The 72,089-nt window shown below is 29.8% G+C and overlaps 5 protein-coding genes and 1 non-coding gene across 6 annotated transcripts; 2 read left to right on the top strand and 4 right to left on the bottom strand.

Moving 5' to 3' along the window:
- Positions 1-10,171: 10,171 nt before the first annotated feature.
- LOC103502840 (sugar transport protein MST4-like) lies at positions 10,172-12,389 on the bottom strand. Its single transcript, XM_008466954.3, has 3 exons — positions 11,954-12,389; positions 11,364-11,814; positions 10,172-11,278 (listed from the first exon to the last, which is right to left on the bottom strand). Exons 1-3 carry the CDS (start codon positions 12,087-12,089, stop codon positions 10,330-10,332), a joined length of 1,536 nt encoding a protein of 511 aa, XP_008465176.2. The 5' UTR covers positions 12,090-12,389; the 3' UTR covers positions 10,172-10,329.
- An 8,031-nt stretch (positions 12,390-20,420) lies between these two features.
- Positions 20,421-22,020, bottom strand: LOC103502833 (xyloglucan endotransglucosylase protein 34-like). The gene is made up of 3 exons (XM_008466945.3): positions 21,469-22,020; positions 21,184-21,377; positions 20,421-21,097 (listed from the first exon to the last, which is right to left on the bottom strand). The coding sequence occupies exons 1-3, from the start codon at positions 21,763-21,765 to the stop codon at positions 20,698-20,700; spliced, it is 891 nt and encodes a 296-aa protein (XP_008465167.1). The 5' UTR covers positions 21,766-22,020; the 3' UTR covers positions 20,421-20,697.
- A 12,284-nt stretch (positions 22,021-34,304) lies between these two features.
- Positions 34,305-34,376, bottom strand: TRNAC-GCA (transfer RNA cysteine (anticodon GCA)). Its single transcript has one exon. It is a non-coding gene; the product is annotated as a tRNA-Cys (tRNA).
- An 8,638-nt stretch (positions 34,377-43,014) lies between these two features.
- On the top strand, positions 43,015-47,386 carry LOC103502832 (respiratory burst oxidase homolog protein C). The gene is made up of 9 exons (XM_008466943.2): positions 43,015-43,883; positions 43,965-44,127; positions 44,215-44,263; positions 44,345-44,458; positions 44,546-45,358; positions 45,442-45,537; positions 45,624-45,739; positions 45,860-46,039; positions 46,429-47,386. The coding sequence occupies exons 1-9, from the start codon at positions 43,280-43,282 to the stop codon at positions 47,066-47,068; spliced, it is 2,775 nt and encodes a 924-aa protein (XP_008465165.1). The 5' UTR covers positions 43,015-43,279; the 3' UTR covers positions 47,069-47,386.
- A 7,913-nt stretch (positions 47,387-55,299) lies between these two features.
- On the bottom strand, positions 55,300-58,712 carry LOC103502831 (uncharacterized). Its single transcript, XM_008466941.3, has 2 exons — positions 58,201-58,712; positions 55,300-55,957 (listed from the first exon to the last, which is right to left on the bottom strand). The coding sequence occupies exons 1-2, from the start codon at positions 58,518-58,520 to the stop codon at positions 55,495-55,497; spliced, it is 783 nt and encodes a 260-aa protein (XP_008465163.1). The 5' UTR covers positions 58,521-58,712; the 3' UTR covers positions 55,300-55,494.
- A 5,165-nt stretch (positions 58,713-63,877) lies between these two features.
- LOC103502830 (uncharacterized) lies at positions 63,878-65,565 on the top strand. The gene has a single exon (XM_008466940.3). It carries the CDS (start codon positions 64,372-64,374, stop codon positions 65,140-65,142), a length of 771 nt encoding a protein of 256 aa, XP_008465162.1. The 5' UTR covers positions 63,878-64,371; the 3' UTR covers positions 65,143-65,565.
- The last annotated feature ends 6,524 nt before the right edge of the window (positions 65,566-72,089 follow it).

Raw genomic sequence — 72,089 nt, 5'->3', positions numbered from 1 at the left:
CCCTAAATTAATCAATTGTATATTGGTTTCTATCACTGATAGAAACTATTATTGATGACTACTCAATAAAGTCTATCATTGATAGAAACTATCTGTGATAGACTTTATAGTGGATTACTTCATATTACTACTTTACAATAAAGTCACTTTTACTTTTATAGTCTTGAGAAAAAGGTCGATTATTATTGAAATGTTTGAACCATTCCTTTCATCGATTATCCCTTCTAGTTTCTTCAATTGTATATCGGTTTATATCACTGATAGAAACTATTGGTGATGACTAAGTACACAATAAAGTCTATCATTGATAGAAACTATCTCTAATAGACTTTATAGTGGATTACTTCATATTACTACTTTACAATAAAATCACTTTTACTTTTAGAGTCTTAAGAAAAAGGTAGATTATTATTGAAAGGTTTGAGTCAAACAAATAGAAAATATTTACAATACACACAAAATACAAAATAAATGTTCTATATACTCAATCTAAAAGATTATTATCAAAAACATAATGTCACGTCATTGTAAAAATGGTGGAAATCTACAATTTCTACAATTGTGATCAACACGATGACAATGGCTGCATCTTGAGTGACTTTTCTTCTCGTCAATTGATAGTATTCTTTGTTTTCGCAGTCGTCCTGCTCGACGCTTGAAAGTTGAAGGTAGTATGTTCATGTCAATCCCAATAGACTTCCAATTAGCATGGTTCCCAACCACACGAACTGATCCAGTATCATCCCACTGTCCACTATGAAAAACTACTATTGGAAGCTTAGTCATAATTCCAAATTACTACAGAATAAAAAAAAAAAAAACAGTTATCATCCAAATATTACATTGAAGCATTGTTAGAAGACAAAGTGTCTATCAGTGATAGACTTGTATCATAGTGTATCAGTGTGATACACTATGATACAAGTCTATCACTGTCATTAATAGACATGTAATTCTACAAAGAAAATGAAATAATCATATCATCAATGTTTAAAAATAATAATAAAAGGAACATGTAATTCTTTTAACCTAAAAACATGAAATCAACAAAAAAAAAATATTCTACAAAGATTTAAATTGAAAAATTATTAAAGTTAGAGGAAACAACTAAAAAGAAAGATTACAAAGATTCAAACGGAAAAACTAAAATAAGAGGAAACAACTAAAAAGAAAAATCAAATCTAAAATCTTTAAAAAAATATCTGATTACATACCAGATGATTTAACGAAAGTAGAAGAAAATCATAGAGAATAAGAGGACGACTGGTTGGAGGTGGAAGAAGGTGTTCTTAACGTAGGAGAAAATCACGGAGAGAGAAAAGATGGTAAAGATGGAGAAAGATAACTGATTGTGTACAAAATCGAAGAAGAAATATAACCGGCTGTGAATTATTCAACCGTTATTCAATCTCGGGAGGTAAAGAATGTAAATAGAGAAGATTAAATGTGAGAAATATAGACAAAAAAAACCACGAGGACGGAGGAGAAAAAAATGGAGAAAATTAGATGAAGATATACTTATTTAATAATACTACTATATTAAAACATATATTATTACATTATAAATATACTGGAATTATAACTAAGAAAATTAAATGAAGATAAAATGGAAAACGTTATTTAATTATTCCATTATTGCATATTAATTGTCAATATAAATAAGGACATTATATATATACAATTATTATAACAATAATGTAATTAAGGAAATAACTATTTATTAAAATGGAAATTATATATATTAATGGTTAACAATAAGTATAAAATGGTCCTAAAAAAAAATGATTTCCTATTTAAGTAAAAAATATAGGCCTTTTTCCTCTAAATCTTTCACGGACATATACTTAATATTTTATACCAAAAAGGTTATACATTATGAAATGGGGTTTTAACTCAAATAGCTTAATTAGGCCTATGATATCTCACAATGGACCTAATTTTGCTATATATTACACTAAATGGGCTCATTTTTTACATAAAAGTCTGACCCAAATTACATAAATATCCATTTTTAATTATTAGCATATTTAAAAAAAAAAAAGAAAGAAAGAAAGAAAGAAAGTGTAACGTTAATGCAGTATATTGAGGCATTTTGAAACCACGAAAGGAAAGTGAACAATGTGCTCAACCATTAGCTTCCTCTACGTTCTTCTGCAAGAAATCGTTAGAGTTTCTGAAAATTTCTTCATCGCTTCATCATCGTTCTTCCATTTCGGTGAGTTTTTTGCAGAGCATTCAACCATTTCGGTGACCCATTTTTTCGTCTTATTATTGTTCACTAAATGGGGTATATGTTGACGAAGCTTGAAAGACCCATTTTTCGGTCTATTTCGTGCGCAGCGACAGAGGTTGAAACCATGTTTAGGGTTTTCAATAACTCATCCTTCCGCAGAAAAACAATCTTCGGCAATCTTTGTCTCAACATACATAATATTTACAGTTCAAGTAAGTTATTTTGTTTCGATTATTAAATAGAACAAATGGGGTATATATGGAACAATCTATGAAATACTGATTTGTTAATGTGAATGTAATTCCGAAAAATTTTATACATAATCTATGTAGAACATAGAAAAATTTTACAGCTGAAGTAACTTATTTTGATTCGATTAATAAGTAGAAATAAATGGGGTATATATGGAACAGTCTGTGAAATACTCATTTGCTACTGTGAATGTAATTTCGAAACAATGTAGACACAGTACTGCATGTATATTTCAAATGTAATGCATGTTGCATACTGTGTAGTTTATATTGTTGCATACCTTATATTCTTCAATACTCTGTAGGAAAACCTTGGAAAAAAATGGTTAGAAGAAGCGAAAGACGCCTTGGATCAAGGCTCAAGAAGATTAAATCTAACAAGGAAAATCCTATTTGGATAGAAGATAATGTAGAGGTAAATATGATAGTTACATAAAATATTGTATATATAGTCAAACAAATATTTAAAATGTGTATATATTGTAGGAGGACATAAGAAATGAAGAACCTCTGAATTACGAACCAATACAAACAATTTATCCTGAGAATGATGAAAAAGATTTACAAGGGCCAACAGGAACACAAATAGTGGTGTACGATGATAAAAATTTTATGAGAAAGGGATATGGTTTTTAAAACTCCAGAAGCCAAAATGCCCAAACAGAAGAAAGGAAACACAAGTAAGTACATGTTATATTTATTGTTGTATATATATTGCATATATTACATAAGATTTCTATACCTACTAAAATATATATATCGATGTTGATTCCCTTCATTATATTTGTTTGAAGATTAATGAAGGACAAACATCGCATTATGTACCTGAAAACTTCTCATCCAAGTCTGATGAGGTATATGAGGTATATTGGTGATTTTTACATATTATAAAGTTGTATATTATTGTTGATTATATTCGAGTTTGAGCAGGACAATGTACCAATATCGAAAAGAAAACTGTTCGAAACTGTGTTCAAGGGGAAAGGAAAGAAAGCTGTTGTTGAAAATGTACGTATATTTCAAATGTATGTATGTAGATAACAACGGTTTTAAGACTAAATGATTGTTATTGTTTGTATGAAATGTAGGTATCTAAAAAGAAGAAGTTTGAGAAAGATGTTAGAGCAAGTGAACAGAAAAAGATGAAGAAAAGTGATAAGAAAGAAGCTGTAGAAAAACAAAAAAAAAATAAATGAGAAGAAAAGATCAACAAAATAAAAAACAAAGGTATATAACATTGAAGTTTATTAAATTGTATTTATTTGTCAGTAACAAAATTTGTTAATAATATTGATATAGAAAAGGACTGCGAATAATAAAATGGGAGAAAAAAGAAATGATCAAAAGGATGATTATGAGGTATTAATAGCTATGATGAAATATACTTCATATACTGTTGTATACTAGTATATATAACATATATAAATATAACATTATTGTACTTTATATGTTGTGTGCAGGGTGCACCATTGATCCTTAAAAGGAGTCAATGGTCTAGAATGCAAAAGTTGAATATATATGCAAAAGTAGATGTAATTAAGAATATAAGAAAAAATTGAACAGTAGGGAAATAAAATTGTTTAGGAAAACCAGTTTTGGAAATTTTTTAGACATCAAATTCCAAAGTCAACTACTAAACCACATAATCAGACATCAATATACATTGACGAAGGACGATGAGTTGTGGTTCAATTTCGAAGGAACTATTGCAAAATTTGGGATTAAGGAATTTGAAGCTATAACGGGAATGAACTGTGGTCCATTGCCGCTCGTACATTTATCTATGGTCAAGGGAAAATTTCTATCAAAATACTTCAAGAATGAAGATTCGATATCTAGGTCTAGGGTCGCCTTCTTATTTAATGAATCGAAAAAACTGAAGAGGAAGATAGAATTAAGATGGCTAAAATATACTTCTTAGAAAACTTCCTCCTAGGGAAACAGTTCACAACGGGATGTGATTTGGATCACATCAAATTAATTGATGATGAAGAACAATTTGATGCATTTCCATGGGGTAGGTTAGGTTACAATGTCCTGATTGATTCTATCAAGAAATCTATTAAAAAAAACCCTATTGCCCTAACTGTTGGCATTGGTGGCTTTGCTTATTCGTTACTTATATAGGCCTATGAGTGCATCCCACTCCTGACCGGACCATCAATCTTCTGTGTCCAAAAAGTTGATGATAATAAGATCTGCATACTCAATTGGGTTGTAGATAGCCATTCGGAATGGAAGGATCTGGCTGAAAATGTGTTTGACAATGATCAGGTTTGATTAGAATCTGTACATTTGATACATATTGATAATATTTTATATATACACTATAATAGTATACCCACATATATGTGATTTTGTGGAACAGTTCAAATTTGAGACCATGTTTGAGGAAGATTTCGTGGAAAGAAGAACGTTCCATGAAAATAAAATTAGGGAGAAAACTCATGTAAATTTTGAGAGAGGTGAAAGCTCACGGTGAGCTGAGGGATCAAATGAGAAGATTTCAGATTACTTCCTGAAATTTCAAGAACTCATTTTGGCCAACAATGAATGTTTCAGCAATAAATTGGATAAGCTGATTAAGGATGTCGAATGTTTGAAGAATATGTTCAAAGAAAAGGTAAATTAAACTGTGGAAAACGATGATCACATACCAAGGGATGACAATAATGATGAAGGTCAAGGGGATAATGATAATTTTGATAATGAAGTTGAGAGGGATGCTACTAATCAGCCGATACATTTTCTATACATTCCTGTATTATGATTTATGTATTAATCTATATATTTGATATATATAGACGTATATTTTCCATACTAACTATATGATGAACATGATAGAAACAATGAAAAAGAAAATGACGAGGAAGAGGTATTTTATATTTGTAATTTGTACTGTATATTACTGTATATTTAGTACTAATTATGAATATTAATAGGGAGGACAAAATGAATTGCTTGATGATGACATATAGAGCACTGCTCTATTGAATGAGGTTGAGAAAATTGAGAAAGAAGCAGTACAAATGAAGGTAAGTTCTTACGTGATTAATATTATTATATTTCAATATATATATATATATATATATATAGCATAATGTGGTTAACGTAGAAGACAAAGTTGGAAAAAAGACTTGCTGAAAGACAAGTACCTGTTAGGAGTGCTTCAATTTATGTATGTATATTTGTATTATTAATAACATGTACTACGTCCTATAGAATATGTACCTAAATACTTGATGAATGGAATAACAAGCTTATCAACAAGCAGTCTGGAAGAGCATGAGAAAAAGGGCTTTACCTTCACGGATATTGAGATCGTCATACACAACCAAATTTGGCTCTGCAAAGTCAAAAAAGGAAAGGATAAAGTTCAATCCTCAAGGATTTGAAGCACCAAGCTTCAAATTACTCTTCCAAGGTCTTTAGAAGAATGTGTTATTTGCTTCTGTTTATGTTCTTTTGAACTTAAGTAACAGATTTCTGTTTTAGAATGAAGTAATTTAGATATTGTTCTTTGCTTTGATATCTAAACAGTAGAAATTTGGGTTCTAATTTGAATATTGTGATTGATAATTGAAATTAAATATGCTATATGTCAGATTACCTATAGTTCTTGAAATCAGAAGCAATATGATACAACACTTTTCGATTATGATGGTATATGTCAAATATATTAGTGTATATCATTATATTATACCATTTAATTTACAGAAAAAAAAGAAATATACAAATTTAAAATTAATATTGTTACGTTATGAAATGCATAATTTGAACAATACAATTATGGTTAATCACAATAATGAAGGTTATTGAAAGAAAGTTTGTAAAGTTATTGGAATTGAATGCAATACCGTAATAAATTTTACAACTGATACGGTATATGTGAAATATAATAGTGTATATCATGATATTATAATTATTATTTTAAAATTAAATGAAATGTACAAAATTTAATACAATATTGTTAGGTTCTCAACTTTAAAATTTAAATTATAAAACTATGGCAAATAATATATACATTAAAATGGAAAGAACATCATATGGTTCAAAAAAGGGAAAATAATGCATAGTATATTTCCAAGAAGTATATAGGAACATATAATCAAGGAGAGTTTAGGAAACATTTAAATGTAAACAACGTTACAAAAAAATAAATATAATTATCTAGTTCAATAAGAAAAACTTGCATCTCTTGCGGTTATGAGCAACACGTCCACAACGGCCATATTTAACGCGTCTCTTGAACTCCATTCTTGAAGGAATTCTAATCTTTTTCGATCGACCAACAACACGTTTTACATTAAGTGGAAGGATGACAATGGACATAATATGATCAGGTATTTTCCATTGACGATGATCACCTAAAGGATTTATTACTCCTCTGTATATTGAACTCAAAGTGCTATTCAAGTAAAAGGGGAGACATGACTTAATTGATAAAATGTTTCATGGTGAAAACAACACATGCATGCGCACAAGGTATTTCCAATATATCCCACATCCTACAACTACAAACTTTCGTAGGTAAGTAAATAACATATTGGGATATTCCATCTATGACCTGATACTTCATGTTATTAACCGGATTAACCTACAATGGAAATATAAATGAGTCATATATACTATATATATGAGATATATAGAGATGTATATTAAGCATACGTAATAATTGTTAAAATGACCATACCTTCACTGATCGACTAAGTTCAATCTGTTTCCTTAATATACTTTCAATAGTTTTTGTAAAATCAGTAACTTGATATTCAGCATCATTCCTCCATTCAAAAAACCATCTTTGCAACATCATTCGCAAAACCTCAAGCATTGAACACATTGGTAACTCTCTAGCCTTCAGCATAGCAGAATTCAAACTCTCAGATATATTAGTGGTCATGACATTATATCTCCTACATGGTGAATAGGCACGAGACCACTTAGCAAAACCAATAGATTCAAGCTCCTCACGTATACCAGAGGCAGAAGATTCCAACAAACGCATTTCGTGTTCGAAGTCTACAATATTAAATGTCTTCCCACAAGAATGAAAGACGGTATCCACTATTTTCTTATACTTCAACTTGAGGTTCCTAAGTAAATGAACAAGGCAGATGCAATGCAAAACGTTGGGAAATACTACCTCTATAGCTTTGCATATACTTTTATGCCTATCAAATACTGTGACAACCTCATTCTGGCCTAATTCTTTTCAACTGGTTGCAAAATCAAGTCGATGACGAAACGTTCTCAGAATCCACAACACAAAAAGCTAGTGGAAAAATCTAATCATTGGCATCAGGTGTTGAAGCAGATAACAAAGTACCACCGTACTTATTCTTGATACTAGTTTCATTAATAGAAATGACTGGATGGCAAATGTTGCCAACCAGAAATGGAAGCAGATAATGCCATGAAGAAGTAAAGCAATCTACCATCGGCATCAACTTTGTATTCAATAACATAACCTATAAAAAATAATTACATATAAGGAAAAGTGTATTTTAATATACTTATGTATATTGGTAATATACATGGGTTGTTGAGTTCCAATATGTATGCAAATCTGGGTAACATCTTGTAGGAGTCCTCAGGAGATCCGCAAATATCATTGATCCACGAATATCATTCATGCAGCCTCACGAGCACGCCATGCTTTTTGGTAAGATATACTTAAACCATGTTCAGAATAAATAAAATGAACTATATCTTTGGGAGTTGACAATTTAGAACCAGCTAAAGAAATTTTGTTCCTAATTAGGTCCTTTATAACAGTAAATGTGGCTTGTCTATGATCCGTTAATGGAAAATCTACTGAACATGTATGTTCTGAATCAAACCTAGTAAGAACCCATATTGACCTATCCCCATGAATACAACAAGAAGCACGCAAGGACCATTTGCAATCAATGGAACATTGCAAATTCAAAACTTCCTTGTTCGATTTGACAGTAACGTACTGAAAATTATCTCTAAGAGCAATGGCTTGTAAACACTTTTTGAACAAAGATTTAGTTGAAAACATGTCTTGGACTTTCAATGAAAAATTGGAATCTACCTTAGACATATTAATGTTTTCAAAGAATCTACCCCTATCATCATGAATTTGAGTTTGAAAAGAAGTCGATGACGATAAACCCAAACAAATAGATAAAGGACCAACAGAATGAACAATAAGGACAATATGACGCTCAACATTCAATGTTATTATATGATAAACTCATTTAACATCATTATCGTTCGTTATAGACAAATCCTTCTTAACACATTCTATAGGACCTAAGCAAAGGTATATATCAATATTGTTCATATCAATAATACTGTCTAACTTTGATGTAAGGCTACTGTACAAATCTTTATAGCACATATGTTCATTAACTATAATCTCGGACACACTAAAACTAACGTAATTGTATGATTCATTGAAAAAATCATCGAAATATACTGCAATTATGGCCATCCTGTAAAAAATATTAAGAAGTATATATCAAAATAAATATACTTCAAGATTGTAAATCCGGTATATATTTAAATACACCTTTACGATAAACGGGTATATATTTAAATATACACTTACAATAAATAACTGCTGTAACTTAAAATGTAAATATAAACTACTGTACGTATATATAAAAAATGTAATCTAAATACTGTAACGCTACTATTATAACTAATTAAAATTGTGTATATATTACAAAATCTTAACTAACCTAATATATGTGAAGGTGGTTGAATTTGTAAAGAATGGAATAACGAAGAGAAGGTGGTTGGCCGAAATAATCTACCTTACTTAAATATAAGAGAATGGAATAACGAAGAGAGAGGACGAAGGAGAAAAAATGGAGAAAATTGGATGAAGATATACTTTTTAAATAATATTACCATATAAAAACATATATTATTTTATTTTAAAACTTGACCATTTATAATTAAGGAAACTAAATTAATATAATTATAAAAACGTTTTTTAATTAAACAATTATTGAATATTAATTGCAAATCTAAATAAGGAAATTATATTACCATATAAAAACATATATTATTTTATTTTAAAACTTGACCATTTATAATTAAGGAAACTAAATTAATATAATTATAAAAACGTTTTTTAATTAAACAATTATTGAATATTAATTGCAAATCTAAATAAGGAAATTATATTGTGTACAATTATGATAACAATAATGTAATTAAGGAATTAACTAGTTATTAAAATCGAAAATCATATATATTAATTGTTAATGTTAAGGATAAAATTGTCCGCGAAATGATCTCCTATTTAAGTGAAAAAAATTAAATTAAGGTAGGCCTTTCCTAGATCTTTCTTATAAAATCACTTTCTTCAATTGCATAAAATGATTAGCCCTAAATGAATGGGCTGAGCTTTACTACAAAGGGAAATAATAAAAGCCCATCAACGAGAACATATTAGACTAATAAATTTTGTTTACCAAATACTATACTCAATATCATGTATATTATCCTAGCAAATATTTTGTATATTAGCTATAGAAAATCACATTTGACTTTTTTTATTTTTTTTTTAATTTCATTTTGGCTATATTTAGCTGAAGTAAAGAATGCTATGGCTATACATGTGAATGTATATCTATGTGCTTTGCTATTATTTCAAGGCTTTTGGCCCTTATTACGTAATGTATAATCCATATTGTACACAAGGACCGTATATACATAGTCAAGATTATTCTCCATAATTATTTTTCAAAAAATTCTTACATGAATATAGTACAATAATCTATCCCAAAATTGAAAGCTAACTAACAAAACGAAAAAGCAAATGGAAGGTTCTTGGTTGGGTTATGTACACACCATTAGTACAACACTTTAATCTGAATCCTCATTCTCCTTAATTTCATCCTCCATGAATTTCTTCCAAAACCAATGTTGTTTCCACAATCTCTCCAGCATCTCTTCAATAGGAATACCCTTCGTCTCCGGCAGCAAATAAAACGCAAATAAAGACATTGCCAACACCCAACCGGAGAAGAACAAAAAGATCCCAAATTTCATTTGGCAGAGCATCGTCGGAAAAGACTGCGCTATCAAAAAAGTGAACATCATGTTAACACAGACCGTCACGCTCAACCCAGCAGATCGTGTCTCCAATGGAAAAGTTTCACTAGGAAGTAACCATGCAAGTGGACCCCAAGACCAAGCGTAAGAAGAAACAAAAGTGCATAACATTATCACAACCCCAATTGCCATCCCATGCGACAAAGTATTAGAATCATCGTCAACTTTAAGCGCAAGTATAACGGCGATGATAAGTTGGGAGAGGAACATTTGAACTCCGGCTTCTAACAACAGCATTCGTCGGCCGATCTTGTCGACTGAGTAAATGGCGATACATGTAGAAAGGGCATTAACACCGCCAGTTATGACGGAAGAATACAAAGACGATTTGTCGCCGAAACCTAGTGTTTTGAAAAGAAGTGGAGAGTATAACATGATTGCATTGATGCCAGTGAATTGTTGAAACACTTGTACCATAATAGCAATGACTAAGGGTGGACCATTTTGACCCATGAGAAGATCAGCAAAAGGATTTTCTACTGCTTGAGCAACACGACTTGCTCTAAGGATCTCCAAATACTCAGGTTCAACATTATCAGTACCTCTGATTTTTCTCAACACTAATTTTCCTTTTTCTAACTGCCCGCGTTCGATTAAACTGTTGGGAGTGTCTTCAATCAAGATTGTTCCAAGTGTAAAAAACAGAGCTGGAACCCCTGCTAAAGCCAGAGTAATCCTCCATCCCCAATCACTTTCAACACTGACACATATCAAAATTATCAAAACGGATATATGATGATCAAATAAAACAGAGTAGTGGGTTGTAACAATTTGAAATGGATTACCCGGATGAAGCATAAGCTGTGAAATTGCCAAAGAGAATGCCGAGAGTGATGTCGAATTGGAAGAGAAGAGTGAGAGCTCCACGGATTGGGGTGGGGGAGATTTCGGAGAGATAGAGGGGAGTAGATTGGTTGCTGAAGCCGATGCCGGAGCCGAGAGCGATACGGCCGAGGATGAGCATGGGGAAGGAAAGGGCAGTGGAGCAGAGAACGGTACCGAGGATGAAGAGAAGTCCGCCGAAAAGCATGGTTTTTTTGCGACCCATGAGACGGGTGGTGCGAGAGGCTAAGAAAGTGGAAGTTAAAGCGGTTAAGTGTAAAGCAGAGGTGAAAACTTGTAAGCCTTCGTTTTCGTATTTGCAGTAATTGTTAGTGTCCGTTTCTTCTCTTTGTATCTTGTCGTATGCTAATGGAAAGAATTTCTTCAAGAACGAATCTGATGTTGTCACTTGCCCTACACCCACAACATTCAAACATCTCCATTTTTAATTTCTTTTTTTCTTTTTCTTTTTTTTAATGATTTGTGATTGTAGTTAATTTTGTGAAAATTAAAGCAAATTGTTAAGACAAGGCAGAATGTTACCCTAAATTACCAGAAATGCCAACGTCATAGCCCATCATGAGGCCACCGGTGGCGGCCATTATTGAATAAAAGATGACAACCGCTGTGGTCTTAGCCTCAATTTCCACGGCCGGAAGCGGAGCCACTGCTAACCCCGCTACACCCATCTTCTTCTTCTTCTTCTTCTTCTTCTTCTTCTTCTTCTTCTTAATTCTATAATATAATTATTTCACCACCCTCACCAACACACAACAAATTTAATTTATATAATTCTAACTACCCTCTTAAATTGCTATATCTTAGGATCCACCTTAAAATTGGCTAAGGTTGGATTTGTTTAGCCTATTTCGGAACACGACACATCTAAAATCCATCCAATTCTCTTTGCTTCCTCGTGTCCGTCCACTCATCTACCGATAACAATCTAAAATACCTCTTTCCACTTTTGCACCTTCCATTCTTTCTTTTACTCTTAACCCTACTACTGCCCTCAATCTAATTAATTAACTTCATGTTTATTTTTTGCTTTTGGATCGATGTAAGATATTTTATTGCTTTCTATTTTTAATGTTTGAACTATTACCATCAAGTGTGGAAGATGGATAGATGATGGATGGATAGGGTAGAGAGAGAAATTAACTAATTGATTAATTACATATTTTTCTAAAAATAAAATGGGGAATAGAATACTTTTGTTTTCTAAATAAGGATGGAGTGGTTTCCAATGACTCAATTTACTTTTTAACTTTGCATGGACAAAAAATGTCCACCTTAAAACTTTCAATTATATTTACCTCATAGTTGAAGAAATTTGTTATAGTTTTAAACTTTTTTCTAACCCATCTTTTTACAAGGCATGAATAAAATTAGGTTGTCACTTTCCAAAGCAAAAAAACGTACACAAGACTTCCAATTTGATTTCTTGATGCCTCATGCCATGAAAACTCCAATCTAGAATCCCAATATAAGAGTATGGGATTAAGGTCATGGATAAAATTAGTGCATGTGGAAAGATCCTAAGTTCAATATTATTTGAAATCTAATATTTATAGTAAGATTGAGAATTGCAAAAATAATTTTTTTAAAAAAGAGATAGAGAATTGCAAAAACAAGCCCAAGGCCCAGATGGGCCCAGGCAAGATGAACTACATGGTACAAGCCATGATGGCGTATGGTCCTGGCTGACGACAAGGGTGTGATGGGTTATGTTGGCAGCCTAAGGGTGTGGCCTTTGCTCAACCATGGCTCAGTACTGACATGGGATAAGAAAGTTGAGTAACATTAGGACTAAAAGGAAAAGTTCTAGCCCATCCATACCTATATATACACCATTATTATAACTCTAGAAAGTTGAGTAAGTGTATGTTTTGATTGAGTTTAAAATTTATTTATAAGTTTAAACTAAATGTTCATAAAAATTTAAGAAAGTTAATCTAAATCTATCTAGTTTTCTAAAACTCTTCCTACATCCAAATTTTTTAGGACTAAGATATTAGAGGCAATATGTCAATAGCAAGTACTCAAATTTCTTTTGTTTCCTAGGTCACATCTTACTTGATTTAATAAATATATATTTTATTTAACCATGTCATATTAAGGGAATATTCTCTAACAAATTTGCTAATTAACGCATTTTAACTTAGATTAAAAAAATTACTGTTTGCTTGGTAGAAAATTTTGAAGCATGAATTTGAAAATAGATTATTTAATTAAACACCGTTCTTTTTATGTTTTCAGATATGTGTTTGGTAGTAGATTCGTAAATTCAAATTTCAATGTGGTTAGATAAAAAAACTATTATTAATTAATAAATTGGTGTTGTAGTTACCCGATGATGTTTAGTTAGCACACTATAAGAATTTTCGCTTTTACCGACAAAAAAAAATGTCGGCCAAAATTCAAATAACTTTGCCATAAGTTATGCCGACGCATTTTTTTGCGTCGACAAAATCGTCGCCGTGTCCATGTCGGGAGAAGTTCTTGCTGACGAAATTTAGTTTTTCGGCATAAATACCTTTTTCCCAAAGTATGTTGCTGCGTCAGCGTACAAGTTTTTGCCGACGAATTGCAGCTTCGTCGACATACAAGTTTTTCTAACGAAACTCAATTGCGTCGGCACATAAGTTTCCCCGACGCAATTGTATTTCGTCGCGATATGAGTTTCGCCAACGAAATAATTTTGTTGGCATACTACATTTTTACCGACGAAAAATGTTGCGTTGACATATAGTTTGTCCCGACAAAAACACATGTTTTGTTGGCATAACCATTCTTCAAAATGCAGTCTAAAACATATGTTTGCCGACGTCATTTTCATTGGCATAAGTGATTTACAGTTTTATAACTGAATTTTAATTGTTAAATAAGTAGTTTTTTTTTTCAATAATACCTGAGCACGAACAATAATTAATCAATAATGAAATCAATAGATGAACAAATATAACAAAAACTACAATGTAACATCAATAGTATAATATTTGAGCATTGCTAATTAAGTTTTCACAAATCTCACATACATAATTCTTTAAGCCAGAGTTTGTCATTCTAACTCTTCGCAAGTTTTCTATACAAAAAAAAAAAAAAAAAATTCCATTCACCTAGCCAAAATATATCCTAACTCAAAATCTTCTCCCAATATCCAAAGACCGATGTTCAAGATCACACTTATAAACTTGAAATAGAAAACAAAATACAAGTGACAATGTGACAAATTAGAAGCAAAAATGTGACAAAGTAGCAACATAAAATGAAAAAATAACAATGTAGCAACAAGTGGCCAAGTATGAAACTCCTCCTTAAAATTCTTAGAACACTCATATATACTTCCCCCCCCCCCCCCCCCCCCCTCCACACACACCTAACAAACCAACATTTTAAGCTACAAATAAGCAAGACAAATGCATATAAAATGACAAGGTAAACTTCTCCCAATCGGACTAAAATTCTTAGAACACTCATATACCTCCCCTCCCTCCGAACCACAAAAACTACAGACGTGTCCTAAGACCCACATAATGAACCATTCTTTCAAACTACAAAGAAGCAAGACAAACTTGCTAACTACACTAAAATGTTCAAACTTGGCTACCATAACTGTAGCATAACTATTACTGCAGGATAGTCATACAACAATACAATTAAATTCCTCACTCCATTAACCATAACTCAAAGTTGTTATAACGTACCTAATTGTCTAAAAGTCCACTTTCTTGCCTTTGTTGCGCAGCAAGCTGTCTCGTGATGTTAGTCAATGATCTTGGAATCCCGAAATTGTTGACTTCAACATGACATTTTCCTCCTTTAAGTTGATCACCTCCGTTTGAAGCTTTTCATACTTGTACCCAATATCTTTCTCAAACACACGAGTCGATTTGCATGTTTCTACATTGGGGGTTGTCTTCCATCCAAGACCTTTAATATGGCTTGAACATTTTCCCAAAACCCGTTCACAAATTGCCTTTGGTGTCGATTCAGATCCATCTTTTAATGATTTTCTTATCTCCTTTTGCATTGCAACCTATGAAAGAGATTTTTCCTCTTATTTTAAATGAAGATCTATCTTCTTTACAAGTGGGACACGCTTGATAACTTTTGGTACTCCATCTTGACAAGTCTCTCTAAGCAGGAAAATCATTAATGGTCTACAACAAACATGCACGTAATTGAAAGAATTCCCTGCTCATACAATCGTAAGTGCGCACACCATCATTCCACAACTCCTTCAACTCTTCAATCAAAGATTGTAAATACACATCAATTTCTTTTCCATGGGACTTCAGTCTAGGTATAAGTAAAGACATGAAAAAATTGGATTCCTTCATGCATTTTCATAGGCCAAATTATAAGGAATAAGCACAACGGGCCACATGCTGTAAGCATTACTCATATTCCTAATGGATTAAATCCATCTGAAGCTAAGGCTAATCGAACGTTCCTCGGGTTTGAAGCAAATTCAGGAAACTTTCTATCAAAACATTTCCACCCTTCAGGATCAGCTGGATGTCGCAACACACCATTAGTTTCAACTCATTTTTCCTTATGCCATTGCATTTCAAAAGCAATGTGTTTCGACGAAAATAATTGTTTCAACCTCGGTATCAATGGAAAATGACATAAAATCTTGCTTGGGATCTTTTTGCCCTTTCCATCCTTTATTTTGTATCGAGACTCACCACACACTGGAGACCTTTGATAATTAGAATATCCTTTCCAAAATAAAACGCAATTATACTTGCAAGCATGAATAGAATCATATCCTAGTCCTAAGTCACGTAGTTTTCTTTTAGCTTCATAAAAAGAATTAGGTATACATGTATCAATTGGAAATGCATCTTTTAACAAACTTAGTAACATATCAAAGAATTTGTTACTCCAATTATTGAGAACCTTAGCATGCATCAATTTCACCAAAAAGCTAATGAAGAAAATTTGGTACAACCTGAGTATAATAGATTACGTGCTTCATCCATCAACTCCTAATAAATGTTTGTAGTATACCTTTGTTCAGTTGTTTTCATGCATCTCATTTCCAAAGTCTTCTTCATCTTCATCATATGCCCCTTCTCTCATTGGTCCTTGCAAATCATTTAAAAGGTTGAACAACTCGTTGTCATCAATCTCAACAGTAGGTTGTTACTTTAATCTGTCATCTACTAATCCATCATCAACTAAATAAGCTAAAGGAGTCATGACTCTTTCAAATTGGGTTAAATTTGCTGGTTCTCCATGATAAATCCATTGACTATATGAAGGAGATAGTCCATTAGCAAATAACTGTCTTTGTACTCCATCTAAAGTTTGACATATTGAATTTTGACAATTTTTACACGAGCATCTTGATTGTCCTTCTCTTTTTGCATGACACTTTGCCACTTCCATGAATTGTGCAACTCCATCAATATACTCTTTTAAGAATACATTTCTAAGTTTAATCCAATCCTTATTCATCGTTGATGCAAAATGAACCAATTTAAATCCTGTAGTAGTTAGGACAAAAAGTTAGAGAAATTTTTTGTCACAAACCTAAGAATAACTTTATAAGGTCCTATAATGGTGCCTAAGTACACCAAATTGAAAGTGTTACTTTTAACACAAATGCCGACCAAGATCACCCAACTAATATTCCATACAAATATATGATTACCATACAAAATTTGAGATATGAATTTAAAAATAGATGATTTAATTAAACACGGTTGTTTTTATGTTTTCATGTAGTGTTTGGTAGTAAATTCATAAATTTAAATATTAATGTGCTTATACAAAAAACTATTATTAATTTAATAAATTGGTGTTGTACGTATGGTATGATGTTTAGCTAACACAATAAACTATTATTAATTATCAAATATGATTTATGATTAAAAAAGAATCATATAATTATTATTTTGTAATATTATATAATTTATAGTACATTAGATGGTATGAATTATATTTTTTAAAAAATCAATTGAATTTATAACATGATTGATGAAAACACAAAGATGTAAAAAAAAAAAATGTTTTTATCAGGATTCATACATTTTGATCACAAATTAAAAAGTAATTTCAAAAACACAATTTAAATTACCTATTAAATATATATTTGTCAGAATTTAATGAAATCAGGACGACTATTTGATTGCAGCTATATTTATATAATTGAGTTGGTAATTGATAATTAGAAGAATTGATACAAATAATTGTTATTAACAGAAAACAAAATGCAGCTGGTGGATTTTACGTAGAAAGAAATCAGCTTTTTCTTAAAGCTGAATAAAAAAGTCCCAAAGAAATGGACAGAATTGATTCCTCCAACCATATTAATAAATTAGTTTAAATTTTTTTGAAATAGTAAATTTGTTAAAACTTTTTAAAACGGTAGCTTTGGGTATAAGTAATGATAATGAGATCCATTTATTGAGTTTCATCAACTTTCCCATTTATTAAAAACCGTAATAATGGAGGCCCAAACCCATAAATAAATACTAACAACTTTATTTTTATAACTTTAGTTTCCAATTTCTCATATGGTACCATGTCCAATTTTCTTTTTCTAAATTTCAGTTAATGTAAATAATTTTAATTGTGTATTATTAGTGTTTGTATTTAAATTTAAACTAAAAAAAAAAAAAAAAAAAAAAGGAATTTAAAATTAAAAGAACAGCACACGTAGTGAGGGGTCACGTGCAAGAGACGTATGAGTTGTTGTCTCGAAAAAAATAATGAGGTCTTCTGTGGAATTGAGATCACATGGTATGGATGTGTCTGACAATAACTGCATTATCTATTTACTTTTTCTTTATCCATAAATTTATATTTTTTAAAAAAAAAAAAAAAAAAAAAAAACCCCTCTCTTTTATTCCTTCCCGAGGTAAATTTATAAATTTCACCCTAAAATAAAATATGTAATTTAATATGGAGTTCTTTTTTAAAAATATATATAACGATTTCAAACAAATGCTTTCACTTTACGGAGTAATTTCCAAAATGAAAAAAACTCTCAAGTACATAATCAAAGATAACTAAAATATATTTCACCCAATACGTGATTAATCTGTCATATCCTTACGGGATAAATCTTATCCTAAATGTTTAATTTGTGTATTATACTCTAAACGAATGAGCTACAATTTTTTGTCATGATATAAAATTATGTATTTCTTTTTAACGATGAAAAAAAAAACTTCAAATTTAAACGATCGTGTTGATTATGACAAACAATCGTGTAAATCATGAAAAATAATCGTGTTGATTATGAAAAGTGATCGTGTAGCTAATATAAACGATTGTTATAAACTTCAAAACTAACGATCGTGTTGACTATGGTAAACAACCATTTAGTCAACACTATAGTATGGTTCAGTTAAACGATAAGAAAATGCTTCAAATTTAAGTGATCATGTTGACCATGGTAACGGTAAAAGATGGTGTTGATCATGTAAACATAATCATGTAATTCGTTTTAAACGATGTGAAAAATACTTCAAATTTAAACGATTGTGTTAATAATCATTTAAAATGATATTTAAACGACCTTGATATTTTCAAATATGAGGAAGATGAAGAAAGAATATTGTAATAACTTCAAAAAATCTTGCCGAAAATGATAGGATGAAATATGAGATTTAAACAAAAAAAAATTAATCGTTTAAGAATATAAGAAAGAAAATTTGGATGAGGAGGTGAAGAAATCGAAAAAGAAAAAGAGAATCACAGACAAGGAAGAAGAATAAAAAGAAGTGACCAATCGACCGTAATATTCAAGAATAATATGAAAATTATGAAAATATTTTATCTGTCATCATCATGAGTTTTTGTTTTTTTGTTACATGTTTGTGTTTCTTTACATTTATATAAATTATCAATTTAATATTTATTTTAGTTAAATTACATTTAATAGTTTGGGTGTGTTTGGAGGTGATGGTTGAAGCAGTGATTTTAGAAAAACGAGATTACGATTGATTTTGTAAAATTGATTTCTAAACAATCATATTTATGTTTTATAACACTCTTAAAAATTATTTTCCACTGTATGTTTGATACCAAAATTGATTTTAAAACTATCAACTTACTTAAAAAAATGATATTTTGGGTATTTCAAAAACTATATAAAATAAGACTGCTTTTAAAAAAAAGCACTTTTCCACTGTTACTAGAGAGATAGATATGTTTGAAAATCAAATTTTTGATTGATTTCTCCTTTTTCTAAAATCACTTAACACACTATCCATGCTTTCCTGGAATAAAAATGTGATTGCTACTCCCAAACACCAATGCTACTACTTTTTATTGTATTAAAATCAATTTACAATTTTAATCCATCAGGTCATATTAACATAAAATTAAAAATTCAAATCTTTTATTAAAATGTTTTACAAACCGAGGTGTGTGAAATGCAAAATTGAAGATTTTTAATAGCTATTTAACGCTTTGAAAAATTAGGTATCTATCATTCATCCATTTAATAGCTCTTTAATTTTGAGAAATCAATTTAAACCCTTTATCATAAAAGAACTCTATTTACGTAGTAAACATTATATGTGAAACTATCCAATATTAAAAAGTGAATAGTAACTAACATTACCTATTATAGGGGATTGTCTCATCAATCCTAAAGTGATTAAAATCCTAACCCAGATTTCATTGGTAATGACTATTGATTAAAAAAAATGAACATCTTAGAAAGGACATCTCTAGCAACATACATAATGTATTCAGAAAGCTTTATGATGCATTAATTATCTAGGATCAAGTCATTTCACATCAACATAATTGAAATTTGACCATCCCTATCCCTACTAAATAAAATCTGAAGAAACAATGATCCAAATAAACTATGCTAAGAAATGAAGATGACATTCCTATAAAGTAGAAAAGTCCCCTAAATGTAGCAATGATGTATCTCTATCAGGTTCGAAAGTTCCAAAGAAAAAAACGAAATTAATTAAGTACTTAAAAAGACTCGAAAGAAGGGAAACAAAGTGAGTGGAAGACATGTGTAGAGAAATATATAAAACGATGAAACACAGTAATAATTATTATTAATAAAAGCATTATTAATAATATAATATAATATAATATAATAAATAAAAATAAATAGAAAAACATATTCCAAGGTGAGGGGGAAGCACGAGGCGATAGCGACAGTGAAGAAGAAAGGGCCAAGGTCCAAGGAGGGGATAGGATAGGCGAATAAGGACAAAATAAAAGGGGCAAATCACAAACAAATACAAAGGTAATTCAGTCCCCAACCCCAACCAAAATATGCAAACACGACGACGACTACAAATAGAATCAAATATCTCTGTCCCGTCTGCATTCCGGTGGGAGACTCGGGTAACGCTTCCGGTCGGTACAGTAATTGTAAATGGTGTACTTTTCGCGAACCCATCTCAGCCTCCGGTATTGATACCCATCGAGGTCTTGAAACTCCTTTTGGTCCCACCACCGTGTGCCTTGCGTGGCGCAGAATTTGGCTTGAACAGACGACTCACATCCGTCCACGTGGAACCCCTTGTACGACGCTACAAATGGCGCCTTGGACCAGTCCGTCTTCTCCAATCCTCCTCTTGTTGCCCAGTCGTCCGCGTTCCATAGGCTTGAGTATATCTTCATTGGCTGATCGAATGGGAACTTCACACCTATGTCCTTACAGTTCTTGAACACTCTTATTGGCACATCGTCCACGAAAAACCTGCCCCATTTCATATTTATTTTGTTAATTTCAAGTTTTTAAAAACTCTGATAAGTGATACCATTTTGAAACATTATTTTACTCACACTATCATGTGTAAGTTCCAGAGAACGGAGTAGGTGTGGAAATCCTTCGATGGGTCAAACCATAGATAAATCCTCTGCTCACGGTCGCCTTTACCGCCGGTGAAAACGTTGGTTTGAAGAATGGGGGGTTGTCCAGATCTGTTACCCAAGAACTCGAAGTCGATTTCGTCGTGTTCGGAGTTTTGAGAAGAGAGCTGCAAGACAGAAAAAAGCAAAATTTCTGGATTAGAAAAACTGAGCAATGTGGTTTAGTTAAGTGTTGATTTGGGGTTGGAGTTAGTTTACGTAGAAAGCAGTGACGACACCGGCAGAGTCGCCCCCGACGAGTTTCATACTCATACTGAAATGGCCAAATAAGTAAGAGCCTTTGGACTGGAAGCCAGTGCCGGTGTATTTGTCGAGAACGAGGTCGACTTCGGCTCCACCATTTTTGTACTTGATGTGGTCGAAAGCCCAAGTGGGGACGTAGTTGCGGCCGAATGGAACGTTGAGGGGCCTTCTAGGGGCGGCGGCGAGAGCAGTATAAGAGAGAGCAAGGAGGAAGAGGAAGGAAAGGGGGAGATTATTGGAGATGGAGGCCATTGTTGAATGTGATTGTGAGGGAAAAAGGGAGGGAGAGGGGGGGTTTAAGTAGGGAGTGATTTAATGTATTAAAAATGTGTGGCGCACAGTTTTAAGCCAATCGACAGTGACGATTTCCATACAAACAGTTGGGTCAGTGGATTGGCGGTGCTGCGATGTTTTTAAATTATTGGTTTTTGTTTTGTTATTCCCATGGCCTTCATTCCTCAAATTTCTACTTTACTCTTCCTTACTCCATTTTGGTTCTTCCATATAGAGAAGAGATTTTACAAATTTTTTCTTTCCTCGTGTTGCTATTAATCAAGTTTAAAGTATTTCTGAACAGTTAAAAAGTTGATCATAATAATTTAAATTATTTTAGTTTTGATTATAATAATATGTATTTGAGATATAAATTATTTTAATAAAAGTACTTAAAAATGATAAATTTTAATAACTTTAGAAAATTATAAATCTCGAACCGGTAACTAATTAAAAAGTATAGTAGCAGTAAATGTAATTATTATAGTATTTGATAATACGAGTTCTCAACATGCTAGAGTTAGTCTATCAATAATATATTTTGTCATGTTTGTAATTCTTTTAAAATATTGTTATACATGGATTTACTCTAAAAAAGTGTTACTTAATGCAATTACTTTTTTTTTTTTTATGGATATATGGATAAAATGTCAATATTCATAGATAAATTTACTTTTACTTGCTAACTTGAGCTTTTGAACAATTTGGTTGAGTGATACATGTGTTTTCCATTTTTCTAGTTTCATCTTAGGTTGTATAACAATAGATGACAATGGTTGCATTCAAAACCTCATCTATCACTTAGCACACTTAATATCTAAACATTATTTAATTATCAATACTCGTTTGGAAGAAAGTATGAGGGAGAAGTGAAAAATGCTCAATCTGTCACCAAATTTAAAAATTTAAGAATAGAAATTAAGATAGAGAGGATGAAAATTAAATGAGTAAAGGTGTGGATTTGTTCTGGAAAGGAAAAATAAGAAAAGTAAATTGTAGAAGTAAAATAGACAAGGATTGTATTGTAGTGTGTTATTAAGTAATGCGTTGAATAGAAATAGGAAAATAAAAATGGGAATGATTTGAATGTCTGTCGGCGAGATATAGAGAAAGAAGAGTACAAAAGAGAGCAGCAGTTGGTGGGAAGATGCTCCGAAATTAGACGAGAATGGGAAGACAAGTAAAAGGAAGGAGGTGCAAACAATTTTGTTATCATAAAAACAAAGCCAAAAGTAAATATCAAATGTAAATAACAGTGTACTGAGTTGGTTAACCATGGTTAATCATGGCCATATTATCTTAGTTTTGATGGGACCGTAAGAGAAATAGGACAGTCTTTTTAAGATTGGATGGAAATGGAAAAGGGGAGGAATGGGGACGTTTTGCTTTGGTTGTCAATTGCAATATTGTGGGGGAAGGGAATCAGGGAAGGGTCCCAAATTGTTTGTTTGTTTTTATTTTTATTTTTATTTTTATTTTTATTTTTATTTTTATTTTTATTTTTAAAAAATGATAATACAAAAATGTTAATTAATTGAGGGAGGGAGGGGAGGGGGGGGGCGTCAAACTTGAAGACCTAAAATCTGAAGAGGTTGAAAAATGGGTGAAAGGAGGTGTAGGTGGCAACAGGTGGTTGGATGAGAGAAAGTGAAGGGGGGAGAAAATAGGAAGGAGGTTGGCCTTTGGGATGACAACACGTGTCGGGTCTCCCAACGGGCCCCACCTCGCCACATGCGACATTAATCAATCCCCTTTCTCCGCTTTTTCCTTTTACTTTTACTTCTCTTTTTTAAAACTCTCCACCGGTGGTGCCTTCAGATAATACACAGTTGCTTTGTATGTTCTAAGGCATCTGATTCAGTTTTTTCTTTTTTTCTTTTTTTTTCTAAAATTATAAATAAGCTAATTCTATATATATTTGTTTGAATAAAATATTATTGCAATTTTTTTTTTTTTTCTTTTTATTGTTCCTCTACTTTTCTGCTATCATGATTTCTTTTTAATTGAATTGAATCTTCCTTTCGTAATATTAGCAGCAAATAGAATGTCACCACATTTTTTGGACGGTTCTACATTCACGTTACACAATATATCTCCAATTTTTCATTAATTTTGGCTAGAAAATGTTTTATAAAACAAATATGCATTTTATGATTTTTTTTTAATTTGTTATTTTTGTTTTTGTTTAACTTGTTTCGGTGTTCAACTACAAATAAATAAAAAAGTTTGTTGTTAGGATTAGTTGTTCAAGATGTTCTCCAGAGTTGGAAACACAATTTGATTAGGTGATCATTGAAGTTGATCTTCACCAAAATTTATAGTGAGTGGTACATGTCAAAACTGAGAGAGTTTGGTGTAGAAATTAGTTATAGGAGTTTATAATTGATTATTAGAATGGATCATATAAAGGAATCGTTTTTGGTGTTGAAGTTGGATGTTAGAAGATTAAAATATGTATAATGTTAGATATTAAAGATGAGAATATAATTTAAAAGGATACGGTTAAAAAGAGGTACCAAACAAAAAAGATTGCCAATTCAAACGGCATTGATTTCGTTGGACATAGTTACGACCTTACCCTAATATTACTATTTTTAACCTCTTCGTGGATTTGCGTCTATTGTCGGCCACCCATTTTTTAATAATACCAACCATTATTATCACATCTAATTTAATCTTTTTTTTAAAAAAAAAAAATAATAAAACTTCGTTTGTTCCTTATTTAAAGTATTTAGGAAAATATCAATCTAAGAAAGTTAAACAGATCATAGGAAAAAGAAATTAAACTTGAGGAGAAAGAAGTAATTATATTCTTCTTCTTTTTTCCTTATCTGACATTCTAATTCTTAATTTAAACAATTCTATTTTAGCTTGCTAAATGTCGTAAGTTGGATCTTTTTTTTTTTAAATTAAATTTATTAAAAAAGAAAAAAAATTAGAAGCTTTGCGTTCAAGACAAAACTTGTTATTTCTGATTATGTGGTTCATTTTAGTAGAAGGATAGACACTATAGTTTAATTTTAATTACCGGTTTACTAAATATAATTTTATAAATAAACAAACTTTATTAATATAATGACAGATTAATTAATATTTTAAAATTTCCAGAGTTTTCATTGAGATGTAATGTCTAGAATTTTGTTGATATATATTCCAATGATATGGATTATTGTATCACATTGATATGGATAGTATCATTTATCGTGTTGGGGGAACCAAATTTGGGGGTTGGGTTGATTTGAAGAAGATTTTATTCCACTAATTTTATTTAATTCATTGTAAATCCTATTCATCAGAATGATTGATTCAATTATTATGTTGCATGCCACATTTCATATATAATTTCCTTCTTTTATTATTGATCTAACCACAAAATCATCTCTATTTTCTTTACGAATATAAAGATTCATTTACAAGACTCACTATCTTTTTTTTTTTTTTTTTTTTTTAAATTATTATTATTATTTTTAATTGCTAAAGATATAATCATATAATCATGCTTCAAAATCATATTTGTTAAAATCAAATATCATTATTTATCTATCTCTATGATAATAGGATAGACTCATTCCATTGCAGGTAAGTATTGTGGGAGATAAAAGTTAAGTATATGGTCCCGATGGACGATGTAAGAGAACACAAAATCCTAAGTTGTGATTAATTAACATTAAGTTGGGGGTAAGTAAAATAGAATAAAATTGATTAGAAGATTGGAGAACAGGATCCATTTTTGCCGTCCCGTTTCAGTATAATATGTCAGTCTCATACATAATTATATATTATTATCGGTATATTTATGGAAATTGGAGTTTGTTCTTCTCTATTTTATTCACTTTAAACATTAATTAATTTTCCTTTTTCTTAATTTGGTTACACTTCCTATAAAATCCAACTATGTTTTTTATTCATATATAATATATAATATATATATATATATATGTATGATTTCTTTTTTAAATTTGGAGTCTAAATTTTTCAAAGAAAAAACTGCATACACTGTGATATAAAAAAGAGAGAAAAATATCCCTTTATATTAATTCAACCCCTTAACCAATCTAATTATCAATTTGAACAATAAATTTTTATAATGTGTTTTAGTTGGATAAAAACATATTCAATTTATATGTTACCCTTTAGGTAGTGAATTCATTTGAACTCACAATTAGGATTTTCTTTTAGACTGGTATGTACATAAATTTTGCTAGTTTATACATACTTGTAATGTAGAGATGATTTTCGAAAGCATTATTAAAAAAAGTCTAAATTTGATTTAATTAGTTATGATAATTTAAAAGTTAATTAATTCACACTTATTTGCATTCTCCTTCAATTTTATAGTAATAATTTTTTAAAAATTGAGCATATATATTGTTTTGTCAAAAGCTTTGGAAGAAAAGGAATGGATTTGCATCATGAATGAAAGGCTCTTCCATATGTATGTAGTGAAATGAAATATATAAATTCTTCCAATTTTTAGTTATTCTTTTGATCTCAAATCCGAAATCTACTGCTTTTACAATAAACAATAAACATAAGTTTTGCAAAAATAAATGATTTTGAGTAAAAAAATCGAGTCAATATGAGAATTAACTTAATAGAGAATACATAATTATTACGTTCCTTAAAGTTGTTGAAGATTTGATTCTAAATAAGGAAAATAATTGCTGATGATTTGTATTCGATTAAGCACTTGGCAAGATTTCTTTAAAATTATTTAAATTTATTACATAATTTTTCAAAATTTGACATTGACACCATTGACTTTTGAATTTATTCTTCAATCTAAAACCTTTTCACCTATCTAGCTTTTGGGTGTTTATTGATTAAAGTTATTTTTTTTTCCTTTAAAAAAGTACCCAAACTCCAAATAAGACATATATGTTATACTTAAGATTCAGATGAAGAAAGATATAATCTAAGATATGTTCTTATGTTTACTTCACATGGAGGGTGACAAAAAGTTTGGATAAGAAGTTTTGAGTTATACATATAAAAAAAAAAAATAATAATAATAATATCAATTAGTATAGCTCCATAATTAACCCTAGTTTCATTTACTTTGATAACAACTTTGGGCCGTTTGGGATTAGAGTTATACAAAATTATTAATAATCACCTCTAGGTAAAGTAAATTTATTTTCTTTAAATTTTTTTTTTGTTAAAATATTTACTATTTCTTTCTCAAATGAAAATAATTTACACCACATACATAATATCATAACTAAAACTAAAATAATTTATACTCCAATTATAAACTATTATAACTCAACTATAATAACTCACTCTTTACCCGAAACATCCCCTTTAATTTTATCAGGTATATTTGTCACTTTCTAGCCTCTCCTCCTATTTTGCTACTTGATAGATTATCCCCTACCTCTGTTTGTTTTCTAGAGGCTATATTACAAATTTCACACTTATGATTTGGCAAAATAGTAAAAATTGTTTTTAAAGCTAGGGAAACTTAAATTATATAATTCTTTGATCAAATTTGCAAATCAACCCTAAATCTAAATAAAGATTATTTGTTTTAAGTAAAAATATATTGAATTTTTTACAAAATATAGTACCAATTTATTGTTTATTAGTGATATCGACTTTTATTCATGTCTATCATTAATAAATAATAACATTTTATTATATTTGTAAATATCTATTTATATAATTTATATAAAAGATGCTATTAATGATTTTTAAAATTTTGTCCCTAGTTCAACTTCAACTTCAAATGTCTAACCGATCAATGGGCTTTTCTACTAGACTGATTCACATGCATTTAAGTTTTAGGAAAGGATAAATTATTTGAAACGAGAAAAGTTCTAAAAATATTTATAGACATATATAGCAAAATATATCTCAATCTATTTGTGATAAATTATGATACACTATTATCTATGTCTATTATGATATAAATAGATAGACACATATAGTAGACTATCTTGATTTATCGCGATCGATCGTAGATAAATTATGATATTTTACTAAATTTTGTAAATATTTTAATTCATTAAAAGTTCTTAACATATATTCATTAAAAAGTTTCCATGGTAGATAAATTATTTAGAGATTTTTGTTTCTAGTTCTAGATATATATATATATATATATTGGTTAGATATTTATGACAAAAAAAATGAAAAATAAAATTTTATGAGGAAAATAAAGTTAGAAACATTGGAAGGTAGTTGCCTCGTACATATCTTTCAACTATTTCTAAAAAAAGATCATATAATTTACTATAGCTATCAACAAAGCAACTAATAGAATACAAATGTATGTTTGCTTTAATGGATGTGAAATCTTGTTGACAATATCTTAAAAAGCTAAGAAAGTAAAGTTAGATTAATGAAAAAGAAATGTGGACGAGGCAGAAAAAGGAATATAATTTGAATATATATATATATATATAGAGAGAGAGAGAGAGAGAGGAGAGAGTTTTAATTTGTTATTGGATTTGTTGACATTATTAAGTGGACCTAAGAGTGTCGGAGGTTACATTAAGGCAAGCATGTGAAGTTCCTTTCTATTTGTATAAATGAATTATTGAAAGTTGGGTATTATATATATATATATATATAATATAACAAACCATGTATCTATAATTTAGTTTGCTAATTAATGCAACTATGAAGCTGGATTTATTTGTGTTTGTGTGTTGTGGTGAATAGAAGGTTATGCCTAATTTGAAGCTGGCTGAAAAGCCTAAACACATGTCTCCATTAATGTCTTGACAGCTCTCAACCTTTCAACATCATTCCTTTCCCCTTCTTCATCTTCATAATCATACATCAATATCTCTAAAAAAAAAAATATTACGTTAAAGAAAAAAATAAAAACTATAGATGTAAAATAGTAAAAATTACAACAAATGAAAAGGTTTTGAAATACTATTGGATGAAAATTTGGTAAGAAATTATGAAATGTTTTAATGTTTATGAATTAATTGTTGACTGTTATTTGACCGTAAACATTTTATTAATGTTTTACTTTTCATAATTAAATTTTTACGTTTCTTAATTAAATTTTTAACGGTTTTCTTAATGAATTTGACCGTTGGCCGATCCTCCCCACACTATATATAGTTCTCTCATTCTCATTCTCACAATACACAACAAACAATCTTCTCATAAATTCTCATTCCCTTAAAAAGTTTTCCGAACTGTGTTTTTTGAGTGTTTTGATTCCATTTAGTTTCTGTGCAAAATTGATTGACAGAAAAATGGTTGTTTTATCCTGGGGACGATGAGACATTATTTTGTTTGCAGGATTCAGAACAGAATCGCAAAATGTCTTAAAGAAAGCATGTTCCGCGACTCAGCCGTATACTAATCTTGCTTTTGTTATGCAGTTTTCATTTCAGTAACGATCTATCTTGTTGTTGCTGTTCTGTTTTTTAAGTACCAAATTGCCAAATCTAAAACGAGTTGAAGGCCGAAGTGCAACAAACAACTACTAATAATAATATTTACGTGTTAAGCATGAGATCAAAGGTTGAATAAGACATATTAAACCTTATGATATAAAAAAGAATTTAAAATAGTAGTAGTGTTGTTAATTATAATCAGAACGTCAAATAAAGAGACTATATCACCTACTTAAAATCGGGCCTTAGGCAACTCATGAGTTCTTTGCAGTTTGCACTTTCTCTCTCAAAGTGTCAATGAGTGTAGGTTCCTTATACATTAATTACAATTTACTCTTCTATTTATGCTAAATCTACAATTCTATTTCATTTCTCTAATAGGATAACTCTTCCATTAAAATCCATTGCTTTGCTCCAACCATTTTGAGAGAAACGAATGAGCTTTTACATTCTTTTTAATTGTAAGATAAATTTTAGGCTAAATAATTTACAATTTTATGGTTCATTTATGTACAAAATTTCGTTTTCTAATATGTTAAAACTTTCAACAAGTGTAAAGCTTGAATATGGATTCTTCTTTCTTTTTAGTCACCTAATGATGTTGTAACTTTCTTTTCCTTTTATTTTAATTAATTTGTTGAAAGTGGACAGTGATAGAATTTAGAATGTGTATAGATTAGTGAAAAAGGCTTAATAATGGCTACTTGTAAAGACCCATCTCACTTTGTCCTTTATTAACTAAATGTTGGATTGACTCCAATTCTGTCTTACTATTTATTTGTTAGATGATTAGCATATATATATATATATATATCCCAAGTGATCAGAGAGAAAATCATTGTGTTATTTTGTTTTTATAAAATTGACCTTTGTAATACTCCAATTATAACCTTTTCAAGGTATCTTACACATTTTGTTTTTTAAATTAATTGAGTCTACCGTATTTTTATTTGTGGGTGGTTTCTTAGTCTTTAGGAGTTCACTGATTCAACAGTCAAAGAAACTTAATGAAGTCTTGAAATGATGGAAAGAGATAAATTAAATTTAGTTTTGAATGGAAATTGTTACTTCAAACGTGAAATAAGTATATTGTCGTTATGGAACACAAATGATTATTAAGAAGATGAAAACACCACTAAATTTCTAAGGTTGAAAGGTTTTCTTCAACATGCATTTGACCGTAGTATTTGTGCATTGGTTTAGATTTAGTTGACTTTGAGGTCTTTACCACTTTTGGGCTTGAGCTTTGTTAGCTATATATGAACTAATTAAACCTTTGGGTTTGGACTTTTATGGGCCAAATTGGCATTCAATTAAAAGCTTTAATTTATAGGATCATTTCATATATTAGTAATTAGACCCAATTGCTATATGTTTGGTATATAAAACTAATGAAAATTTTAATAAGATAACAAGTGGTGTATAAGTATCTATTAATTCTCTCCAAACATATACAACATCCAGCCTTGGAATTATTTTTGTAAATGAATATAAATTATTTGTTTTTGCACAAAAGATATTACCATTAAAAGACAAAAGTTCAATTTCTTCGAAACCCAATCATAAGATTCATACAAGGCCAAATACTTGAATAAACATTACAAGAAAAAATACTCACCAATAATGGTATACACATATAGTTAAAATTATATGTATATTTTTATATGAGAGATAGTGTTAGGTGAAGAATTGGTAGGGTCTGGCATCAACAACAAAATATATATATATTTTGTATATATCGTATAGAATTCAAAGTTCAAAAAGTGAATAGTGGATGCATTGTGCGTAAAAAGAGAGATAAAAACAAAGGTGTGACAAAATAAAATCATATGTTTAAATAAATTAAAAAGTGGAAGAGTCCTTTTGGTTTGGTTCGATCACTCCAACCAAACCCAAAAAGGTTGGTTTGAATTTTGATTGTTGAATTTATATATCCTCATTTTTGTCCACATCTCAGCTGTACGCCCTCGACACAATTACAATCTAAAAATACCTATTTCAAAAAGATCGGTAACTCGACCAAACCGGATTACCCAACCCAAACCATAAGGATTGAGTTGGGTTAAATTTTATGTTATTGGGTTGGGTTGGGTTAGAAAATTGGAGAAAAAAAGGTTAAGTCGGGTTGTCGGGTTGTGCAAGTTAGGGGTAGGGTTGACCCGACACAACCCAATTATATATACATATATAGATACATATATATACATCTAAAACCTAAAAGTAAACCTCATTTTGAATCAACATTCTATACTTGGAATTTGAATGTAAAACATATATATACATACATACATATATATATATATATATTAATTGTCTAAATAAATTATGGAGATATGAAAAGAAAAAAAAAACCCATCAACCCAACCCAGCCCAATCCGAATTTTTTGGATTGGGTTGGGTTGGGTTGACCCTTACATATTGAATGGTTCATTTTTTTGCCTATCCGGATACTTGGGTTGGTCCATAATTTTTCTCGCTCAACCCGCCTTATGTACACCCCTACCCAACGAGTACATTAATTGAATTATGTTTGCTTTGACATGTAGGATAATTAGTTTTTAATAATTAGCTATGACTTATTTGTCTATATATGTTGTTTGTATAATATTATTATCAAATAACTAACCTTAATCTGGATTAACAAATAAACTTTAAAGGATGCAATAAAAAGGAATTTCTTTTAACCTTAATAACAATAAAAACAAAATATGACAAAAAATTTTAAAAAGACAAAAAATCCACTACACATTATTTTATCATACATTATAAATATTCTGTCAATTTAACCATTTTTGACAATATAACGTTCGAACTGTTGTGATAGTAGTGTACCAAACGATAGTGATAGAATGTTAAATGTATGTTCTTCTTCTGCTTCAAATGAATGTTAAATGAAGATACAATGATAAAGTTCTAACGCTATCTCAAATAGGCTTCTTCCTCTTGTTTTTCATCTTCTGGAACTTTAACTTCTTCTATCTACAAACATATAATGGAAAGTAAGAATTTCAACTTCTTCTAACTACAAGCATAATGGAAAATAAGAATTTTTACAACTTGTATCTTAGTTTGGGACAAAAAAAGTGAGAGGACTATGATATATAATTTGAAAATTATTCAAACCTTAGCTAATAATTGTATTTTGGGTGTGTCTAAATTTGTTGTTCCAATTGTTTCTAAATCATCTCCATCTTCACCTTCATCTACTTAAAAAGCATAAGAGGAAAAGTAAGAACTTTAGGGCCCGTTTGGTAACGCTCCTATTCTTTGTTTCTTGTTTCTTGTTCATTGTTCCCTGTTTCCTGTTTTTTCTTTTTTTAGAACAAGAAACAGTAATGCGTTTGATAACTGTTTCTGTTTCTTGTTTCTTGAAAAAAAAAAAGAAACAGAAACAAAAAATGTGTTTGATAACTGTTTCTTGTTTATTGATTTTCTTCTAGATTTATTTTTTATTTTTCACATCTACTTCAATTAAACATTAAACAAAAATATAGGTCTATCCATCAAACATAACAAATAAAATTATCTAAAGTTTATTCATTTAATACGAAGAAGTATCAATGCACAAATAAAATAAAAACATAAACATAAAATTATATTTATCCTTCAAATGTTGCCAAATTTGATTGGCAATATCATCTCTTACTCAGGCATTTTCTCTTTTTAATCCATCAATTTCAACAATCTCATCGTTATTTCGTGACATCTAGAATTTAATATTAATTTTAAAGTAAGTTATTATGTCTCCAATATTCAGAATTGAAATAAACAAAACAAAATTTAACCTTTAACTCTTAACCTATGATGCTTTAGAGAAAAACTCACAACGAAAACCCAGATTTGCACAAAGAGGAAGATGAAAACTATGGATCCGACGAAGAGGAAGAGTTCGGGTTGTCGAGAAAGACGATGAGAGGTGAAGAGGAAAACAGTGTGCAGAGAAAAACGATGAGTGAAAGAGGAAGATGATGATTATTTGGAGAAGACGATAGAGATAAAAGGAAAAGGAAACCAATAAAAATAATTGAAAAAAGAAAAATGAACCAATAAAAATAATTGAGAAAAAGGAAAAGAAAACCAATAAAAATAATTGAGAAAGAGGAAAAGAAAAGAAATAAAAATAATTGAGAAAAATGAAAAGGAAACCAATAAAAATAATTGAGAAAAAGAAAAAAAGCCAATAAAAATAATTGAGAAAAATGAAAGGAAAAAAATAAAAATAATTGAGAAAAAGAAAAGCGAAACAAATAGAAATAAGTTGAGAAAAAGAAAACCAATAGAAGCAATTGAGAAACGGAACAGAAGAAAGTACTTTTTTTTGTTCTCAATAATTCCTTATAAAATGAGAAACGTTTCTATTTTTTTTTAGAATGAGAAACAAGGAACGTTATCGAACACTTCTGTTTCTTAAAAAATGGAAACAGAAACAAGAAACAGGGAACAAGAACGTTACCAAACGGGCCCTTAAAAACTTGATATCCAATTGTGATAGTTTGGGACAAGAAAGTAATAGATCCTTCAATATGTACTAAATCTATCGATTATTATTTGATACTATAAGTGATTTATTAAATTATTAAATATTTATTACATAATTCTTGAAAGATTGTTTTTCTCACCCACCAAAATTTCCCTCAATAATTTGAAACACCTTTTTCGGTTTTACATTTCTCTTTTTTTTTTTTTTTTTTTTTTTTTTTTTAATGTTTCTCTTCCTTATCTTCTTCAATCATTATGGATTATCTATTCTTTTCACCTTTCAACCACTCTATCCTCTGTTTGACAATGAATTATTTTTAATATGTTATTCTCTTTTTAACTTTCTTATATATATTAATTAGAAAAGCTTTACCTTTAAAGTCAGGATAAAGAGATAGATATATTCCTTCCAATTTATTAAAAAGCTAAGATTAACAAAAACTTCACACACACGTAATAACATCAGTTGAGGGTTGGAGATGAAGCCCAAATGGAATTTGGTCCAAAGCAATCTTTTCAACACTAAGTCCGAACCAACGTAGCAAAGCAATTGGGTTGGGGTTGGGGTTGGGGTTGGTGGGGATTGGATGTACATAATCCCCTCCTTCCTTTCAATTTTAGAGAAGCCTCCTGGGCCTGAATAACAGGGAGAAAAAAAAAAAAAAAAAAAAAAAAGAAAGGGCCCTACCGGGTTCGAACCGGTGACCTCTTGATCTGCAGTCAAATGCTCTACCACTGAGCTAAGGACCCATTTGTTAATACCAAATTCTACAAAACAAATATATCTATTCCTATATTTACCTCTGCTACCATTCCCCTATCACTTTGTTGCTGCCCTCTTTTTTGAACTGCCGCTTGTCGTTAGATCTTAACACTCGGGACAAAAGAAATTACTTACAAACTCCCAATTAAAGTTTGTGTTTATGAGTAGGTACACCAATTTAGTATGAACGACGATACTATCATGTGATTCTATATGGAACTGTCTTAAATTACAAACATGATTCACATTCCAAGCACATGTTACACTCACTCACCTTGGAAAACACATATAACACACATTCGTCTAAAAAAACACATGCCACGATTAGCATGAATAGGCACATGATATGATATGCATATAGTGCCCTAGAATTATATATACATGACAAAGAAAATTCTTTTGGAAATTGAGGCACATGATAAAGAATGCTCTGACATGGCACATAACACAATTTTTTTTTTCATATTTAGCCAACTTTATAGTGAGGTTACTTACTAAATGTTTTATATAGTACTCAACATTTCTTTAACATGTTTTTCTACGTAAAACCAAAGAAAAATACTAGGGGTATGAAAACAAGATCTGAGATGGAGTCATGGAACTTGTGTCAGATTTTATATTTTATTATTGTTTATTACTAAAAGATCTTGAAAGCTTGATCTATATCTTCTTATATTTACACATTCTCTTGTTATGTGTTGTAATTGTTAAAATTTTTAGTTCCATTGATATATGTGTCTAATAGTTCTACAAAATATTGATCTATTATATTAAAAAAAAAAAAATTAGTGGAACTCTAAAGTTTGATTTAATTCATATTTAGTGATGGAAAAAACACTAAGAGCATGCAGCAGCGATATAATAAGGATCATATTTTACTCTCTATACATCTAAACGATTTAGAAATTAACATGCATATGCTATGCGATGGACTTAAACGAAGAGCATAAAAGGTAAACGATGAACTAACCTTTTATAGTTCTGAACTTCTTATTCGATCCAAAACTTCTTTGCCTGAAAATTACGAGCAAGAACAACCACTAAGTTGACCTACTAATCTCAGGACCAAGAATAGAGTTGTGGGACTCGATTTGTGAAGTAAAACTTTAAGAGAAGGAAAGAGGTAGTGTATCGTTTAGGTAATTTTTGAGAAAAAACGTCATCCTTTTCTCATTCTGTAATGAGAAGTTTATATTTGAAATTTACGTGCAAATTATTTCATATAATCTTAACACCTAATTACTCCATTGACTCTTTAATGGAATTAGTGGCTTCTAATTCACAATAGGCTGCCACATTGCCCACTAACTTTTAGTTAATTAAGTAATTGGTCAAAGGGGCATTTTAGCCATTTGACCAATTAAGTCAAAGTCAAACTTTGACTTTTCTTAGTCAAAAGTCAACTTTTTTTGACTTTTTTCTATTTTACCCATCTTGACTAATTCTAACCTCCCGAGTATGAATCCATATTCATTTTTCTAAAATTCAAATCATATTTGAATATAAATCCGGTCAAAGTTCAAAGTTAAAAATCAACATGTTGACTTTTACAACTTTGACCGTTTCCAAACTTTCCAAGCTTCTAAGTATGAATCTATATTCATATTTATTTAAATCATATTTAAACACAAAGCTTAAAGTTTATATCTACCGACTTATATCTTATATATTTGTCGGTTTCTCTCTCTTTTCATAATTCGAACAATTCGAGTTACTTCAACATATTGTTCTTAATTGAATCCATATGAGCGTAGAGGAACCTAATAGACCTATAGATCATGGGCTCCAACGATTTGAGATTAACTGACTAAACTCTTTTAGACCAAGCTTAATCAACATTAGTTAACTAAAGAGTCATTCCACTAAAGACTCTTAGTTGCACTTCCCTCGCTATAGATATATTTCTGTCCACCTGATATAACCATGATGAGTAAGTTGATCCTTCACAGGTTGTTCGTAATCTTGGCTGGGCCAAACTACCGTTTTACCCCCGAGATTACATCTTGCTCCTTAAGACCCACTGATCCACTATTGAACAAATGGTTTAAGGTTCAATCTATAAACCTGAATCCTTCTCGGGCCAATGAGAAGGTGTTGTTCAAGACTTGGATTCAGTCCTTAAAAGAATAACCTATCTACTATCCCAAAAGTGGGTAGGCGTGAATTCCGTCTTGCACCATATGTCCCTAGCTGTCCACTCGATCTTATCCCTGAAATGGGAGGCTTATTGGGCTAGCGATGATGAGTTGCCCTCACCTATGCAGATCTAAGGATACTACCGAATGAGCAGAAGTTCATAGTTAGCTCAGGATTAAGATCAAGTTACCTAGGCCATCAAAATTGAAATAGTCAGTTTATAGTTTACGATGTTATAACTAAAAGTGACTTATTTCGTGGTTCCAGTCTTATGTAAACTATTTACATAGCACGCCACCACTCCCATGTCTCTACATGAACGATTCAGGATTACATCATTTGTATTAACTACGAAGCAGGGTGCATCCATAGTATTTTTCCATAATAAGGGGTCCAATCTTATTCATACACTATAGACTATTTGAGCTATTAACTCGAACTTAATCCATATTTATGTCTCTACATAAAGTTCAAGTATATTTAACAAACTCAATTAAATAGCCTCGGGACCTTAATTTATTGGTTTTAAGATTATAGCATTCAATAATAAAATTTATTGAATCAAATGACAAAGTACGAGTTTTAGGACACAAATTCTAACGTTTAGTAGATTCGAGATCAATAACCAATGATATTGCATTGGTAATTTTAAAAGTTTAAAAGACTGATTAAATTAATATAAAAATAAAAAACAATAACAAAATTATATTTGTTTTTCAAACATAATTTTGTATGAATTACCTTAACAACTAAATGGAGCAATATGGTCAGATAAATGATTGCGCTTTAAAAACAGTAAGAAAAGAAAAAGTACACATAAGTTAAACTTAGAAATGAACTCACCATATTCATGTGGTAATATAAATGTAAAAAGAGGTGAGGGGTTCACATTTGAAAAGGAACATTTTAAATGAAATAAGGTTGAGTGGGTGTCTTGTATTAAAGCAATATGATTAAATTAATTAAAAGGGAAAAATGGACAATAATAGAAATGAAAGTATATGTTAACTTAATTGGTTGGGTTTGATGAATAATAATGTGTAAAATATGAAAGGGGATGGGGGATAATGGAACCAACACCAACACCAACACCAACACCCTCTCTATTTATATGGCCCATCATTATTACATCAACTTGGAACAAATTTAGACTTAATCATTTTGTGCACATCACAAAATGGAGTATCAAATATAATCTAACATATGCAAATCAGTCCACAATATATGTGTGTGTGTGCATTATATATATATATATATATATATATATATATACTTCCACTACCCCCATTTTATATATATATATATATACACCAACATATATATTTGAATTAAATATTAAACTATTGTGCTTAAATTTTATAAATAATTTACTATAAAAATCGTAGATATGAATCCAGGAACAATTATGGATATGTATTAATTTATTTGGATGTATTTTAAAAATAGAAAATCAGCCATTTATTTTTCCAAAATTGGCGTAAATATAAAATTAAACTTCAAGTTTGAAATTTTTTAATTAAAATATCACGTGTACGTGGGTGTGTATATATATATATATATTACTTTGTATGATAACCACTTTTTTTGCTTAGGATAAAATTTTCATTCTTTATCACTTAAAATAATATCACACTATAAAAAAGGTTTTGTATTCGAGCATTTTTTTTTTGTATGGTTAGAAACCGATGCTATTGCTTAGAGAGATTTCACCTAAAAAAGGTAGAAAATATTCCAAACATCATCTCCAAGGTAAAAAATTTGAGCTTGTTATTAGTGGACACAACTTTATAACAACAAACAAGGTGAAAATGAAGTTGGAGAGACTTTGAGAAAAGTAGAACAAGGGTTATTTAATTAGGTAAGATTCATACATGGATAATAAAAAATGGAAAGAGATTAATAAAGTTGTAGGTCTTACTAGCTATATATATATATATATATATATATATATAAAATAAATTGTATAATATTGAATGTTAATGAGTTAATCAGATAATAATATGGATGTAGCTACTGTAAACAAATAAAACAAGAAAGAAGAGAGAAGAATGGAAGAGATGGAAAAAATAGGATGTATAGGGAAAATGTTGGGAGCGATGGGTGGGTGTGGTGTGGTGTGGTGAGTGAGAGGGACGAAGGTTAGTTAGGTTGGAAAGAGGGCGGGGGCCGGGGGACGCCGTGAGCTCACCTACCAAATTAACCGCCACTTGCTAACCTTACCTTAGGAACCAGAAAAAGAAAGAAAAGAGAAAAGTAAAACATGGCTGCCCCCCCCCCCCCCACCCCCCACCCCCCCAATATTTTAATTTTGTTAAAATAGATGTAAAATATTTTTATCACACGCGCATTCATGAGTCAACTTCAACACGCATCGGCTTTGTTGACCACAAAATAATTAAAATCCCCCAAACTCTTTCTTTGTTTTTTTCTTATGCAACTGTACCCCATTTCCCTCAACTAACCCCCACTTCTCACTCTCTTCTTCTTCCCTCACAACTCTCCACCCTAATTTATCTTTAACAGATATGACCCAAACCTCTTCATAAACAAACTTCTCATTTTCCTTTTTTCCACCACAATTATTTTATATTCAAAACCTTTCACACATTCTTCAACTCTAACCTCTCTATAATCAAATAATTCCATTCTCTCTTCCACAAAAAAAAAAAAAAAAAAACATTTTCTCATTATTTCACATAAATTTTTTTAAAATTAATTACCAAGCATATAACAATACTTTTAAAAACTTGCAAATATGGTAAAATACATTACTTATGGATTCTTATGGTTTATTGGTAATAGACTTCTATTATTCATAGATTTTAACAAATTTTGTTATATTTATAATTTTTTTTAAAATATTATCGTATACTTAATTATTTTGAATATAATTACTCTATCTGCAACTATCTAAATTTTCTTTTGTATTATCTAATTTGAAAGTAGAAAAAAATTGGATAATTAAAAATTTTGAGAATGATTTTTATAACTGACAAATGATTTTGTTATTAGGTGCATAAAAAATTTATATGTGACTAATATATATATATATTTTTTTTCATATAATGGCTTTTTTTTCCCTCCATTTTGGAGTTATTTTTCCCTTTAATTCTTGTATTTTAAATTTTATTGTATTATTTACTTGTGTATGTTATTCTTGTACTCATTTCATGAAAGTAGAAGTTAGGGTTTTTTTTCTGTTGCAACACAAAAGAAGTAAGAGAATTAACTAATCAATTCTAAAATACAAATATAATTATCAATCAGTAAAATATACTAAATACAATTATCCTCATCACAATCTTAATCATTTGATGGCCTTCCTAGTTCCTAGTTCCGTACACTAACTACAATGCTATACATGCATATACTTATATTTATTCACTTAACTTAGCAATGAGATAGAAGGTACGTTGTTGATAATCATAGTGTGTACGAGAAGAAATGTATGTAGTAACGTAGGGTTGTCTTTAAATTATTAATTTGAAGATGGAGTAGACGACGACATGTGTGTGTTCGGATACATTATATAGTAAATATGTTTTCCTCTATTTATTAGAAAACACAATCTATACATCATTTTCCTTTTACAATAAGTTATCTACTGTGTCATAATCTAAACCCAACAAAGATTACCATAAAAAAAAAACCTTATTTTATTTGTTTATGCATGATGAATCTAGGGAGGAATATCTATTATTTTGACTAATAATATATATATATATATATATATATATATATATGTAATGATCATTTTAAGTTCTCTAGAGAACAAAAATAGGGATCAGAAATTTCAATCTTTCCAACAGAACTATAAAAAAGAAGCTATTAGCTAGAGCAAATTGCCAATTGGTAATATTTTAAATTTTGTTTGGTGTAAGAAACAGGAAATATGTGATTAAACATGACTTAAACTATACATAATCATTAGCCAAAAAAAAAAAAAAAGAAAATACAATAATGAACAAATAAGGTTAAAGATGTACATGACATACACATATTGGATGTACAAACAAAGTATTATTTGAAATATTAAAAAAGTACACAATTATAAACGTAAATTATAAATTAAATGAAAAGAATGAAAATAAAACTAGATATATTGGTTTAACATTGCTCAACAACGTTAATTTTAAATGCTATTTGTGAAAAGGTTATTTATAGTGAGATTTTGATGAATTTTTCATGAGGAATAATAACAAAAAGTGGAATTATTACAATATTGTTGGCAATCGGGAAAAGTCGTTATTAAAAACTTTGGCACAATAACCTATAGATTGAATGCCAATTGGGAAAATGATTATTTCCAACGAAATATTAAAACACTCGCAAGTCCGATGACAAACTAATAATTTAAAAAAAGAAAAAAAAAAAAAAAAGAAAGAGAGAAGTTTGATGGCAAACAAAAACATTTACATTTTTAACATGCAAAATTAAAGCAAAGTTAGCAAAGGAAAATGTGCTCAACACTAGGGATTAAGAATAACACTCAAATTTTATTTATCAAAACTTCTCTCTATAGATATATATATATATATATATATATATATATATATATATATATTAAATTTCCTTAAGTTTTGTAGACCAAAACAACATCGGGGGAGATATCCTCAACCTCATTGAAGCTTTAGACTCCCTTCTCAATATGTTAAGGAATCGGGAACATATCGATATAGTTAGGAGTAAACCTCCAACTTTATGGTAACACGACGACCTTTTGACTCTTCAAAGATATGCACACTTGTGAAAAATTATCATAAGACAACTGCATTTGTGATTCTCATGAAACGATCGAAGGAACAAACATCAATCACGATTCTTTTAAATATGCAAAATGAAAAACCAAGAGAGCACCATAGTTTGGATAACAAGAAAGGAGTTGAAAGAGTGGCAAAAACAGTGTTGAATGCAAAAGAATTAGTAGAAATCATGATGGAAGGAGTATAAAGGAGCAAATTCAGTTTTGATGGTGGGAGTTGTCATTCATTTTCATCCGTTCCTGCTTACGTTTATTTCAAAAACACTTTCCTTAAAATTGAATTTTGCAAAATAGTCTGATGGAAAAGGTTTTACACCTCAAAAAACATAAAACATAGAGAATCAGAGAGAACATGGCTTTTAAAAGATCACCAACTCTCTTCAAGAACTGATCTCTCAATTGTCACCTCTCAAAAGCAACATATATAAAGAACAAAAAAGAATAGCAAAAGTTGTTAACACAAATAATTCAATCTACCATATATACAATTGATAGTGTCAATAATCCTTATATTAAGAAAATTTTAAATGCACAATTAAACATTAAGATGTTTTGTATCAACAATGGATCAAATTGAAAATCTCACGTTAAAGAAGTTCAATCAATTTCATAATATTAACAAGATCGAATAGACTATTTTTCTTACTGTAAATTGATTTTTTAAATAAAACCTCGCAACTAAAATATATTTTTTTGTCACTTAATTTTCAAAAAAATAATAAGTTAAATTTGTCATTTTCATATAGAGCTCTCTCTATGTATATATATCATGAGATGAAAATAAGACCAAAAATATTTTAGAATAGTTCAACAACTCTTTTCCTCTTTTTTTTTTTTTTGTTTTTGTTTTGGTTTTTTGTTTTTGTTTTTTCTCCCGAGTTTCTTATTCTTTATTGTGTCTTCAAAGGTTTTAATGTCAATCAATCTGTTGGGCACCACAATATGAACAATTTTTGACAATTATGAAAAGGAAAAGAAAAGAGAAAGAGAAAGAGAAAGAGAAAGAGAAAGAGAAGATGGAACCCTTCCTTTGTTAAACTTCGTAATATATATGTTTTTATGTATCTAACTTGGCGGCACGCCTACATGTACTCCCTTCTGCTCACACGTCATTCCTCCGACTTTGACTTCCTCTTCTTCAACGTTAATAATATTAATCAAATTTCATTCTATTTCTAACCTTTCTAGATCTTTTGGAACTTTATACTTTCTAACACACTTTCTTCTGCTTTAAATAACAACCTAATTTTGTTTCAATGCCTTTTAACAAAAAGTTTATTATCAATACAATTATGTTCAAAGGCAAAACAATTAGAAAATTAGGAATAGTTTGACATCTTCTTACTGTCCTATATCTCTTATACGTTCCCTATTTGTTGATAAAGATATTAATCAAATGCATATAAATAGATAGCACCATAAAATTTGAAGGGGAAAATAGGTAATTTAAACAAAATTATCATTATTTCCATGTGTCGAAAAGGAAGAAATTAATTTTAATTTTATTGAGAGGGAGAGAAGCAAAAACAAAAAAACGAAAATGAAAAAGTTGATGGACTTTAAAAAAAAAAAAAAAAAAAGATTAGATCACATAATAATATAATATAATATAATATAATAAAATAAAATAAAATGTAGGATGAAGTCAATAATGCCTTTTGCATACTATATTCAAATAAGAAGAAAAAGGAATTCATAAATGTGAATATACAAATAGAAAATAAAGATGAAAATTTAAAAATGAAAAATGGTTGGGTTCCATCCAGTTTCCAAGCACTTTCCACATCCAAATTCTTAAGTCTCATCCTGACTGGTCAATCTCCCTTTTCTCCATCTTCTTCTTCTTCTTCTTCTTCCTCCATTCCCATTTCTCTCTATTTGTAGTATTATATATATAGTCCTCCATTTCTCTTCCATTCCCATTTCATCTTTATTTATAATCTTCTTCTTCTACTTCCCACATTCTCAATTCTCTCCGTTCTTCACCAAATTATGAGACCCCACGAACCTTATTCCGGCAACAATTCCGACGCCGAGAGCGTCAGTAGCGTCAGAAGGGGTGACCGGAGAGCTTTCAGCGGTCCAATTTCTTCTTCCACTACCAAGCCTAGGAAGAATGCTAAATTCGACCTCTCTTCTTCTTCTTCCTCCCTCAAAGCCGCCGATGAAGACGACACCTATGTTGAAATCACCCTCGATATCCGTGACGACTCTGTCGCCGTCCATAGCGTCCATACCGCCGGTGCCGGTCAGGATCCTAACTCTCTTGAAGACCCTGAACTTTCTCTTCTCGCTAAAAAAACTCTCGAGAAGAAATCTTCCTCTTTCCGTGCCTCTGTTCTTCGTTCCACTTCTTCCCGTATCAAACAGGTCTCTCAAGAGCTTAAACGCTTCACGTCACTTAACCGCCGCACCTCCACTCGCCGATTCGACCGGACTAAATCTGCTGCCACCCATGCTCTCAAGGGTATGAAGTTTATTACTGCCAAAACCGGTGGATCCTCTGCCGGTTGGGGTCCGGTTGAGAAGCGGTTCGATGAACTCACTGCCTCTACCAACGGACTCCTCCCTTCTTCCTTGTTTGGACAGTGCATTGGTGAGTTGCTCGTTAATTCATTCCTAAAAACAGAGCTCTAGATTTACTCTGTTTCTTATATTTGGTTCTTTTCCGTTTTAGGAATGAACAAAGAATCGAAAGATTTCGCCGGTGAGCTTTTCCGTGCACTTGCTCGTAGGCGTAACATTACTGGTGATTCCATCAACAAAGCTCAACTTAAAGAGTTCTGGGATCAGATTTCCGACGACAGCTTCGATTCCAGGCTACAAACTTTCTTTGACATGTAACCCATCTTCCCAAAAATACTCGATGAAATTTTTCTTTCCCAGATTTCAAAAACTAAAATCTTCAATTGAATTTGAAATTTCAGGGTCGATACGGATGCAGATGGAAGAATCACAGAAGAAGAAGTCGAAGAGGTACATATTTATCTACCTACCTCCATTGTGATGACTTCAAATTCCATTCATTAACCCTTTTTAAATTTACTCTGTTTGTAGATTATTAGTATGAGTGCTTCAGCCAACCAACTTTCCACAATTCAAAAACAAGCAAAAGAATACGCCGCCTTAATCATGGAAGAACTCGACCCTGGAAATGCTGGGTACATCATGGTACGTGAAATTCAACTCAAAAGAATTAGAAAAAACAAATCTTGAGACACATTATTTTATAACACTCTTAATTTTTGTCTGCTTCAGATACAAAATCTGGAAACTCTGTTACTACAAGCTCCAAATCAATCAGTAAGAGTGAGTGACAGCCGAGTTCTAAGTCAATTACTAAGCCAAAAACTGAAGCCAACGAACGAAACCAACCCCATCATAAGAACATACGACAAGTTCCTGTACTTTGTAGAAGACAATTGGCAGAGGATTTGGGTTTTACTGCTTTGGCTCGGCATCTGCGCGGGTCTCTTCACTTACAAATTCATCCAATACCGTCACAGAGCAGTGTTCAACGTCATGGGTTACTGCGTTTCAATTGCTAAAGGAGGAGCAGAAACTCTAAAATTCAACATGGCTCTAATTTTACTCCCTGTTTGTCGTAACACCATCACATGGCTTCGTAACAAAACCAAACTGGGCGTCATCGTACCTTTCGATGACAATCTGAATTTCCATAAAGTTATAGCAGTTGGAATTTCTGTTGGAGTGGGATTACACGCAATCGCTCATTTGGCTTGCGATTTCCCTCGGCTTCTTCACGCAACAGAGGAAGAATATGAACCACTGAAACGATTCTTTGGAGAGGAACAGCCTGATAATTATTGGTGGTTTGTTAAAGGAGTGGAAGGTGTTACAGGGATTATAATGGTTGTATTAATGGCCATTGCTTTCACATTAGCCACTCCATGGTTTAGAAGAAACAAACTCAAAGTACCCAAACCTTTAAAGAAACTCACCGGCTTTAATGCCTTTTGGTACTCCCATCATCTCTTCGTCGCCGTCTACACCCTCCTCGTTGTCCACGGTATCTACCTCTACCTAACCAAGGAATGGTATAAGAAAACGGTAAGCAAGCACTCGAACACTTAACAACCACTTAAATAATTGAACTGTCTTAGTTTCTAATACGTCTCTAAACTTTGCCACAGACGTGGATGTATTTGGCGGTACCGGTATTACTTTACGGGTGTGAGAGATTGATAAGAGCATTCAGATCAGGGATCAAACCAGTGAAGATTCTTAAGGTAAGTTACATTTAGTTGAATGATGATATGATAATGTAAATGTTTGTTTTGGAATTTGAAGTAATGGTGAATTTGTTTGAATGAAGGTGGCTGTTTATCCTGGAAACGTTCTGGCATTGCACATGTCTAAGCCACATGGGTTCAAGTACAAGAGTGGGCAATACATGTTTGTTAACTGCAGAGACGTATCCCCATTCGAGTGGTAAGTTCTTTTATATATATATATATATATATTATGTTGGAAAACTAAAAATGTGAAAGAAGAAAGTATATGAATTTTAATGAGGGTTTTTTTTTTTTTTTTCTTTTATAATGAATACAGGCATCCATTTTCAATTACTTCAGCTCCCGAAGATAACTATTTGAGTGTTCATATTCGAACACTTGGTGATTGGACAAGGAAACTTAAGGATGTGTTTTCAGAGGTTTGTCAGCCTCCTCAAGCTGGTAAAAGTGGACTTCTTAGAGCTGAATTTTTGCAAGGAGGAGCTCCTAATCCCAAGTAAGTGTGATTAAATGATTTGGATTTAAGTATAATATGATCAAGATAAGGTTTAATGAAAATATTAAAAAGTTACCTACTATATTTAAAAATATTTGCTGTTTTGTTTTCTTGTGTCATTGGCTTTTGATCCATCACATCATAGTGCCGTTGCATTATTGATCTCCAAGAATTCGTCCAAAGCACACCCTTTGAAAAACTAATAAAGAATCATTTTTTTCTTATATGGTATTACGATAAGATCACGGAAAATGTTGAATTTCTTTTCCTCTGTTGGGTATGGCTTTGTGCGTCAGTATGGTTATTGATTTGTTTGTGTACGGCCTTCCTATTCATTCATTGATCACTCATTTAACATAAACTAACCATACGAATTTTTATATGTATAGGTTTCCAAAAATTTTGATCGACGGTCCATATGGAGCACCAGCACAAGACTATAAGAAATACGACGTAGTATTACTAGTGGGGTTGGGAATTGGGGCAACACCGATGGTGAGTATAGTAAAAGACATAATCGACAACATAGAGGAGAAAGAATCAGAAGCAAATGCAGTAGAAAATGGGCAAGGGCATAGCAGTCGAGGAGGTAGCAAGCATGGAAAAGGATTCCGAACAAAGAAAGCATACTTTTACTGGGTGACAAGAGAGCAAGGGTCATTCGAATGGTTTAAGGGGATAATGAACGAGGTAGCAGAAATGGACGAGAGAGGGGTAATCGAGCTACACAACTACTGCACGAGCGTGTACGAAGAAGGTGACGCTAGGTCTGCGTTAATAACAATGCTTCAATCACTACACCATGCCAAGAATGGAGTGGATGTGGTATCAGGGACCAGAGTAAAGTCACATTTTGCTAAGCCAAATTGGAGGCAAGTTTATAAAAAGATTACCCTTCATCATCCAGATACAAAAGTTGGTGTGTTTTACTGTGGAACACCCGTACTTACAAAGGAGCTCAGTCAATTGGCATCCGATTTCACTCGTAAAACATCAACCAAGTTTGAGTTTCACAAAGAGAATTTCTAATTGGGGGTATGAAATTAGTATTTGTTAAAATGCCATTTAGTTATTATTCGGTTAGTGTTTTTAGAAGTGGGATGGGAAAAGGTCAATGGTTTTGGTGATGGTTGACACATACAGCACTAATTCTATAGCCAACCAACCACCAAATTTCATGCCCATTACCGCAGCCGCCGCGTTTTGGTCATAATTCTTTTCTTTCTTTCTTTCTTTCTCTTCATTGTAATTTGTATCTTTTATTTTTGTCATGTAGATTCATATTTTTTTGCCAACTATATATACATAAAGCTAATTACGGTAAACATGGATCTGTGTTTTGATTCATATCTCTTCCAACAAATCTTACTCCTTTGCTTTTTGTTTTTGCCTCTTCCTTTTTTTTCTTTTGGTTCTCAGTTCACTTTCATTCTATTTTTATTTTTAAATATCTAAATTTAGTGGACTTGTTTTTAATAAATCTTTAAATTTTTTTATTTTAATCAATTTTTTTCATAATAATAATAATAATAATAATAATAATAATAATAATAGTTTTTAGGTAAAGAAAGAAATAAGATAAAAGATTGGTATACAATATTGGTTTTGATTTGAGAATTTTAATAGTGACGACTAAGCTTTAAATTTTATTGAGAATACATCTATTAAAAGTAGATATTTAAGAGTATATAAACAAAGATGAAATGGAGTGTAAGTTATAATGACAACAATAACTAATATTTTCTTCTTTATGCTTTTGTTTTTGTTATTATTATTTTATTTTATTTTATTTTTGAGATCTCACATTTTGAGGTCAATACACAAACAAAAACGTCACAAAAACAAGATAATGAAACAAATATAAAAGTCAACTAAATAGAAAAAATAAAACATACACGACTCAAGACGAAAGGTCCCATAAAAAAATCGTTTGAGACTCCACAAGAGAAGCTCTAATATGCTAGAAACACTTCAAATCGAAAATGTTGACTAATAACCTAAGTAGGATGCAAAATGCAACAATACACATATTATCCTCCCACCAAATATGATAAGTAAATAACTATTGAGACATTCCACCTAGCTAGGTCGTCTATCATGTTTTTGTTTTTATTTTTATTTTTAAATTTATAAATTGTAATAATTAATAGGTGCAACTAGGTTTTAGTGTAGACCAATTTCACCCAAATAACATTTAGTTATAAGAAATTCTAACAACTTTAATATTTTAAAAAGATGATTAAGATAGAGATAAGTTTATTTATTGTTATAGAATATACATCTATACATGCATGCTTCAAGGGAGAGAAAAAATATATAATCCTCAACGTATAAGATTATGTGTATAGTATTTGAAATTATATGGTTGTTGATGACCGGCAATAGACTTATAATGTTGCATTAAGAAAACAGAAGAAGTAACTCAAGTTAAACAAACTCATTAAAGTGTTGTCATCTATGACACACCATCTCTAAACACACAATAAACTAATTGAATTAAGTTATTGATTATTATAATATGTAGGATGAAAGAAAATGGAATTTTCAAATTCAAATTTTGATGGCACAAACTGTGTTGAGTGTTATGTTAACTTTTGGCTAAAAGTTATTGATGTTAGTATATTTGGAATAATTGTCAAAGAGAGTGATAAATACAATATTGAAGGGTAATTAATTAAGATAAACCCAAACATGATTAATAATATTTTTGAAATTATGTCGGATAAAAGCAGTGTGAGAGCACATGGGAATGCAATGACTCCCCAATATGCTTAGCCCTTCATCTCTTTAACTATAATATTATATATTGCAATTAAAAACAAATAAATAACACATTTTCAAGGTCAAAATATTTATGACTTATCCCTCTTTCCCATATCAATTTTCTTATATCTTATACCTATTTTCAATCGTTTTTTTTTAAAAAAAATTAATTATCAAATATTTATTATTTAAAAATATTTTAAAATTTAGTCCAACAACATAATTTATTTAGAAATTTAATAAAGCTTTACTTCTTAGTAGGTAGAACATCTATTCGCTTTAACTATAGATATTGTCTATCTAAATGAAATTTTGTTATATTTATAAATTTATTAGTCATCTACTTTCGTAGGAAAGTGAAAAAAAAAAAAAAAAAGTAGGGTCAAAGGAATGAGGGGAAATTTTTTGGCATGGGGGAAATCAATTTAGTGACACATGATTGAATAAAAAAGGTGCAAAGTCTAGGGTTTTTAAGATTGAAGTTTCCCTCTTTCGTATTCCTATATTTTGGTTGTATTTAAAAGACAAATAATGTTGTTATTATATTCAAATTAGAGTCACGTGACTAAACGATTTTTTCTTTTCTTTCATTATTATTATTATTATTATTCGCAAATGACTAAATTAATTAAAACACTTCAGATTCAAATCTTGGGTTACTTAATTAAAAATAGTTTTGATTAAAAAAATACTTTCAAATTATTTTATTACATAATTAAGTGCTTAATTAACACTGAAAATAATTATAAAAATAGGAAGGGATTTAGGCACATTTAATTTGTTTGTTGTATAATAATAATAATAATAATAATAATAATAATAATAATAATAATAATAATAATAATAATAATAATAATAATAATAAATAGTTATTTAAAGTGTTTTAGAAATACACTTGCTTAGGCTTTAACATGACTTTCAATTCTGTCATGCTCATCAATTTCATCCTACTGTCTTCCTCTCTTGGCCTTTTTATACAAACACTTAAATCTAAAATTTTGGTTAAAATATTATTCTAGTTTTTATATTTAATCTTTAGTTCTTATATTTTTAAACGTTATGAATGGTTCTCTTACTATTAGTAGATTTGTAGATTGATTATGATATTTTACTCTATTTCGTAAATATTTTAGTTTTTTTTTTCAGGTTTGAAAGTAGCTCAATTTTTTTTAATAATCAATTTGTGTGTATAAATATATAAATAAAGTAAGTAAAGATGATAATCCACTTTGTTTATAAATTTAATTGCAAAAAGTTTAGAATAAATTAAAAATTATAAGTTAGGTTAATCTAAACTTGAATTTTTTTTTTATTTTTATTTGCGTAAAGACCACTTTGAAATCCTTAGTCCAAATAATTATTTGATAATATAAAGTTCAATCTCAAAATTAATTGACAATGAGATGAGTAATTCACCTCTTTAAGGAGTATGAGGTCTCTTAATTTTCCAACGTGGAGTTTTTAACATCTCTAACATGTTTTTTCAAGATGACGTTTTTTTTTTTTTAATTATTGATCTTGATTGGATTTCAATTTTTTTTATTGAATCGAATACTCTTGTGAGCTTTATAAGTTATGATGTCATATTTGATAATACAAGATTCTATCTCAAAACAAATTGACAAATAGAAGAATAGTTTACCTCATTTTATAAAGAATAAGAGTCTCCTTGGTTTTTAAAATTAAAAATCTTTCAAATTCATGCTTTTTATAAAATGTTTAATAATCTAGATATGTTTTTAGCATGAGCTTCAAAGTCCAATCTCATTCTTTTAGCAACCCTTTTCTCTTTGTATGTGTAATTATATCCTTCTTATATTAATTCTTAATAGTAATTATTATTTTTTTTTCAAATTAAGAAACATATATATAAAAAGAAGATAGATAAAAAGATATCTTCGAGCACACAATAACTTGAGGATATATATAGGAGATCATCAAATAATCCAAAGATAAGTTTCTAATCTTACTTTCACAGAAAAATCATAAACCTTGAAGTAAAGGACTAAAAGAGTGTGTAATTAGGAAATAGAGAAGTTAATTAAGATAGTGGTAGAAACGTCAGTACTCTTCTATGACAATTTTTATTAACAAAATTAATAATTCATATATCCTATGAGTGATGGTGATGTGATAACATAACCTCCTCGTTAAAAAAGATTGTAAACATATCCCAATTACAATGACAAAAGGAAAAGAAAAAGACCAAAAATATAATGAAGAGTAGGGATGAGTGTGAGATATAATGCATATAGCAATATGAGAGAGAGAGAGAGAGAGAGAGAGAGAGAGAGAGAGAGAGAGAGAGAGAGAGAGAGAGAGAGAGAGAGAGAGAGAGAGAGAGAGAGAGAGGCATAAAGTATCAAATAGGTTTAGGTGGGGGCAAATAATACCCAATCAATCAGATGACCATTAATTCATTACATTGATGCATGATCTCCATCTTCACTTACAGGATCACATAAACAATTTTAATATATATATATATATATATATATATATATATAGAAAAGTTAGGGCTACACGCACTTTGGATGAATTTTGTAATATTGGCCAAAACCCTGTCCCACTCCTTTCATCCTCTTACTTTTGTTCATCAACTTTTATTATTATTATTATTATTATTATTATTGAATTCTTATCCTTCATCTTTCTTTTTTCATTATTAAAAAATTCTTCAAAATCCAATCTTCATCCAAACTTTAATTATAATGATAACGTTCTTAAGTATTTTAATAATATTATGATTATTACTACTTCATATTGAAGTTAAGTTGGATATCAAACTGTGTTTTAGAAAATTCTGATTCCAGTTTATGGTAATGACTATCAAACTCTTTAATATCACATTTACCATTCAGTTTATAGAGATGATCGATCAGTTTCAACTTCCTCTCTCAAAGACACTGACATGACATCTAATATCTTTAGATTTTAATTTTGTTAATATAAAAAAAGAGAATATATAATAATCCTTGTTTATGTCTGGGAAGAAAACGTAAAAAAGAAAAGTAGTTGGAATATAATAGTTGTGAAGGCAAAGAATGAGAAAGATACAAAATTGAATTTGAATTGTCAAAATACATAGGCCGGAGAGTGAAAGCCAAAGTTGTTTATTTACACCTAAATCCTAATTTTTCAAAGTCAATGAATTTCAACTAACGTTGATGCCTTTTTCTACCATAATTCCCTTCCCCAATTAGCACGAGAGGACAAATATTTGTGTTCAACTTTATCAATTAAAGAAGAAAAATTTTGATTATGTGAAAATTTATGGCAATCATAAAAGAAATCTCCTCAACCTTAGCTAAGATGATTCAAATTGAAATGATTTGAAACCAAAGGCATATGACCAAAATCCAATTGTATTTAGATCAGGTTGTTTCTAAAATTAATTATTTAGCAAAAGGTATCTTCCTTGTAAGAAAAATATTTAAGCAACTACACCTAATGCTGCATCCTTAAAAGATCTTCAAAGAGACTGATTGTCTACGCAGATCTCACATAAAAATATTTCAAAATGTTGATATAATTACACATCTCCGGTTACAATGACAAGAATTTACCGATAACCAATTTATATTAGAGTCAATGAATCAAAATATTTATAAATATAGTAAGATATGGTATGTATATAATAGACCGTGGTAGATCGCAGTAAAACTATAATAAGTATCTACCATGACATAGATAGATAAAGATCTATGGATGAAACACAAAGATCCTTTACTATATTATTTGTAGATATTTTTAGGAATTTTAGTATTTAAAACAATTTCCTTTTCTATAACTTAAATAAATAAAAAATAAACCAATAATTTATGTTATATCATACAAAATGAACACTAACATTGTTTCATAGATTTTCTTTCTTTCTTTCTTTCTTTTTTCTATCTTTCTAGAAAAACATTTGTGTTAGAATTTCAATTTTACATTAACATTAGTAATTAAGTTTCAATTCTAGTATAGTTTTTACCTTAGCTTTTTTTGTATTACAAAAAGGACCCACAAAACAACACAAGTTTTTGTTAAAAATTTCTAATAAAATCAAAGATTGTTGGTAGAATTTTTTTCAAAGAACATTTGTTGGTGAATTTAAAAATTGAAAGTATTGGAAACATATTTGAATTTGAAACCAACTATAATATAACCACCCATCTATGAATAAAAAATGCCAAAAAGAATTTCAAAATAGGGAGTAGGCCAAATTCTAGAAACTCTAGAACAACTAAGCTAAAAATAAAATGAAATTGAAAAGAGTTGTATATAATTGTAAATTGAACATATTGGGAAAAAGGGTAGATGATGATGGATCTCAAGTAACCAAATTTAATTTCTATAAATTAAAAAAAAAAAAAAAAAAAAAAAAAAAAAAAAAAAGGAGATGCATACACATTCAAAAATTGAAATTATTTAATGAAGAAACATTGGTGTATTCTCAATGTGGAATGACAACAAAATGAAATGGAGAAATTAGAAGAGTCCTAAAAGTCAAAAAGATTAAACAAAAAAAGAGAAGGGTAGGGGTTTAGGGTATATAGAAAAGAAAAGGGTATATTCATTTGGATTTTGGGGGTAGGTGTGGGCCAAATTATTTTACAAAGTCAACATTGGTAACCTTCTCAATGTATAGATCTTCATTTCCATTTTTCTTTCTTTCTTTTTTTGTTTGGTTGCTTTATGAGAATTTTCAAACAATTCACTCGTAATAGTATTTTAATTTCTCTATTTGTAATCATAGATATATCTACCCTTTATCAACCATTCTAATTTATGTTTATTGTTATAGTTAATGAGTTTATTTATATATAAAATCTATCAATCACTGATAAGGTCTTCTTACCTATAGACTATTTTCAATGTCAAAAACAATAATTTCTACCTGTTTGGTACAAATTACTTTTTATGTCTATTAATGATTTAACTTTTTTTTTCTTTCTCTTTTGGTTGTGGAAAGATGTTTTTACCTTTACCAATGAAGATGTCTATCATCCTTTGATTCATATTTATTGCTCTCATGTATTCAAAAATCGTAATATTAGTAATGCATTGTTGTTAGTAATATATTGTTATTAATTTGAAGTTACCACTCATTAATTATTTTTAGATTGGTTTGATAAATCAATCACTAGATCCCAAAGCTGTTGGAATGCTTTGTATTTGTTATTTGACGTAAAACCTCTCAAATCTATTTAGAATTTGTGTTTTAAGGTCGGTTCTTCGGATTTTAAAATCTATCTAAATTTTACAAGGAAGATAAATATTTGATTAACCAAAATACAGTATCTAATTGCTCCAAAAAAAAATAGAAAAAAAATAAAATATTAATATCTAAAAATAGAAATAAGACTCAAATCAGACTTTTTATTTTGGTTGGTTTTTGCTATTTTTCATTTTTCCCCTCCAGTTTCCCTCTCTACAACTGTTCTTAATAAATAAATATTCAAATTAAATCCACAAGAGATAACAACTGCTCAAGCTGAATATTAAATACAATACATGAATACTAAATTTGTTGTATTAATTATAAAAACACACACAGAATTTCACATTTCTTGTACATCATGTAATTCATAAACGTTCTTCATTTCCCTTCCTGCCTTTTTGCTTAAATTTTGAACCAATTTAATCTTCTCGTTCTTATTTCAAAATCTTTTTTATTTTTTACTTTGTTTTTGTTATTTATTAATTTCCATTTTAAATATCCATTTAAAATTTGATCCTCCATTAGACCTTCAGTACATACTGGTAATATATCAGAAAATGTAATTATACATCGCATAATATTGTACAAATTTTGTGTAATTGTATAATTGAGTCTATTTATTTAGGCTTGCATAAAAGATCTACTTTATATTTGATATATCAATCAAAATCCACAAATAACTATGATATATGAATATGAAGGCCTGTGGGCTAATAACTTATGATATATGAATGATAAATTCAGTAAATCAATGGTATAAACTATATACTAAATATTGGTTCATTGATACATTTGGGACAATGTATATCATTTGACCGATATGTTCACAAAATTGACTTTGAAACTTTTTTTTGAAATAATAAGAAACAAAAGTCGACTCTAATGTTATTTTTATTATTATTATTATTGTTTTTTCTCTTATTGTTATTGTTATTATTTTGCAATATTTGTAATTATTGAAAAATCATTACTAGATTTCTAAATTTAAGATATTTATATATATATATATACTCTTGCAACTTCCCCAATAACAAAACCTTCACCTTCTTTCAACCCTGAAGCTGAAAAACATTAAACGAGTTACTCAAACTGGCCTAACCTCAAAATTCAGTCTTCATCGACAATGTTCAAAAAACCACATCTAAGAATGCTACAAATAATTCGTCAAAAATGCTCTATAGAAAATCTTCATGCATAGACTCCACTCCCAGTGTTTTGCACCATGTAAGTAATGTATTAGAGCCCATCTCCTTGCATATGCCCATTTGAGTAGCTGTCTCTTAGTTCGTGATTAAGATTCAAATGTTATAGTCTTTAATATGTTATAGGCTTGGGTTAATCATGAGGAGAATATTCCATAAATCTAATAATTTCTTGAGGAAGAACAGAAAAACTTCGGATGTCATGGACATTTGTCCAGGGCATTCAAAGCATGAATGAAAGTATATTTTCTAAAAGTTTAAACTTATCTGAATGTCGCTAAAGATTATTGAGTTTTCTTAAACTCCTTGGTTTTGGATGGGTCAACATTGTCATTCCCTTCATCACTGGAAGAACTTCCCGTCATTTTGAGTCCACTAGAGTACTTTTTAATCCTCCAGGAAATTAGAATGCTTGATCCGATACCAAGTACAGGGAAAATGTATGACCATATCTGAGATTTATGAGATCCCGACGCTGAAGCAACTGCAGCACCAGCAAGACTGCCAATCGACGTGTTCTGAAGTATCATCGGCATGCATCCAATTACAGTTGGCAGTAGAAAATCAAGAAAGAACCCGACTTTGGTTGCAGCAAGAGCATAATTTATAACATATGAGGGAATCGGTGAAAAGCGAGCAAGAAGGACAAATTTCCAACCATCTTGCTCTACTCCTCTAGAAAGAAGGTGGAAATATTTATTCCTCTGTGCCCACTCCATGGCTGAACTTGAATTCGTAAAAAGTAACCTGAACAAACGATGAACATGAATTGAGGTTGAGAGATGGAGAATAGAAATTCATTAGAACCAACAATGAGACTCTTCAAACAATTCAAGAGAATATTAAACAACCCAATAACCCCCCACCACAAAAGATTAACATGTTGACCGTATCAGAAAGATGACATTTTTCTAGATGAGGAACAATTTACAAATAAAGTTAAAAACGTAAAGCAATTTACTTGTCAAACTTCACTTTGATACGACGGTTTGTCCCATCACAGCATAAAATTTCATTGGGAATTACATTTTATCAGTTGTAAACAGTTTCTTCCGCTTATTGATGAAGATGGTAGCTAAAGAAATGAAGGGTCATGCAACCACTATTGTTTTGTGCTAAAGTTAAGGCGTGCCTTCTTTCCATCAAGGCGAACACCAGTTTGCAGGTAAAGAAGCCACTGCTCACTTGCATCCATTCGAGGATGTGGCCACAGAAAGCTCAACAATAGAGGGAGTTTAATGTTTTTTTAAAGATTAATGGAAACTCTACCTATAAATTTGGGTTTTTAGGATTCTTTTTAATGAAACAAATCCTTAGGAGCTGGTAGGACAAGTTTATTTTAAAATCTAAAATTCCAAGAACGGTTGAACACGCATAAAAAGTACAAAACAGATTGCAGAAAATGTTGCCCAAAAAGACGAAGTGCACAAGTTTGTGCACCTCTTGCAAAGATGACTAGAATCACCTATTATTTCATTTTTTTTATAAGAAATGATTTAATTGATGAGTAAATTCCCTAAAAGGATATACAATCCATAGAATTACAATAAGCTAAATGTTTAGTAGGGATGCACATTTATTGAGTAATTCCATCTCCCCTTCTTTACTTTTCACATAAATTGAGAAACTCCATCTTACAACTCTAATGGCCAAACACAAACTTCCCAATTCAAACATATTAACTTCAGAATTATTAACTCCACTTAGAGGGCATAACGGTCCCTTAAAGAGAATTTTGTTGTTTATGGCCTTGTGAGCCAATTCCCAGAGAAAACACTTGATCTTCTTTGGTATTTTCTTCCAAATTCATATAACCAATATTGATTCTATAACCAAAGATGTCTAAAAAATATTGGTTTTATAACCCATATCAGCTATGAGAGATTTAGAAGACACATGTCTACCTAGAATTGAGAGGCCATTTCCAGGCATCAGCCAGCTGAAAGAGGGTGATCGGTGCTAAGACCATGCTAAGATCAGCTCATTAGATAGCCTCCCCGTCTTTGAAATTCCTCACAAGGTTATGATCCCAAAAATTGCAATCAACATTCCAAGTCTCTTTCACAGTGGCTGTTTTCCGTCTTAGCCAAGGGTTGATCCAAGATCACCTATAATTTCATGGCTCCTTTCCCGCAGAAGATGGGGAAAGTCGTTTAATTAATCTAACCTCTGTTAGTACATCCCTAAAATAAAGCGATAGCTCTAGTTCAACTTCTTCATCCATCTCCATCCCTTTAGAGGCCAAGAAAAGATTCTTTGGTACTCAATGCTAATATCTGTAACCTTGAATGTAGCCGTTTCAAAAGAGATAACCAAAGGTGTTTAAAGATAAGATATTTGCCAAGATTGACGGACCTAGTTATATTCTATTCTTTTCCTCTAATTGGTGCACTTTCTCCAAAGAACTTTCCAACTCCAACGTCTTGATGGTCAATGCCAATTGGGGTTACAGGGGATTTCTCATCTCTCCTTATGTTACTTGGCTTGGTTGATAAAGTCGACAATTCTCATAAAAACTGTACTAATGAATAGTTTCTGTTTCCGTTCGCAAACATATGAAAACTATTTACTGACAGTATACACTATCTCTGCCTTCATTATACAGTATACACTAAAGACTATACCCAAATATCTTCAAAAAGGGTACAACACATAGTAAGCAATGGCAGTTCTATCAACAATATCCAACAGAAGAAATTCAACAAAACTTCAATTATTTCACGCATCTACGCAAACTAAGGACGTAATTCAGCCAGCCTTCAAAGTACAGCATCAGGGCGAAACAATCCATTTCAACGAACCCAACATAGAATTAAAATCCCCAAAATGTAAACAACAAAACTGGCCAATTAACAAACATATCTTAAACTAAAGCAAGAAAATAAAACATTATGAGCCTCGCATAAAGCTCAGAATGAAATTTAAAAAAAAAAAAAAAAAAAAAAAAAAAAAAAAAAAATCACACGACAAGAATAAATTCGAGATCAAACCTGCCGATCCAGAAGGAGAGGGAAGCCCCAAGGACCTTGGCAGAGAAAACGCAAATCACGGCAGGGAAGAAACCGAAAAGCAAAGAAGCAGTGGCTTCGAAGAAGACGGCATAAGGCAAACAGAGAGCAAGTGTGAAGGTATGGATGCCGACATAGGCAGGCATGGCCCATACACCCAATCGATCAGACCATTGGGTGAACACCTTGAGAGCCGCTTCTCTATCAAATTCCCATCCGTATCTCTTCCCTAGCTCTCTCAGAATGGCCACCGCCGCCACTAAAGCGGCTAATTTGGACCACCGTCCCCAAGCAGGTGCCATCAAGAACTCAGGATTGGATTGCGGTTGAAAGCGTCCGGCGCCGAGACTACCACCGACCGTTTAAACAAGAATTGATTAGTTTGGAAAGGAGAGAATATGCAATGTGAAGAATGCGGATGCGGGACCCACACACATGTTGGTTTGTGGGCCAACAAACCCCTAAATGGTGGAGCGGACTATTTCAAACTCTTCAACTTCAAGTTACTCTTAACTTCCATTCTCACACGACTTAGCTTTTATTATTTCAATTGCCTTTACATTTCACAAATGTATTTGAAATCAACTCTTACAACACTCTCTGCTGCTTTCAACTTTTATTTAACTCATTCCTACCATGTTTTTGGTTCTAATATTTTTTCTTTATTTCTTTCTTTCTCTCTTTTTTTCTTTCTTTCTTTCTTTCTTTCTTTCTTTTTTTTACAATTTTCTACTCTAAAATTATGTTGAGATATTTATGTACAATCAAGAATCATGTAACCATATTTGAAAGGATAAAAGTGTTTTTTAATGAATGATAAGGTTCAAGACTAACGCGGAGTTATCGATGTTCTCAAAATAAGTTAATTTGTTATAATAAAATATTGATTAGGAAATCTATCGAGATTAATTTTTGAATTTTTAAAAAATATAAAATGATTTTAAAAAAAAGAATTTGGAAAAGATTTTAAATATCAGATAATTTTATATTCGAAAAATTTTAAAACATTGAAACTTTTAATTAGAAATATTTATAAATTTTAAATCGAAAACAAAATGAAACTTAATAGGAAACTTAGATAAGTAAAAATGCACAAGTAAAGAAGCAACTTAACAAATTAATTTAAACATAAAATAACTACGTATTGAAATTTTAATAAAAACATATTAGAGACTGATCTCAAACTCCAAATAATCGATTTCCTCAGCTCAATAATTCTAAAAATTGAACTTTCAAATTTTCTAGATTCCGTTATCGATAATTTTATAAAAATAATATGCTCGAAAAAAAAAAAGAATTACAAAGAATATAACTTAAAAAACTTTCGATGTGTCTTAAAAGAAATTCAACAAGTAAATAAATATCAAATCGAACATAAATATATACAATCTATATCATTTAAAGAAGCATAATGATAGATTAATAAACATTAAAAAAAACACATGAGCATTTTAGAGAAAATTATTGGAGATCAATCTCGAATTTCCAAAGCATCGACTTCTCATCTTAAGAATTCTAGAAAATCGGATTTCCAAATTTCCTAAATTTCATTGTTAGATGCTTTTTTAAAAAGAAATTAAACAACTATCAGTAATAATATATTAAATGAACCATAAAGTAGATAAAAATATATACAAAGCGGAAAAATAAAGCTAAAAATAAAGGGGTCTTTTAAAAAATATAACAAAGCGGAAAAATATTTACACTGTATAAAATAATTTCGAAAACGGAAAAAATCCACAGATACACAATAGAAAGTATCAAAAATATCTTGTACATAATATATTTGGTACATGATCGTTTGGATTTGATTATCCAAATTTAAATGATTTATTTTTTCAATTCTAATTTAGTTACATGATCGTTTAGATTTGATTGTTTAGATTTAGGTAGCCAAATCCAAACTGATTTTTTTTTCAAAATTGGGTAGATTTGGCTGAATGATTTTTTTCAAGATTTAGTACATGATTGTTTAGATTTTTTTACACGATCATTTATTTTTTCAAGATTATTTGGCATGATCGATTTTTTTAATTCTTTTGTACACGATTGTTTAGATGTATCTACATGATCGTTATTTTAAACGTTTTTTTTTTCAATATTCTTTATATACAATATTTTATATTTGACTATTTTTTGTACACAATCGTTTAGATTTGGTTACCCAAATTTAAACGACATAAAAAAAGAAAAGGAAAAGAAAAAAGACTACATAAAGAAATTGCAACGAAAAAAAGAGAGGAAAAGAAGAAAGACGATGGGAAGAAATCGTAGCGAAAAAAAAAAAGAAAAGAAAAAAGACGATGAAAAGAAATTGTAGTGAAAGAAAAGAAAAGAAAAGAAGAAAGACAATGGAAAGAAATCGCAGTGGAAAAAAAATAGAAAAAGAAGAAAGATGATAAAAAGAAATCACAGCAAAAAGAAGATGGAAAGACAAACATAAAATATTCAAAGTATGATTAACTTTGTGGATTTTGTTACACAGAACATAAATATTTTAGTAGTTTGTTATATTTATGAAAATTAAAATAGAAAATAAAATCGCTAGAAAAAGAAAGAAGAAAGTAAGAGAAAGAATGAGTAAGAAAAGATAAATAAGATATGAATATGTACGTAAACAAATAAATTTACTAAATGTAGAAATAATTATTAGAAAGGAGAATATGATAAATAACAATAAACAGAAATGGAAATAAAATGTAATATTAAATATCATATGAAAATGTGAAGGACAAAAGAAACAGAGTTAAATAAAAAATGTGAATTATAAAAGAAATTAAATATAAATATCTTAAGAATAAAAATTAATAAAAAAGAAATAATAATATAAATAAATAAATAAACAATAAGATGTGAAAGAATTTAGTCATTTTTTAAATATTTCAGATTTGTCATTCCATCATTTTCTGTACTTATATGCATTTCTTCCGTAATTCTGTAAAAAGAATCTTTAAAAAATTGGTTAGACATTTAAATTAAATTAGAGTAACCAAAAAACTAAAAGAGTGTGTATAAAGAATATTGAAAAAAATAGTTTATACCAAATTTTGAAAAAAAAAAATAGTTTATCACAAATCTAAACGTGCAACAAATTTTGAATATTTTTTTTAGATTTAGAACCCCAAATCTAAATGATCTAGCCAAATCTAAACGATCGTATTTTGAAAAAGAAAATTCAGATTTGGATAGCAAAATCTAAACGATCGTGTACCAAATCGCTTTACCAAATATATTAGGCCTATTGTTGAAGGGGCATTTTTGGTATTTTACACGGTGGGCCTTTGGACTTTTTCCATTTTCGGAATTGTTCTGGACAATGTAAATACTTTGCCGCTTTTTTATATTTTTTAAAAGACTCTTAGACTCACGGGACAACAAGAAAATGAATGAAAAATAAAGGAAAATAAGAAAATAACAATAACAATAACTACAAAATAAGAAAATACATCGAAACCCAAAATACTAAATTCTTGTTGTGTTTGAAGTGTGAATTATCAAGACAAAAACTCTTCTATACACTTCCAACTAAGTTAGAGTTTTTATTGTGTGTTGAATTTTTGGAATTGTAGAGAGATTTTTAGAGAAAGATTATGAAGATTTTGGAGTTTGTTAAAAGAGAAAATAAAATAGATCTTGTATAGATCTTTTGTTTTGTTTCTTCAAAGATGAGATGAAAGCTAAGAGAAGTAATGGCAATAGAGGTCAGGAGGTTTGGATGAAAAAGAGGGGATGTGAATGTTGTAAAAATCTAGGTTTTCTTTGTGTGACTTTTTTTTTTTAATTATTTTGTGTTGTGTCCTTCAATGGATGATGAAGAAGAGATTATTTATAGCACAAAAAAAAAAAAAAAGCTTCTAAAAATTTTAAATGGTTGGATCTTTGAAACCAACCAAAACTCATTTAAAAAAAGTTAGCACTTTTAGCAGTTATCCACATAGCATAGTTAGTCTGACTAATTGATTTAGTTATTCTATCCAAACTATCAACAAAGTTTTAAAAGTAGGTAAATATCATTTTTTAAAGAGAAAGGTGGTTAATCACAAAATTAAGACAAAAATTAATCTAACAATTGAATTAATTTTAAATAAGATGCGACAAAATTAGATTGCTATACAGTTAACATTTTATGATTTAGTGTAAACTAAATGTATTTGACTCATTTACCACCCCTTATCACAATCACTTTAAAATTACTAATGCAGGGGCATGATTTTTGTTGAAGAAGAGTCGATAAGATTAGATAAAAGAATAGAGAGAGTTTCATATTTAGTTTGGCCAAGTTAGACTGAGAGGTTGAAAACTACACCTACCTAATAAAACCAAACTTGGCCAAGAATGTGTTTCTCTCACAAATATGCAAATAACTCTAGAAGAAGAAGCATGAAACATTGTATATTAGACGTAAAGTATAAATTGATAGTATCTTGGGATTAGTTTCACGTCATGTCCTACGATTTAAGGAGAGAATGAATGACTTAATTTTTAATTAGACATAGTTTAACTAACTTCAACAAAATATTGATAAATTATTTAGGTTCATCTTTCACTCTCATCTTCTAATGGTTATTAACATTGATTTTATTGTAATGGGGAAGAGAATTTTAAATTTTTAAGGCAATTAGGCAGTAAAAAGAATAAGAAGATCAAAGATTTGGGGGAGAAAAAATGTTGCTCACAATGTGTACAAACTTATTAGATACATTTAAAATAATTGTTTTGAGAGAGCAAGTTTGCCAAATATAACTCTCACACTAATGTGAGTGTCTATCTATCGTATAGAAAGAGAATATTCATCCACATTATATATTTGTTTTAACATGATAAACAATGCAACATTAATTAATTTATATGTGTAAAGATCTCAAAGTTATGCAAGGTATGTGTGTGATTTAAGTTACATAGATAATTGAATTTTTTTTTAATAAATTAAGTAGATAAATATGGCAATATAAATTAAAAAAGAAAAAAAGAAAATTTTATTTAGAAAGGATGAAGAAGACATAGAAAGATCAGAACAACTCATAGTTAAAAGAGACAATTATGACGCAAGTAAGGAATTAAAATGAAAAGAAAAATGGAATTACCACCGTATTTTTGAATGTGGTATGTGGGGGTAATAACAACAATGGAAAGTAGTAAAAAGTGGTTGAAATGAGAGAGAGGAAATAGATGTGTGTATAGGTCAAAAGCATTGGATTTGGATTAGAAGAGAAGAAGAAAAAGATGGAGTGGATGCCAACCCCAAAAGACCATGTCAGTCTTCCCCCATCTCTACAGATAGATGTTCAAGAAAACCCTACAATCCCTTCCCCTCTTCCACCAATCAAATCTCTCCTCTTCTCTTCTTCACTTCCACTCTCTCTCTCTCCCCTCCAACTTTTCTTTCTTCGACGCCATTTTTGACCTCTTTTTACTTCTCTACACGTGTGTGTGCTTGTGTGGGCGTGTAACTCCACTTATAACCTCATGTATTTTTTTGAAAAATAAAAATGAGAGAAAGAAAGAAAAACATGAGGATTATAAAACTAATTAATGGTATGTTATTATTATATATTATAAAAAAAAAAAAAAAAAAGGTAGCAAAGGTGAGGCTGTTCTTGAGGAAGTGAAGAGAGGAAATAGAGAAGCGTAGGGAAGTAATAAATAAATAAAGATAGGGGGGAAAAGTGGGCGCTACGTTACATTCAAAATTGGTCTATACATATGGACGCGGCCGCATTTGGTGTACTACAGATCATAATACCAATACCAATACCAATACCATTACAACAAGTCTCAGTCAAACACCCAGTCAAACTCTTCCCTCCCCCCCCCCCCCCCCCCCCCCCCTTTTTTTTTTTTTTTTTTTTTTATTTCTTTAACAGCTAAAGAACAAATCCCAACTACTGTTACTTTCTCCATTTAACGTTCAAAAGAAAGAGAAAATAAATAAAAAGGAAAAAAGGAAAAAAGTTTTACCCGGGTCTCACGCCTCTTTCTTCTCATTCCCCTTTTATTATGTTTAATTTAGCCATAAATCCCCTTCTCTGACGGACCCCTTATTATCATATCACATCATATCTCCTTCTTCTCCTTCTTCTTCTTCTTCTTTCAAATACATTTCTCCCATTTTCAAACTCCTCATCAAAAAAAAAAAAAAACAAACAAACAAACATGGGGATCAAGGTTCTAAGCGTTCAGAATATGGTTTCTTGGTCTTGTTTTCATTTGATGAAGAATGCTCTTCCCCCAGATCCAGCCTCCGATAACACCAACATCAAACTTATTCTTTCCGACGGTGTTGTTAGAATCTACCACCGACCCATTTATGTTTCTGAGGTTTTACTTGAATTCCCTAAGCATTCGGTTTGTCGATCTGATTCTTTTTACATCGGTCAGAAAATCCCTCCTCTCTCCGATCAAGACCTCCTCCAACTCGGCCATAAATACTTTCTCCTCCCTACCCCCTTCTTCCACTCTGTTCTCTCTTTTGTCACTATCGCTTCTTTCTTCTCTTCTTCCAACAGCAACAATAAGAATAGATTCATTAACAACGCCGCCGCCTGCCACTGTCCCTTTGACCTCCAACGCACACCTTCTGGCTGCCTCAGAATCCGTGTCTCTGATGAGTTCATTTCTCAATTACTGGAACAGGGGAACAACCCTAAACCTCTCCCACCGCAACAAACTCCCTCTTTACCTCTTGGCAAAATATGCACTACGCCTCAGTTGGCTAAGGATTATACACAGCTTGTTAGAACCCGGAGATGGAAGCCGAAGCTTGAGACCATTAAAGAGACGCAGAAGAAACGGGTTTCCAGTTTTGGGTTGAAGAAAGCTATCCCATTTCAATCTACGCCCATCCGATCGGCTTACCCACTTCCTCATCTTCGTTCCATTCACTTTGCTTATAAGCACAAGATTCGAATCAAATCCAGGAGTTGATTGATTTTGACGATTCGTTGATTTTCTGGGGAACCCATTGTTGATGTAGTTTAGTGTTTTCTTTTTGGGGGCGGGTAAATTAATTGTATTATTAGAGATTTGTATAAAATATATATATATATAAATATATATATATATAACACACCAAATTGAGAACCAAATTACTTCTTTATACTTGCACTGCACATATGATGATGATGATGATGATGATGATGATGATGATGATGATGAATGCCTTAGTTTTGTTCCAGTAATCTCATTTCGTTTTTTAGGAGAGTTCATGGTGTTAGTTTGTGATTAAAGTTTTTTCCTTTTTTCTTGAGTTTATAGAGTTGGAGGAGGTGGGGGCTTTATGTTTTTTCTTTCTACAGCACACGACAAAATCTGGTGAATGAGGGTTTGAATAAATGTTTGTCCTAATTCTGACTCTTCTGAACCTTTTTTCTTTTTAACTTTCTTGTGTTTTCTTGGGTTTTAGGATTTTTTTAAACACCACAATTGTTGATGAATTCCCTCTCATTGGATTTTAAATTTACATTTACACAATATTAGGAGAAAGTTAAAACTATATAATTTGTTACCATAATTTTGAAGTCTACGTGTTGACTTAAGTCATCAAGTCTTTAATTATTAAATTTTAAAGAACCAATCTATATATATATATATATATATATATATATATATATATATATATATATATATATATATATATATATATATATTATGAAGTTGAAATTTAAGTTATTTAAGTTATGAGTTTTGAACAATATATTTATGTACCATTATTTGTTCTGCTTTGGATTTTCAACTTTGACTACCATTTATAACACTTTTTTTTTAAAAAAAAAAATTGAGATCAATTCTAGATGTTCTGAATTTGGATTTCACATTTTTTTTTAAAAAAAAGTATTTGGGATAAAAGGTTTGGAATATTTCAAAATTTAATGTAACATACAAAAATTAATCATCCAAAGTTTAGTTTAGATTTGGAATATAGATTGAATTTGTTGAATTTAATTTGAGATGGAAATTTGATCATGCCCCAATCCAATTTGAAATTTATCTTAACTTAATCTTCTAATTTATTTATATTATTTGAATCAAAACTTCTCATTTAGAATATCTTTATTATTTAAAAATGTTTTGTTTTATAGGTAAAATTATTCAAAACATATTGGAGATTGAAGAAGATAAAATTCTTTGATAAATGTAGGAACTTCATCTGTAAATACAAGTCTCGTGAAGTTATTTAAGATTGTGAAGTATATGAGCCAAGAAATTGGTACTAGTTGTACCTATCTCAAATTATTGGATCAGATACATATTTATGAAAATGTGATTATTTAGACGTAGAAACCGGTAAATTGGTTAAAAACTCAAATATATTTGCAAATTACGAATATTAGGTCAGCACATAAGATAAAATTATGAATGAGTTACTAAACCGCAAATATTTTATTCTTATATCCTTTTATCATTATTAACATTGTTAGTCAAGTGATATATACATTATTAGGTGAAGTAAGAATAAATTCTTTTGACATAAGAAAAGTGTAATTTAGAAAAAATAAGGATGGAAATGGCCAAAAAATTCAAAGAGGTGAATGGGCAAATGGTACATTTCTTACTTTTTTTTCTTTCTTTTTTTCTTTTAGATTTTCAATTTGCTACTTTTTCTTTACATTAATCTAGCTGTGTTACACTCTTTAGTGTCATTGTTACTTGTTAGTCAAAGTATTATATCACATTTTTTTTTTCACATCATGATAATAACGACCCTTACATTTCTTTGAATTCAATATCAAAAAGCTTAAAAAGATTACAAAAATACATCATATAAAAAAAACAAACAAACAAATAAGCATTTTCTTTTCTTTTAAGGTATTAAATCATAAATTGATCGGATAAAAAATATGTGTTGATAACATACTCTGATACTATCTTAAATCATCGATGAACTAAAAAACTTAAGTTAATAAAAATGTTTTAAATATAGAAAAATAAACTAAAATATATATTAAATACACTAAAATGTCACTGTCTATCGTTAGTAAATAAGTATTTTTCAATCGTTTTTTCACTTAAAACAATTATCATTTTTTTATAATATTTTATTTCTAAAACTTTTAAGGTGTTGAATTAAAAGAAATGAACTCTCTTACCGTAATTAGCATATGATTATTTATTTTTCTGCCTCATTACAAGAGAAGAAACAATATATGTATATATATTATGTATATGTTTTTCTTGTAAAGCTTTATGTTGACTCTTCTGGACAAAGCATATAAAACTTTAAATCTCTGTAAAAAGGAAAGAGTTTTGTTTAGTGGGTTTTTGAATAAATGTTTGTTCAATTCACCCTCGTTTATTTATTTATTTTGCTTTAGAAATCTTTGTTCTTAAGATTTAAGGGATTTTGTTAACAGAAATATGTATATATTAATATGGATGACCCATTCTTTGGTCCTAAAAGTTTAAATTGACCATCTTTTTTTCTTTTCTTTTCTTTTTTTTTTTAAAAATGGATACAATGTTATAACTTTTAAGAAAAGGCTGTCGGACTAAAGTAAAAGTTAGTACTTTTAATACATATCTATATATATATATACGGTCAATAACATCTTTTTTCTTTTTTCCTTTTCTTTTTACTAGTTGACCAACTAAGAAAATACCTATACATTATACTTTTATTTTTTCCTAAAGGGATTACTCAGAACACTACCTTAGAATTTTTTTTAGAAATTAGGTATATAAATTGTTTAGAAACAACTTAGAAAAATCTACGTTTTTTCCATGTATTTTTCTAAGACACACATTCTTATCTCTTTCCACTTGCAATGTAATTAGCAAGAAGAAAACAAAAATTATATAGCAAAAAATTTAATATAAAGTATGTTTTGCATAATGAGTTAACTGATACCAAATATACGGGTCAACAAGTGCACAAACATTTTGTTATTATTTGTGGAGTTTTGATTTGAATCTTAATTTGTTTGTTTCATAGTATTGTTTTATTTTAGTACACTAATTAATTATAAGCACTCATGTATAATATACCATATGTTTATAATTTTTTAGTTTTATGTATTATTTATTATTTTCTTATGGGTAGATGTTTAGTGTGAATATTCAAATTTTCATTTTTGTTTATCACTTGTGAATCATGATGTTGAGTATGTTGAGAAATGGTTATTTCTACTACATTGTACAAAGAAATATTTAAGAACAAACATAGTTTTGTGAAATTAACACTACCTTTAAAGTAAATAACGCTTTATTTATATTAATAAATAAATTGTTTATACATTACAAATCATAAGGTGAGGGCATAAACTTCTATTTGACCTAAATCTAGTGGGGCATATACTTATAATACATTAACATAAAATTGCAATAAATAACACTAGGGAATATACTATACCCCTTGAATAGTCTTACACCTGCCCTAATCTTATAATTTGGACACTCGAACTTGATGTGGCCACCTTTATGTGTTAACAAGATCAATTGATCATGATCCTACTTCTATTGGTGGAGGTTGTGTCAATCTTCTTTACGATCTTTTTTGTTGTGTGTTTCTCTTGCTATTTGATTGTTGTAAATTTTTTTGTTCTACTTTTTTTGTGTAAAGAAAATCGAAACAAAGTAAAATAAATTGATGGTTAATTCTTTTAATCTGTAGAGCGAGAATATAGAAGCAAAATTGAAGGAAAAAATTGTTGACAATAAGCATAGAATTGGTGGGAGAAACCCTAGCTCCAATAATGGTTATCAATGTTATTTGACATAAAATAAACGGTACTGAAAAAAAAACCAAAATTTTGGGATATAATTGCTTGATTCTTGTATTGATAAAAATTCTAAAATTTTGGTTGTTATATACTAGTAACATATTGATAGAAACAAATTACAAAATGAAAAAAAAAAATGTTATTTGTTCAATAAATTTATCGGTAAAAAAAAAATTAAAATCCAAAATTTTAAAAATGTTAATTGTAATGCATCAATAAAAAAAATTAAAAGTTTGTTAGAAAATGGTTAAATCAATAAGAATAAAAGAAATTATGTTATAGAAAATGGTGAAGCAAAGGTGATGTACATTGGAATTGATTGATCAATGAATGAAAATGCATAATATAATAAGAGGATGTTTGATTAGTGAAGGGTAAAACAAGAGGTTTAATTTAGTTTGTGTTATTTTTGGTTTAGATTTGGAAAGGGACAAAGTAAGAGTCAAAGGAAGTGAGCTTCTAGAAGTACCAAAATCCCATGCATTTTTAATTTCATAGGTTTCCTGTTGGTTTTGTGTTTTTCCAATGCTTAACGTGCGGCGTCGTCAACATTATTCTTTTCTTTGAATATCAATATATCAATGACTAAACTCATTCCTTTTCTTTTTCTTTTTCTTTCTATTTACATTTGTAACCTATTCCTTAATTACCATATCAAACTTCAAACATATAATAATGTCAAAAACAAAAACAAATACAAAAACAAAATTACTCTATTTCTATATATATAATATATATAATATTATTACTTTGACAAATGAACCGAACTTTAGAAAATAATATTATGTCAATTATTTATCCAACTAAGCTCACTTTCATATATATTAATATAGTTGTTTTTTTTTTTCTTGAAATAATTTTGAAATGTTTATGTTAATTTTTTTAAACTTTGAAAAAGATAAAATTTTACATTCTTGTTAGATTTAATTTTGTTTTTAACAAATGAATGATAATTAGCTTTTGGTATGAGCATGGTTTTTTGAATTAGGGAAGTTGGAGACATACATTTGAATAGAAGATCTATATTAGATGGGAAAATACTAAGAAAATTGTCAAAATGACAAATTCGACTAAATATTTACAAAATATAGCATAATTTTAAATTTTATTAATGATAGATATTAACAGACACTAATATGTTTCTATCAAAATAATATAGCAAATGATCAAAATCATTTTAACTACAGATTAAAATTCATTTTGAAAATATATAGTGTTACAAAATGAAACAATTGACTTAAGATTTTAATAAAATCTTTTCTAGTTTGGGTTTTTTTCCTTCTAAAGATTATTTTAAGATTATAATAACCATATTTTGCTACCATAAATACCATTTTTAATTCTCAATTAGTTATAGTCAACATTATTTCAAAACTTTTCATTTGTTATACAATTTACTATTTTACATTTATCATTTTTTTTTTTTTTTTGCTATAACATTCACTATCTCATTTTAAAATTAAGATATATTATAATAATCTAAACTAAAAAAACATACACACCAAATACAAACCATTATAATTTAATTATAATATCCAAACTTATAGTTGTGAACAATAAATAATATTGGAAAAGGAAGGTGTAAGTAAATTAAAATTGAAATAGAAATTTGGATGAGATTGGAAAAATGGATAGTAAGCATAGGGTTTTGTTGTTTGAAAATATAATTAAGGGGAAAAAAGGCTAACTCAAAAGTATATTAGTTTGGTTGAGTTGATGAATGTAAGGTATATCCAATGGAAATGTTGTAATTTAGATAAAACTCAGATTGCAATATAATATAATTAGAGATAAGATTTAAAAGGTTGTTTGACCTCATACAACAACCAAATCAATACTTCTTCTCATCATTGTAAAAGCCAAAAACAAATTTGGAAATGATTTGTAACTCCTCGATTATATCTACTTTTCCCTTTTGAAATTTGGTATTATTATTATTATATATCTTTTTCTTTTCTTTTGACCTTCTAGATTGGAGTTCTCATATACACATAATTCAATCAAATTAATATATATTATAGTTCAACCCCCATCCACCAAAATCTATGTGCTTTCATATATTTATCTACCTAACACTCTTTTAATTTTTAATTAACATATTATAAATTTTTATTATTATTATTATGACTATGATTATGATTTTTTAATAAAATAATCAATTGGTTATGAGAAACTACAAATTGTTTTTGGTACATGTACGTTTTAATATTTCAGTTTCGTATTTATTTTGAAGTTTCCTAACGTCCGTTAAAATATAAGTTTAAATACTATTTTAGCTATTGTATTCTTCCGTGTACTTTTAATAAATTTTGACTTTGGTCCATCAAAATTATTATTATTTTTTTAATAGAAATTGATTAGATAATTACAATAATTTTCATGTACTGAAACATTATGCATAAATTTTTTTTAAAAAAAATTTAGAGCGAAAATGTAAACAAATACAAGTAAGGAAAAAATCAACAACAAACTCAGGTTAGTATTAAAGTGGTTATAGATAATTGCCAGTACCAATAATTGTCAGGATCACTTAATATTATCATTACACCTATATATATTGCTTCAATTAATGTGTCATTAGACATTATTAATTCATATTGATTGGTACTCAGTTATTGCTACTTAAAATTAAAAATTTTTTGCCCTTTCATTTAAAATCAAAAAAGAGAAATTAGACAAATCACGATCACATTGTGCGCTAAGCCAATCCAAAAAGGAAGAAACTCACGAAAATTTAGCACTTGAAAATCTACGTTTGACCAAACAAATTTTGGCATTATCAATTAACTTTCATATTATTGATTGGCCGTAAATCCATGCATATTATTAAACAACATTTTTAAATATAGAAAAATCAATTAAAATATTTATAACATATATAAAATTTTAGATTCTACCAATGTTAATAATATAAGCGTATCAGTGTTTATCGATGTCTATCATTGATAGAATCTGAAATTTTGTTATATTTTGTAAATGGTTTATCAAATTTTTTATTTTTCGATAATTTTCTTAACTGATTTATTTGGTGATTTGAAATAATTAAACTTTGTAGAAATTAGAGTCGTTCTTTATTCAATTTGATTGTATCAACTAAGACTCTAAACTTATACGTTTCAACTTAAATTCTAAATTTTCGTTATCAATTTATAGTTT

The sequence above is a fragment of the Cucumis melo genome, chromosome 4 (assembly GCF_025177605.1).
Source record: "Cucumis melo cultivar AY chromosome 4, USDA_Cmelo_AY_1.0, whole genome shotgun sequence".
Classification (NCBI taxonomy): domain Eukaryota; kingdom Viridiplantae; phylum Streptophyta; class Magnoliopsida; order Cucurbitales; family Cucurbitaceae; genus Cucumis; species Cucumis melo.
The sequence above is the reverse complement of the archived record's forward strand: the minus strand, read 5'-3'. Positions and strand labels throughout refer to the sequence as shown.

Coding starts and splice junctions, on each gene's coding strand:
- LOC103502840 (XM_008466954.3), bottom strand. CDS start 12,089: ATGGGTGTAGCGGGGTTAGCAGTGGCTCCGCTTCCGGCCGTGGAAATT. Junction 11,815..11,953: donor CTATGACGTTGGCATTTCTG/GTAATTTAGGGT, acceptor TTGTGGGTGTAG/GGCAAGTGACAACATCAGAT. Junction 11,279..11,363: donor ACAGCTTATGCTTCATCCGG/GTAATCCATTTC, acceptor GATATGTGTCAG/TGTTGAAAGTGATTGGGGAT.
- LOC103502833 (XM_008466945.3), bottom strand. CDS start 21,765: ATGGCCTCCATCTCCAATAATCTCCCCCTTTCCTTCCTCTTCCTCCTT. Junction 21,378..21,468: donor GTGTCGTCACTGCTTTCTAC/GTAAACTAACTC, acceptor TCTGTCTTGCAG/CTCTCTTCTCAAAACTCCGA. Junction 21,098..21,183: donor TGGAACTTACACATGATAGT/GTGAGTAAAATA, acceptor GAAATGGGGCAG/GTTTTTCGTGGACGATGTGC.
- LOC103502832 (XM_008466943.2), top strand. CDS start 43,280: ATGAGACCCCACGAACCTTATTCCGGCAACAATTCCGACGCCGAGAGC. Junction 43,884..43,964: donor CTTGTTTGGACAGTGCATTG/GTGAGTTGCTCG, acceptor TTTCCGTTTTAG/GAATGAACAAAGAATCGAAA. Junction 45,538..45,623: donor AACCAGTGAAGATTCTTAAG/GTAAGTTACATT, acceptor GTTTGAATGAAG/GTGGCTGTTTATCCTGGAAA.
- LOC103502831 (XM_008466941.3), bottom strand. CDS start 58,520: ATGGCACCTGCTTGGGGACGGTGGTCCAAATTAGCCGCTTTAGTGGCG. Junction 55,958..58,200: donor CTCTCCTTCTGGATCGGCAG/GTTTGATCTCGA, acceptor TCGTTTGTTCAG/GTTACTTTTTACGAATTCAA.
- LOC103502830 (XM_008466940.3), top strand. CDS start 64,372: ATGGGGATCAAGGTTCTAAGCGTTCAGAATATGGTTTCTTGGTCTTGT.